General features: G+C 40.1%; 1 protein-coding gene across 1 annotated transcript; it reads right to left on the bottom strand.

Moving 5' to 3' along the window:
- Positions 1 to 50,195: 50,195 nt before the first annotated feature.
- On the bottom strand, positions 50,196 to 70,437 carry LOC120298347. The gene is made up of 9 exons (XM_039322023.1): positions 69,695 to 70,437; positions 66,692 to 66,940; positions 65,335 to 65,541; positions 63,615 to 63,848; positions 62,593 to 62,746; positions 55,389 to 55,498; positions 54,908 to 55,021; positions 51,591 to 51,740; positions 50,196 to 50,400 (listed from the first exon to the last, which is right to left on the bottom strand). The coding sequence occupies exons 1-9, from the start codon at positions 69,776 to 69,778 to the stop codon at positions 50,266 to 50,268; spliced, it is 1,437 nt and encodes a 478-aa protein (XP_039177957.1). The 5' UTR covers positions 69,779 to 70,437; the 3' UTR covers positions 50,196 to 50,265.
- Positions 70,438 to 72,089: the final 1,652 nt, after the last annotated feature.

Raw genomic sequence — 72,089 nt, 5'->3', positions numbered from 1 at the left:
TAAAATAGGTTTTATATCATTTTAAAAATATCTCAGCCCCCCTCTTCCCTCTCCAGAACATCTAGTTGCAGCTTATACATGGGAGGTGTTCTGCTACGTTCGTTCATTTAATGGTTCATTCTAACTCTAATTCTCCACACCTTGAAAGATTTCTGCATGCAGATTTAAGGCACCAAAAGGATGAGAAGGGAACATCTCTCAGGAAAAGCACAGAATAGCATGCATTAAGATGGGTCATTTTCCTCCAGAGCAGTGGATTTGGGGAGAGTCTGGAAACCTCAGCCACTGTTGCCAGCTACAATTCTCTCTTCCTACCTGTCCATCCACTGGCTTTTTTCCAGCCTTGGACATCACATTTAGCCAACAGTTTTCCATTGTGGCAAGAAGATGGGAAAATAGAAATGGCTTTTTCAGCTGTGGTAAAGAAGAGTGGCAGCCCCAGTAGTTAGGTTATCTCTAATTTTGTCCTACAATACTTAGCTCAGAAGAATAAGGAAAGTTTTGTTTAGTTTTGTTTTTAGTTAGAGCAACAAAATATATTCAGCTGGATCTGTGACAACACTCCAAACTAAGTTCACCCCAGGACTTAATCACTAAGCCATAATATCAATTTGGCTTCAGACAATATGCATACTCATCAGTTATGATATGTAACTTTGGTTTATGGTTTAGCATATTGGAAAGACCAACCAGTTGCGCTGTACTCAAGAAACAAGATTAAATAAACCGGGGCTTAGCAGAAATATATGAAGCTAGGAGTGTATTTATCAATAGTATAGCCACCAAGTACAAGGCCAATTCAGAAATAAACCTCTGTTTGGTTATCTATGACAGACACTTGCAGATACAGAACTTTTATTATACATATTACATTACTTTTCGACGTAATCACCATTCAAATTGAGGCACTTGTCATAATGTCTTACAAGGTTTGAAATCCCTTAGTAGTAGTCACTACCGGAAGTGTGCCATAGAAAATCCCACCACAAGTGAAGATGCCAAAGGAATACTGCTAATGAAGTTCGTGGAATGTGGTTTGAACATCAGTTCAGAAGTTTACTGTGAACTGTTATAAAAACTCAGAGGAGCCATCCCTAATGAGCATCGGGGCCTGCTGACTTCCAGTGTGGGATTGGTTCACGATAATACTTGCTTGCACACCACTAGACGCATCCAAGAACTTTTGAAGTAGTTCTGTTGGTATGTTTTTGATCCCCCCCACAGCCCAGATTAGGCGCTGAACAACTACTGCTAAGGAATTTCAAACCTTATAAGTTGTTAAGACAAGTGCCTCAATTTGAATGGCAATTATGATGAAAAGTAATGTAATGTTGCAGTTTTCTAATATGTATAATAAAAGTTCTGTATCTGCGGGTGTCTGTCATTGATAACCAAATGGAGGTTTATTTACGAATTGCCCTCATATAAGTAGTTCTCGACTTAGGATCACAATTGACCCCAACATTTTGATTGTTAAGTGAGACTTTTGTTAAATGAATTTTGCCCCATTTTACAACATTTTTTGCCTCAATTGTTAAGTGAATCACTGTGGTTGATAAGTTAGTAACCAGGTTGTTAGGCGAAGCTGGCTGTTAAGTGATCACATGACCTTGGGACACAGCATCGGTCATAAGTATGAACCAGTTGCCAAGCATCTACATTTTGATCACGTGATCATGGGGATGCTGCAAAGGCTGTAACTGTGAAAAATGGCCATAAGTCACTTTTTTTCAGTGCTGTTGTAACTTTGAACAGTCACTAAATAAACTGTTGTAAGTCGACGACTACCTATACCTCAGGACACACAAATGTTACTTCCTTCCCTGATAGGTAACCATGATTTGCAGATTGTAAAAAGAGAAAAAGTTTGAGAACTACTGAATCTAAATAAACTAAATCTTGTGTTTGAAGATGTCTGAGTCTTGGAAGATACTTTTATGGCTTTTAACAAAGGGACAAGTTCTTATGAGCCTCTTTCAAAATCTCCAGAAGATTTATATTTCCTAACATGCATTACAAAGTTTATTTCTTACATTATTTCTTTTATTTACTCAATTTTTATGAATATTACTCTTATGTCCAGATGGCCTCTAACAACAGTATAAGATGCTTTATACCACACAAAATTCTTTACTCTAGAGTAACAGTTTAGCAATGAAAGTAGGCACACCATTATACTAAACCAGTTGTTTCTGAACAGGGTCAAAATAATAATAATAATAATAATAATAATAATAATAATAATAATAATAATAATAATAATATAATGATAAAGTTGGAAGGGACCTTGGAGGTCATCTAGTCCAACCCCCTGCTCAGGCAAGAAACCCTATACCAGTGGTTCTCAACCTTCCTAATGCCATGACCCTTTAATACAGTTCCTCATGTTGTGGTGACCCCCAACCCTAACGGCTCTCCAAGCGCGCACCGACACCACCCACTCACCCACAGCGCCCAGGGCTCAGCACGCCTCGCTTGTCCTCACCTCATTTCCGAAGGTTGCCGGCCTGCCCAGCTCTAGCTGGCCGGGGAGGGGGGGCAGGAAGGCCGCTCCACCGGCTCTGCCCAGCCTGGTTGGAGAAGTGCCCAGGTGGGGAGAGGGAGAGAGAGAGACCGCATGAGAGAGAGTCAAGAGGGCGACAGCGCCGGCAGAGCTTAGTTCAGCCTCCTCCATGGAAAGTAGCACAGCCTCCCTTAGGAGATGGAAACGAATCCAGTGCTGCAACGGCCCCCACCTCGAAGCCGTGCAGAGATGGATAGAGGAATGGTCTCTTGGTTCCTAAGACCATCAGAAATATATGTTTTCCGATGGTCTTAGGCGACCCTGTGAAAGGGTTGTTCGACCCCCAAAGGGGTCGCGACCCACAGGTTGAGAATCTCTGCCCTATACCATTTTAGACAAATGGCTGTCCAGTCTCTTCTTAAAAACTTCCAGTGTTGGAGCATTCACCACTTCTGGAGGCAGGTTATTCCACTGGTTAATTGTTCTAACTGTCAGGAAGTTTCTCCTTAGTTCTAGGTTGCTTCTCTCCTTAATTAGTTTCCACCCGTTGCTTCTTGTCCTGCCTTCAGGCGCGTTGGAAAATAGCTTGACTCTCTCTTCTTTGTGGCAGCCCCTGAGATACTGGAATACTGCTATCATGTCCCCCCTCGTCCTTCTCTTCATTAAACTAGACATACCCAATTCCAGCAACCTTATATGCTTTAGCCTCCAGTCCCCTAATCATCTTTGTTGCTCTTCTCTGTACTCTTTTTAGAGTTTCAACATCTTTTTTGCATCGTGGTAACCAAAACTGGATGCAGTATTCCAAGTGTGGCCTTAGCAAGGCATTGTAATGTGGTATTAAGACTTCACGTGATCTTGATTCTATCCCTGTGTTAATGTTAATGCACTGTGTTGGCCATTTTTGGCAGCTGCAGCACACTGCTGGCTCATATTTAAGTGATTGTTCACTAGGACTCCGAGGTCCCTCTCACAGTTATTACTATTGAGCAAGGTACCCCCTATACTATACCTGTACATTTGGTTTTTCTTGCCTAAATGTAGAACCTTACTTTTTTCACCATTGAATTTCATTTTGTTACATAGCGCCCAGTGTTCAAATCTGTCCAGATCCTCCTGTATCCTAAGCCTGTCTTCTGGAGTGTTGGCTATTCCTGCCAGCTTGGTGTCATCTGCAAATTTGATGAGTTCCCCATCTATCCTCTCATCCAAATAAACTATACAAAAATTAGCCTATGTGCAAACCTAAGGATAAAAAAGGGAACACTACAAAATTCTAAAATGTTAGATGGTGGGATCTAATTTGAACCTTGTCCAGAGTTTTTAATTTCATATCCTCATTTTAAACTCATCATGGTATCTAGGCAATTTATTGTGACTCAGACTATTTTCTGAAATTCAGAACATTATCCAGGCACAAATCCCATTGGAACCTACAGAACTGCTCAAACCTGCTTTTTGAGCTGTGAGCCAAAGTGTTTGGAGAGAAGAGAAGAGAAGAGAAGGGAAGGGAAGGGAAGGGAAGGGAAGAGAAGAGAAGAGAAGAGAAGAGAAGAGAAGAGAAGAGAAGAGAAGAGAAGAGAAGAGAAGAGAAGAGAAGAGAAGAGAATTTGAGGGCTCTGCATACTCATTAAATTGTTTGTACAGCTACTAAATGGGTAACTACAGTACTAAAAGAGAGAAGTATACAATAATTTCTTTCCTAAGATATTGATATAACTAACAGAATAGTCCAGACAGAACTCTGAAATGAATAACGCTGAGATAAAATGAACAGATATTCACATGGGATAGATAACAAAATAGCAGCAAAGAAGAAAAGTTTAAAATCATTTTGTTGAAACCAGTGGGACAAAATAAATCCAGACTGAACAGGAAGTTACAGAAAAATTCATTTAAAGAAATGGGAGGACAAGTTATGACTGGCATTTCACACATCTTAACTGTATTATTGTTATGAACCCTTTGAAAGTATTGTAGGTTTGTTTAATGATATGTCATAACAGCTGTTGAGTGCCAAGCCTTAGGATTTTGTTTTGTCTGAAGAAACTCATTTTTAAAAATGGCAATTTTTTTCAGACTTAGTTTTTACAAAGTTGTTAAACCAACTTTACACTATACTTGTTTTTAAAAATTAATAGGTTGTATCCAATCAAGGTGGTAGCTAGGTCTCCCGAGACTTCATTTCCTTTAAAGTCTCTTAGCAGATGAAATTCAGATTGTTAACATCCCAGAGACACCCAACCAATTTTATGCCTATGTTAATGGTTATCCCAAATGTCTGATATACTTTGATTATGCTTGCCAGCTCTGTAGGCAGCTAAATAAAGTGCTCAACATAATGGTTTAATCACAAAATGTTGAACAAGCAGGACTGAGCAGTACATAATGTTATGTAGTCAGTGTGTTCTCACATCACACTACAATAAAAGCAAACCGACTACATCATTTTGTCCCAATCTCTCTTCCCAACAGTAGTACCTGACACTTTTACTCCATTCTCACAGTTGCTATATGGCAGCTATAGCAGTCAGTAGACTTACTAAGAAATAAACACCTTGAAGGTACCTTGAACATACCTTGAATGGAGATGTGGTTTCTCAGTTGTTCAAGCCTTGTGGAAGAGCCTCCCCTTAGAGTTCAAACTTGCTCCATCCCTTCTAATCTTCCAGAAACTACTTAAGATGGAACTCTTCCATAGAACATTTTATGAATATTATTATTGTTATTGCCATCATTACTTTATCTTGAATTTACTTATATTTGTTTTTGGGACTTGCTAAAAATGCTGTAAATGTTTTAAGGCCGTTGTAACTTACAACCGTTACAGTCGTAACTCAAGGACTACCTGTACTTCGTTTGGTTATGATTTCAGTATTCATATATTATTATTCTCATATTTTTGTAATTTGATTAGTAGTTGATGGTTTTAATTTAATATAAACTTAAATGGAATTTTAACTGTTTATAAATGTTTATTGTTGACTATATTGTAACTTCAGTGGGGTTTGCATTGATTTAGAAGTACATAAGCTGAACAAATAAACAGATAAATGTTCTGTACCAAAGTTTTTACAGTAACAGCATGGAGTTCAATTTGACCCCCCTCATCCCTTTCAAATATAAAGGATGAAGCTGAAAAAGCAACTGGATGAAACATGAGAAAAGTTGTTAATGGATTAAAGATGGTTGGATATACAAGGGTTAGAAAATATGCCCTTTGGTAATTAATAGCACAGAATATTCTTATAAGCATCTATTATTGAGATTATAATTCAAGTCATTATGAGTTGCTGTGATAGAGATTCAATGGGTCTTTGTGATGGTATAGTTTTCATATAATGAACAAAATCAGTGGCTTTTTAAAGAATCCCATTATTCCTCCAGATTTTAAAACACAACAAAGAAAACATCGTCTAAATATTTGTTTTTAGCTGAATATTACTGGGGGCTCTGGGAAGCATTTTGCAACATCCCTTAAAGCAACAACTTCATAACACATCAATGGAATATTTTCTGCATGTTAAGTCATGCTCACAGAGCCTTGAAAGGAGAAAAAATAATCTAGACACAAAAACAATGTATATGCCTTTCAGAATCATTTGAGAATATCATTTCTCATAAACCCAGCTAGCAGGAAGAGGATCATCCATAAGTTGTAATATGCATCACATTAAATGTTGATCTAATGTGTTCATTTGCCTATGAACAGATGCTTTCAGTGGTAGAACTGCAGTATAAAAGCATGATCATGTTTTATTCAGAGATGCCATTTTATCTTCTGGACCTAGAACAGGAATGGCCAATTCTTGTTGTTTCAGGGAAAAGTTAAACTACCATTATTTTATTAATATATCAATATATATTGAAAGAGAGAGAGAGAGAGAGAGAGAGAATATACAAATATTTGGTAAAACAGAACTTGAATGAGCAAAGTTGGGTGTGGAAGGTATGTCTTAGCTGTTGCAAATAAGACAATAACTCTGCCAGTATCCAGAGCTGCTCGGTAGCATTTTAAACATGATTGTGAGCTTTTTACTGTTATGATAAAAGATTAACACAGAAAAGCATATATATTATGCTGTCATTAGTCCTGCTCAGTCCTTACCTACATTGTAAATCTTAAAATTTAAGCTAACCATGTTATTTATATATTTATGAGCTATATCTGTCACGTTTCCTCCAGGAAGTTCAAAGTGGGATAACTAACACATCTTTGCAATAGTAGCAAATATATGTATCTCGGGTAGGATGAGGGTGAAGGCTCATTCTCTGAGCTTGTGGGTTCATTTCCAAACATTTTGTTACCAGGCTAGGTAGCATCTTCACTGGAGTTTAGGAGATGTCAGTATCAGTGTTCTTCTGTTTATAAGGGCTTCATGTGGTCAGTAGGTCTTGGGATGAGTCAGATGCAGATGTGTCGAGTAAGGGCTTTGCAATGGATCTTGTGATGGGTCTTGTGCTATAGCCCACAAACCCACAGCCACACTCCACCAGGAATTATCCAGAACCAAAGACAAGATGCAGAAAGATGAAAGGAACAATGTAATCTACAAAATCAACTGTAACAATTGCAACCAATTCTGCCTGGGACAAACATCACATCAATTAAAAACCAGGATCCATGAACACCGGTTGGCAGTCAAATGCCACGATCCCAAATTGTTAATTTTTACCCACCCTGACATCAAACAGCACCAGTTCGATTGGAGTTAACATAAAAATCATTGGCCACACGACCACCTGCCACGCTTGTGAGTTTATCGAAGCCTGGCTCTCCACAAACAATTCTATCAACAGACACATTGACCTACAACCAGCCTACGAACCCCTCAGAGTCCAAATCAACCACACAGCCAACCAGAGATGGCATCGACCCACGCAAGCCCCTCTCCCAACCAGCACTTCACCTCCCAATGACCTTGACCTGATGTAACTTCCCCATCACAAGGCCCATCATAAGACTCCCACTGATAAGTCACACCTGACCCATCACAAGACCCATTACAAGGCTCTCACTTGACACAGCCACACCTGACTCATCATAAGACCCTCACTTGATACACCCAAACCAAGACCTACTGACCATATGAAGCCCTTATAAACAGAAGAACACTGACGCTCCCTAAACTCTGCTGAAGATGTTACCTAGCCTAGTAACAAAAAGTTTGGAAACCAATCCACAGATTTGGAGAATGAATCTTCACCCTCATAAAACATCTTTCTTCAGTAGAAGGTTGGGGTAAGAGTGAATAATTAGTCTAATAGTCTCTATGGCTGAGAATCAACTTGACCATAATTTTTCTTGGACTCCATTCTATATTTTACAACCACAGATATAGAGGAAATAGGTGAACAGTTCTACAACAGCTTGCAACACCTTGTCAGTACAAAACTCAAAGCAAGACAAAGTCAAACAAATTAGCAACACTGATTTTTCACATATTTGAGAGTTCATTATCTGGGGTGGGGAGCACTGAATAATATACACGGCATCTTTGGTATTTTTATTTTATTGATGGAACTGCAAAGTTTTGCAGGCTGACCAAGATTTAAAAACTATGGCTCAGAACTGCAGGGCAAGTTTGTGCAATACTCATCGGCCTCTGGAATGCAATGTTGCGTCTTTCACAATGTAAAACTCAGTGTGTCAAAAATGTTATCATAAACATTGTAAGAAATATGAGATAAAAACAATGTAGAAAATGGATGTTTCTATGCTAAGAAGATCTGATGTATTAAAAGGCTGTAGAAATATAACTACACATGTATTAACCATAAATGTATATGCATATATGTAATTTTTCTTTGGCACATGGGACTACCTGACTTGTCCCTCTAATTGTGCCTGAAGGCACAATTCTGCTTTGGTTATGTGACAGTATGACTTGGATTGTGTAGAGATAGGTTGTTGGTTGCAAAAAGGAGAGGACCACAGTTCTGGGATCGTTCACATAAGCTGCATCTGTCCTTAATCTAGACATACTCCTTTCCAAGGTATTCTCCTTTTCACTTTAAATTTTAAACCTGCTCTTTATGGCCAATGGATTGTCAGTCTCAGTCAGGCTGGTCTAATTGCTCTTTCTCCTGGATTTTTGCTTTTAAATATTTCTAAAAATCTTGAAGTTTTAACACATCTTTGAAATAGGTGGAACCGTTTTGGAATTTTTACGCTGACATACATACAATCCTTTGTTTAATTCTTGGCAGCTCCAGTTGATTAAAAAAAAGAGGACCAGATAATAAAGTGTGGCAAATTATTTTAAATTGAGATACTGAAACTCATAACCTCTTATAAGGTTCTTTCAAATCTTGCTCATTTATTTGTGCTTTCTCCCTTTCTTTGTCTTTTTTGAGGTTGTTTGATTCCTATCTCAAGATTTCAGTCATCACCAAAATCTGAATTAACTGTATGGAAAGAAGAACGCATAAAGGGGAGATGAACAAACTTTAGATATCTGAAAGGCAGAATAGAATATTAACAACCAAATGACTTAACAACAGAACTATCCTACATTTCTCCCTCTCTTTCACCATAAATTCAACAATTTTAGGAGCTGCAATTCTCTAAGTAGAAATACACTCTTATAAAGTACACTTGGTTAACAGAAAGGATTGAAATTTGAAGTCTTCTGTGATTAATTATTCAACCACTGGGCATTTCCATCTAAAGCTAAGGCACACTGTGATCTCTGAATGATACTTGTAAATCTGAAACTTATCCTACTTGTAACTAGAGTCATTCAATCAAGGTTGTGTCAAAATAACTGTAATGAAGATAGGCCTTCTATTACTTTTACAGTGATGAAGTGGCGCACTGAAGACATTTTAAGTTACTAGGAAGGAAGGGGTTCACTCTCCACACTAATGTGATTTGCTTGATTTGGGTGTAGCACAATGTATATGTAGCCAGCCATAGCGCTTTATAGACCATAGTTTATGGCTGCACATGCCTGTGCAATCCCAACCATTGGTGGTTTATTCAGTGAAGTATGGTTAGGCAAATCATGGGTGGCAGAATGTAAAACACACCTCTGTTTGCCTAATGTTTTGAATCAGAAAAATTGAAAATTCAGTTAAAATCTCTTCTCAATTACAGGTTTATTTTGTGAGCAATGTACTTAACGTTGCATGAAATTGGCTTCTAGACCTACCAATTCACCGAGGAGATAAAATGTTCTGAAAGCTTTAGAGGTAGTACAGCTAAGAATAAAAGCTATCTATATTACCTTTAAATATAAGGAGGAAATCATGATGGTAAGATCTGTACAATATTAGAACAGTGGAGAATGTGGGTTCTTTATCTCTGCAGGCTTTTCAGAAGAGGCTGGGCAGCAAAGGATTGGACTCTATCAAATCTATAATTCTATGACTTTTTAAAAAGGAAGCTGTATCTTAAAAATACAGTTTCTCTTTGCTGATTGAGGAATGAAAAATGTAAGGTGTATCCTTCACCAAATAAACAATGCGTAATGGTCTATATTAAATTGCTCTTCCTGGGAGGCATTGTTGGTGAAGTGACTCCATGTACTAGAATGGAAAAGTCAGTTATACTGCTGCTAGTCACAACACAGAATGGATAACTAGATGAACCAGTGATCCAGTTGAGTGTAAAACTGCCCCTTTACCAGGTTAATAGATGATAGCAAGATTGCCTTAAAGATTACTGAACTTTATTCAGATTACAATACTTCATGAGAAAGGAACACCTGTAAAATAAATACTGCAGCACAGTACAGTCAATATTTATATAGCAGGTATGGTATGGTCAAACCTGAAGCAGTTGTAAGCAATAATTAAAAGCTGCCAGGTATCAAATACTTTTCATTTAGGTAAAATCATATCTGTAATGAGGCCCAAGACCTAAAGATGACACCCTGGTCCAACATTATTTCATTCAATTAAAAGTAAAACCACTACAGCCTTTAAAAAAAATGCTGACACTGTTTTTTCCTCTCTTAAAGTCCTTTGAACTGCTTCATCAACCTTTCTGTTTCTACCAACCTCCAAAAGGCCTCATTCATGGACCGTCACGTGTTCAGTTTAAATAGACAAAAAAAAAAAAAAAAAAAAATCACAGGGAGAACATGTTATTCAAACCACAAATAAGATTGAAACGACAAAAATTATCCTCACTTATTTCAACCAGAAAGCTTCCCTGTCTTGTGGTTGCTGATGTATTTGTGTGTGTGTGTGTGTGTGTGTGTGTGTGTGTGTGTGTGTGTGTGTAATTTTCTTGCATTCACTAACCCTGGGAAAACTGCCATTATGACCATGGCATCTCCATTGCCAGTAAGTATATGTAAGTATGCACACTGCTGGAGATCCCAAATCACTTTTCATCTTTTTCACTTTTCACTAGTTCTTATATCTGTAAGTAATTTTGTGTGTTCCCTTAATCATGGAATCCTTCCTTTTTGCCTGTTAGATATATGGTGGATAATACCCAAGAACAGAAAAAATGAAAGCAAGTAAAGCATCCTTCAAATTAAACGTAATGTCTGGTGACATTCCTGACAATGATCAGGTTTTTGTTGAAATATTGCAGAAGAGTTTGTTTGTTTTTGTTTCACTTGATGGTCTGGCCTACAATCCTAAGATTTTGTAGGGATTTCCCATCCAACAAATACCTTGGTCTGACCTTACTTAGCTTCCAAAGTTGGGACAATTTTGCTGATTTCATAGCAATAGGCTACTATGGAAATTATAGTCCAGTGAATATAGCTAAAAATGCTTTAAACCAAGGCTTTCCAACTTTGGTAACTTAAAGACTTGTGGACATCAAGAACTCAAGAATTGCTGGCTGGGAAATTCTGAGAGTAGAAGTCAGAAGTCTTAAAGCTGTCAAAGTTGGACATCCCTGCTTTAAACAAACCCTTAATAAGGTAGTCTCTTTTGGGACAAGCTTAATCTCTGGTGCCTCTTCACATCCACATAGTTTTGTGTTCAATAATAAGGGTGTGTCATTGTCTTTTGAAGGGATTTTATTTTATTTCTCAATTTAAAGTGTAATTTGGGGTTTCCTAGTTGTCTTCCATTCAAGAAGTCAGCTGGTCCAATCCTGCTTAATTTTTCAAGATCAGCCAAAGTCATATAACTGCTGTCAGTTAGCTGAGCCTTCTTAGATGTAAAAAGTCAGGATTCGGAAACAGGCCAGCAGACCTGAAGAATGACCTATCACTCATTCTGTTAGAGCTTGTGCAGGATCACATTATGACAGACTGTGTTCCACCAAGCCCAGCCTGGTCCAGAAATAAAAACATTCCTTAGTTTTTGAAATAAAAAGTTCCTACAAAATAGAAACCAATGCATCCAGGGATTACAAGGAAACACTAATCAGTGCTGACAAAGCCAGTTTGCTTGCGTTTCTTAATAACCAGAGGCAATGAACTGCAAAGCAATGAAACATGATCAATTAGTCCAATGTGCTGCTAGAGCTGCAAGCCATATTTCTCCATCTATGGTCCATTTTTCAACCATGCGAAAACACAAACATCAAGAATACTATGTAAAAAAGGGGAAAGGTGTCATTCTATGAATTGATAATTTTGTATATTAACACAATGGGATATCCTCATTTGGGTCTTTGACCAACATCAACTAAGAATATAGGGCTATGAGATTTGATAAGAAACGAGGTCTAAATATTGTAAGGACAGTGATTGTAGAGTTAAAAGATGGGAAATAAAAGTCATACTTGAAAAGAAGATTTGGAGTGGGCTATCCAAAAAGCTACAAGAATAAACAGTGGTAGCAAAAACAGGGTAACTGGAGACCAATCACGGAAGAATAGGAATGAGCTGTGTTAGGCAGGTAGACTGAGGTACCGCAGTCCACACTTGGTAGATTTCTACACTAAACCTGGTAACCTTAGATGTTATGAGGGGGTTGAGTCAGAGAATAGAACAGAGACATAGAAAAGGTCAGTGCAGCCAAGTTAACTGGTAAATAGAAGAAAAATAAAGGTTGAATGGATGTCTCTGTAAAATGAACAGAAGACACCCTTGTAGGTGTAGATTTGCCTGTTGTCACAGATGTTCTTGGAAGGGGACAATCTTAGAAGGAAGAATAAAAAACACCCAAGGGGACAATATTGCAATGGACAAGAATAGAAGTCTTTTTTTTTTTTAATTCAGACTTTTGGCTCTATGAGATGCACAGCTGCTGCATCTTCAATAACCATCTGCAATCACCGTGTTTTATTCAAAACACAAATTTAAAAAGGTTTTCCATTGAGGAGATGCAGCGAATGTTGCTTTTCCAGGGTGAAGTTGGGCTTTTGTTAATAATGTACTGTGCTGGAAAAACAGGTTTTACCATTTCAGAATACTGGCTCCTATTCTCCCACTCCTATACCAAGTTAACTGAGGAGAGGAACTTGCCTTTTCCTGTTCCACCGGGAGCTGTGCCAGCAGGCACAGAAAACATTCATCAGTTGAAAGACATTTCTCTCAAATCCCAAAGTCAGGCTGACTGGTTCAGGTTGACCTACCTCAGCAGCAGATGTGAAAGCAAAAGCTCTATTTTTAACCTAGATCAGCAAAACTAGTTTCTGTTCACTTCCATGAAAAGCAAACTTGTGGGTTGTTGTTTTTTAATGTAAAAAAACCACTCTGACATTTCTGGAGAATGTTGGCTCTCATATCTATTCACTGTAGATTTGTTGAGTTTTTTTTCCCTGCATCTGGTTCAATCTCTAATGATTTCAACCATGAAAATGTCATACAGATGAGGAATCTAGAGATCCAGTTATTTCCATCTGGACGTAACTTCTTAAATTATGGTTGGCCACAAAGTCAGCCTGATGTTTCAATGGATTCAGCATTTTGTCCACCTGTCGAGTCTTTCACAAAGACCTGGAATAGGGAGGTGTTGCTGTTTAATAATATTAAAGATATAGTCCCAGACATAAGCGTTTCCAAATAAAGTTGCCTTTTGCAATTGACTGGTGATTTTGTCAATGCCATTGGAATTCAAGTGATGTTCTACTTGTTTGGGATTGCACCTAAGCCCGCACAACCACATCAAGGTAGTGCCTCACTGGATTTAAAATTATTTAAAATTATTATTTTTTTATATGTCACTCAACTACTGGTGATTCTAGGCAGTACTTGTAGACTTATTCCAAGGCCTAAATCCTGATGCTTCAAATAGGCCAGTGCTATGCACAGACATTTTGTATATGCTCTTTCCCCAATTTGAGTCTCAATTCCCATCACAAGCACATAACCCTCGTTTAACAACTGCCTCATTTTGCAGCACTTCACGGTTACTGTTCTGTTCCAGCCTACATGAGCCCTTGTTAAGCTCACAAGGAGAAACCCCTCTTCCAACAAGCAGGCTGGAACTGCAGGAAAAAACCAACCCTTTTTATTATTCACAGACCTGAGTCAATGTCCAAGGCAAACAAACACAGTTCACATAAACTCAATCCTCAACATGAACTGTTGCCTTTGTCAACCAGCACCTCCCACACCTTTCCTTTTATTATGCAGCCAAGGCGTGGCTTCCTAATGCCTTCTCCTTTACCTTTGTAGCCGCCCCATTGCATTCCTCTGTCCTACTCTCTTTTCTTTCCGGCATTTACGTGCATCCTGGATATCTTCCAGCTGTAATTCATCACTGTCTAACTCAGACTCCCAGGACAGTTGTGTCTCAGCCTGAGCGTGAGTAGAGGGGCAAGGCTCCTTGTCAGACTGTAAGTCTTGGAGCTCCTCAGAGCCTTCCTCTGACTCTGATGTCACTCCAGGCCCCTCCTCCTCTTCTGATTCCCCAGATTCAGCTGCCAGGTCCACTGGCTGGTGAGGAATTACAACAGTTACAACCATGATGAAAAGCCTCGCATTTATGACCTTCACAGATCTGTAAATCAAATGAAAGCTGAAGTTGGTTCTTCAGCACAATTGTGATTTTACTTTGCTTAACCACCAAGTGACTGGCCCCAGTTATAGTTGCTATAAGAACTCTCTGTATTTATATGCTACTCCATAATGTGGCTTGTGATAGATTAGCCCGACAGGTGACATTTTATTTATATGATTGGTATAGCTCCCTATATTGTATGCCATATAACCCTGGGCAGCTCATAAGCAGTAATGGAACATTAAAAAAAATAATTTAAAAAAAATAGTATAAAAGCTAACAAAAACCTTCCTAATGCCCCAAACATTGCACATCCTCACATATCCAAACAAACTTAGAGTTTCCCTGGTTTCCAATCTCAAAGTACCCCAAGGCTTGTAGGAAAAGTGGGGTCTTTACAGCCTTGAAAAGCTAGGAGGTGGGGGTCTGCTAGATCTCATGGGGAGGGTGTCCTAAAGGGCAGACTACTGAGAAGACATGGTATCTTGATCCTAGGTGGCATAATTTAGGGAAGGGTATATGTGTATATGGGAAGTCAGCCCCCCAGAGAAGGAAATATTAAAAGGGTAGAAAAATATATTTCCTCAAAGGATCTTAAAGAGGCAGAAAAGCATGCCCAGTTTTTTCTTAATAGCCCCAAGTCTCCCTCCCCCAAGCAGAAACCAGTTCTGTAGAAATGCAGATATAAACCATTCAGGAAGGTTGAAGCTAGAAGATTAAGAAGACAAAGATACCTAAAAACTACATACCCCATCCAAACTCTAAGACAGGACATAATAAGATTAACAAAGAGATGCCAAAGGGCACACTCAGACTCAGGTCAAAGTTCATGCCACAGGAACAACTCCAAACAAAAGGCTCCAGAGGGTATAAAAACCCACTCCCTACATGTGCTTGTCTTTTTCTTCCAGAGCCATCTTCCTGTCTGGCTCTCCTCTTCAATAAACTGCAATCTTCTTTCTAAAGCAGTTGCCATGTTGTTTATTCCCGGCTTGGACTGAACCATGATGAGGACTTTTCCTTCAACATATATAATGTATGAATCCGAATCAATGCACTCTTATGTATCAAAGAAGGCATCCATGGATGTGTAACTGTGAGCAAAGAGGGTTGCCCGTGTCTGCCTAGTCAGTGGATTAGCCACAAAGGAATGTAAGCCTTCTTCCCTATTAATAGAGATAAAAGATACACTCTTTCAACCTAAATATTTGCTTATAGATTTGTTAAAAGATTGATGTTTAGATGGTTCTGTTTTCCTCTCTGAAAAATTTCCTTTTGAAATACCACACGGAAGCAAAAGGAACAGACAATCTCCTTATTTTAATATGGCATGAGATTCAATGTCTCCCTAGTCTCTTTTTCATCTTTTCACATTCCATAAGCATATATTCAAGCTCAATGCTAGATGTAAACAACTGGAGACTTCATCTCAAATAGCATACAATATAGTAAATTACAGTCTGGGGATTGTAGTATAAAACATTTGGAGAATAAAAGGAAAACAGCCCTCCCCTTAGGGATCTTGACTATATTAAAAAGGCAGAAGTGCTGTATATATTTCATTGCCTTCTACCCCTCTTAGTCATAATTTTCATAAAATTATTTCCTATTCTATGCACTTTTGTTTCCTCCAATGTCTCTTTCATGATCAAAGAAAATTCCCAACTGGCTAACAAGTTTCTCCATCCTCTACCAGAACTATGTGCTTTTCAAATTCCAACCTTGCATCAAAAATATTGGGATTCCACAATCCAGGAAAGATAAGCAGAGTATACAATATATTATCATTGTGCTTTTTTTCCACAATGGAAAGAATTAAGACAATACCCAGATGCTGCTCATCCCTGGCCACTAGCAATTTGCCATAATTTAAAAAATATCATAATTATAGAAAATGGATGCCAAATATTTTCATGTTTGTATATTATCTCAATTATGATTTTTATAGCAGTTCTCAAATACTGAAATACTTGATGAAAATGTAATAAAGAAGTAAGAATTTTTATTATTTTATATTATCCCTTCTAGTACTAATGATGTTACCTAGTTTGGTAATGAAACATCTGCAAGAAAACCACCAAACTCAGAGAACACCAAGGATACCCACAGTTTTATCATTTGTGGTTGCCAATTTTAAGAAAGCTCAATAATTTTAGAAATTATATTTTGAAAAGTTTGGCATTCCTTTATCAATTATAAGACAGAAAAATATTCTCGCATTCTCAGGCAGTGGCTTTATTTAGTTTTCTTTATATATATATATATATATATATATATATATATATATATATATATATATATATATATATTTCTTGATATATATATGTGTGTGTGTGTGTGTGTGTGTGTGTGTGTGTGTGTGTGTTTTCTGAGGTTTTTGCGGGTGTTTGTATGTAGGTCTTTGGTTGTTCGGGTTTTCTCCCGCGTAAAATTGGAAGTGTCCTGGCGACGTTTCGACGAAGTCCCATTCGTCATCTTCAGGCTGGTGTTTTCAGCTTCATGCTTCATATATATGTTTATATGTTTTATTGGGCTTTGCTATTTATTACTCATTTTTAATCAATTGATTACATTTGTTAATTCCTTTATGGAACTTTTGTTGACAAGTTAATGAAATCAGGGAAATGTTAAGATGACAAGATGGTGACAGATTTAAATAAAGGGAAAAACGCTTCATCCCTGGGTGCTACCAATTATTTTCAGGCAGCTGACAACTGAGTTTTTTTCAGCCATCTTCCACGTACATTTAAGATATGAGGCAGCTGAGCCTGCAGAAGGAATGTGGGCAGGACAAATATCTCAGAAAGATCTTAGGAAGTATAAAGGTGAGAGGAAGAGAGGTGCTTTCCGACCTGCAACATAGTTGTCAACATAGTTGCCAGGTAATCCAGACAAGAAACACACCCAGGCACCCCAGGACTATCTTTACTGTAGGGTTACATTAAAAAATCTTGCAGATTGAAAAACTGCCCCTATTCCAGTGACTCCAAAACTTATCTAACATGACTCTTGCAATCTCAGCTGCTGAAAGATATGCTTTAAAAAAAGGCATCCCCAAAGATTATTTTTGCCTTCCCTCACCTATAGAGGGGGAAGAATACGACATCTTCTATCTCCATTCTACAACACAGTCCTTTCAGCAGTTCCAAGAAGGCTCCACACCCATTTGCACCACTCAGGTGACCTTGAGGACACAGATAAACTTCCAAATGGCCTCAACAACTCTGTAAAAGAATGCAAATGACCAGCTGACTGCAAGGAATATAAATCCTTCCATTCGCCACTATCCTATCAGAGCTGAAGAAGCTTCTTGGATGAGAAGAGAAACATTTTCAAAGAAAAACAAAGAACATCCAATTGCCTCTTGAAGAAGCATCTTTGGGACAACCATGACCTAGATGACTGATAATTTCCAGTCTTACATTTAAAAAATATTACAGATTGAAAGCCATGTCTCCTCAGTAAAGGTGATGCAAATCTAGAAATTACCATTCTTGCTCTGAATTGAATTGGTACCTGACTTTGTATCCAAAGTATATACCCACTATACTCAATACATGACCTCCAGATTGGCTACATTTGTGTAATGACATTGGCAGACAGAGAATTCCCTTGGGAAACAGGAGGAAGAGTCATAGTCTAAGCCAGTGGTGGCGAACCTATGGCATGGGTGCCAGAGGCGGCACTCAGAGCCCTCTCTGTGGGCACATGTGCCGTTGCCCCTACATGACCCCCTCCTTTCCAGCAGCCCCCCTGAAGGAGAGTCACCCCTGAGTGTAGCCCACATGGAGCAGTGCAGCCAAGGACATGGCAGCCAGGCAGCGTAGACAAGACTCTGCCCTCACACCCCATCATGCAGTTGATGCTGCAGGGCGCAGGCAGAGGGTGTGGCCGCTATAGCGCTGCTGGGCTGCCTGGGCGATCTGCGACGGGCGCTGGAGGCGGTGAATGGTCCAGTGGGGGGCAGGGCGGGGCGGGGGGTGGAGCGGGGGTGAGGCCAGTTTTTGGGCACTCTAAAAGGTTCGCCATCACTGGTTTAAGCAACAGTTAGATAAGAGATCTTCTGAGTCTGCAGAGGGAATGAGGGCATGGTGTCCAAAGAGACCCTCTCTAGTTCTTGGACTGTAAAGATAAGAGGGGAGAGATGTACTTTTAGATTTGCAATATTCTATTAATGAAACCTTACAGTAAAATTAGACTTGATGTGTTCCTTGTCTGGATTACCTTGTGATGCTGACAATTTGTTATTTTAAGAGTTAAATCCTGCTTTGAATTAAAAAGCCATTATTTGTTAAGCTGAAGCTATTTCTAGTTGCACCACCATAAATCTATTTATTAATCATTTGCTATATAATTTTAATTCACCCATGCTTTTTCCATATTGCCCTCATCATTTCAAGATGTCAAACATTTTCCTCATGATTTTATTTATATACTTGCAATAGAATGGCAGAAAGCATCTAATTATACATTTGTGTTCAGCACTAGAAATAGAGTTCACAGAAAAACACTTTCATGGTATACCCATGTCTAATCTTGGTAAGACTGAAAAGGTTTTGTTTTAGCTTTCATTAAACAAATAGAGTTGGAAAGTTCTGCTGATCCACAGCAAATCCAGACTTTCTGCAAAATAGAATCCTATTCCTGCTGCTAATCTGAGTGACACAATCCTTTTCTATGGCAGTTTACAAGTACAGTCAAAGTAGAAAACATTGTTTTTTATTTGAGAGTTAAAATAAATTGGTTGATTTTTATTTTTACATTTGAACTTTATTGGGTAGAAAATTTAAATTTGATTTTTTTTTCTTATGAGAAATTGACTTCTGAACTAAGTCTTGCTTCAAAATGGCTAGTGTGTGTGTGTGTGTGTGTGTATATATATATATATATGAAAAATATGGTCCCATATTGTGTGTGTGTGTGTGTGTGTGTGTGTATATATATATATATGAAAAATATGGTCCCATATTGTGTGTGTGTGTGTGTGTGTGTGTATATATATATATATATGAAAAATATGGTCCCATATTGGGCATATTACCACCAATCAACTATTGCAAATTGATTCTAAATGTTTTAAAATATTTGGGATTTTATGGAAAGACTACTGCGTATACCTAAAAAGACTAAATAGAAATCCATAGAATTAAAACATTTGATAGCAGTTAGTGGGGTTAAGAAACTCTGGAGAGTAATTCCTAGAAATCAAGGGACAATTCTGCACTGCTTGGGCTGGCAAGTATCATCTGTTCCCATCTGCATCCACAGCCCAACAATAGGAGAGGATTTATAGAGATCAGTTTAGCAGTGCCAGAATATACTGCTGTGACAAAGGAAAGTGGTCCTGAAGTCTTACAGTGATAAAAGCTGACTAATATACCCAGTCTCAAAACTTTAAAATACCTTGCCAAGTAACCAGGCTGTTCACTTTTCTATCCTGAAGATTATCAGTTACTATAACTATAAATCAACGCAGCCATTTATGTTCAAGTAAAATAATTCCTTCAAACAATAGACTGGGGGAAATGACACATCCTGTGATGTTAGTAGGTAACTAAGCTCTTGGCATTTCTGGAATATTGCCATGTTTTTAATTATTGAAAAACTGCTGTTCCATTTTTGTTCTATCACCATTTCAGTTAATTAAAAAAAAGTACAGGAATGTTGAACTGAGCATTTTTACCTACTGCCATTGCGTAAACAGTTTGAGAAAGCCCTTTCTAATCTTTCTCTGGCCCATTTCTGCATGTAATGGACAATAATTTACACTGGATTTAAGGTAGTTTATGTATACAACAAAATACAGCCCGTTAATTAGGGATATTTCAGATGGCATCAAATACTATTCATACACAGAGGGATAGAATCAAGATCACGTGAAGTATTAATACCACTTTACAATGCCTTGGTAAGGCCACACTTGGAATGTTGCATCCAGTTTTGGTCACCGCGATGTAAAAAAGATGTTGAGACTCTAGAAAGAGTACAAAGAAGAGCAACAAAGATGATTAGGGGACTGGAGGCTAAAGCATATAAGGAACGGTTGCTGGAATTGGGTATGTCTAGTTTAACAAAGAGAAGGATGAGGGGGGACATGATAGCAGTATTCCAGTATCTCAGGGGCTGCCACAAAAAAGAGGGAGTCAAGCTATTCTCCAAAGCGCCTGAAGGCAGGAGAAGAAGCAACAGGTGGAAACTAATCAAGGAGAGAAGCAACCTAGAACTAAGGAGAAACTTCCTGACAGTCAGAACAATTAACCAATGGAACAACCTGCCTCCAGAAGCGGTGAATGCTCCAACACTGGAAGTTTTTAAGAGACTGGACAGCCATTTGTCCGAAATGGTATAGGGTTTCCTGCCTGAGCAGAGGGTTGGACTAGATGAACTCCAAGGTCCCTTCCAACTTTATTATTATTATTGTTGTTGTTGTTGTTGTTGTTGTTGTTATAAATTTGGTTTTTTTTTTTCAAATTTCATGGTAATTTTTTCCACCCAAAATGTTGCTCCATTTTTTCCCTCTGACCAAGGCTATAAAGTTTTGACTGAGATATTTACATTCCAACAGGTTTATATTTTATTTGTTAATCTGCTTCTCTTGAAGGCATAATATCTGAATTTTCTTTTTCAACTTCCAAAAAATTCCTTTTAAATGGGCTAGTCAGCCAATTAATTAATTAATTGAAAATATTTTAGTTTGATCCATGATGTCAGGTCTCAAGTTAATTGATGAAGAAATAGCACCTGCTTAATCTAACTTTTGCTCTTCCACCCATTAAATCCCATTACATTTCTTCAGTCTATTTTTCTAACCTATTAAGATCAGGACAAGAGCTATGCTAGCTAATTATAGCTAGCATAAACCAAAGTATTTTCATTTGAAGCTAGACAGTTCAACCTCCTGCATTCCTCAGTCTCAGAAGCTTGAAAATTTCTAGATCCTTTTGTTTCCCAGAAAGCACAATCACGTCCATTGTACATATTCAAGCTGCTTTATAGAAAGTTCAAGCTGCTTTTGGAAAGCTTCTTATTGCTACAGTACATGCCAATATGTAGTTTTGTTTGTGAATTCAAGAACTGCACCTGATTCTGAAGAAAAAGTCAATATCTCTTGACCAAATTGCCTACTGCAGTTATCGAATAATGGAAGAAGTTAAATGAGAAAAAGAAAAATGGGTTCCTCACTTTCAGGCCAACAATTAAGGCAATATTTATATTCCTTCCTTCCTTCCTTCCTTCCTTCCTTCCTTCCTTCCTTCCTTCCTTCCTTCCTTCCTTCCTTCCTTTCCCCTTCAATCTCCTTCCTTCTCCATCTCCTTCCTTTCCCCTTCAATCTTCCTTCCTTCCTTCCTTCCATCTCCATCTCCATCTCCATCCCTTCCCCTTCAATCTCTCTCCTTCCTTCCTTCCTTCCTTCCTTCCTTCCTTCCTTCCTTCCTTCCTTCCTTCCTTCCTTCCTTCCCCTTCAATCTCCTTCCTTCTCCATCTCCTTCCTTTCCCCTTCAATCTTCCTTCCTTCCTTCCATCTCCATCTCCATCCTTTCCCCTTCAATCTCTCTCCTTCCTTCCTTCCTTCCTTCCTTCCTTCCTTCCTTCCTTCCTTCCTTCCTTCCTTCCTTCCTTCCTTCCTTCCTTCCTTCCCTCTTCAATCTCCCTCCCTCCCTCCCATCTGCACCTTCTTCACCTTTTCTCTAAGAGCTCAAGATAGGCAGGGATTAGATGGACTGAGAAAAAAATGACTAATCTACCTATTGACTGGTTTCCTTGATTTAATATCTTTACCACACCTAGCTTTTTATGCATGGCAGCTGTGTATTAGCACTGTTAAAAGATATATCAAGATTGTTAAATATCTTTTATCTAGGCTGCAAAGCTATCTGCATTTATTTAGGCTGAAAGCTGGCTTTAATAGTAACCTTTATCTTTTCTCTATGGAGAAAGAAAGCAACAGCTAAAGAAGAAAACAGAGAGATAGGCAAAGAAATTGGTTGAATATATTTCAGAAATGGATGAAAGCATCTTATAAAGCCAGGTAAGTAATGCATATGTATTCATATTCAAAAGGTAAGACAGCGTATACCTACGATCAGAACAATTTATATCCCAGCTGTTCTTCCCTGATTTTCCAGTTACCTTGATCAGTTTCTAGTCATTATTCTGAATGGAAAACTATGAACACCATACCAAAGCAAAAATCCTACATTGTTCTTAGCAACCTTCCTATTTTCCCCTTTGTTAACTTAGTTTTCTAACTTGCGAGGCCTATTAGTCATGCTTATAGTAACAGCATGCCTTTGATTTTAGGTCCCTTGTGACCTAAATACCTTTAATGAATATGTGGGTTATATCTTCCAGGTTAATGGATCTTTCAAATCAAAATACTCACTCATGCAGGAACCCAGAATGAAGAGTGATAGAGAGTATTATATAAAAAAACTCATTGAAAAGAGATGAAGGATATCAACATGTTTGCTTGTTGTATACTAACATGCTTCCTTCTATGTCTGGGGGGTTTCAATGTGTTTAGCACATCATAATCACTGCTAAATGCTTGGGAACAAATTCTGGGTACAATAAAAATGGAACTACTCTCATCGTTCATGTATTTACTTTCTCTAAGTCAGTATTTCTCAATCTTAGCAATTTTAAAGATGTGTGAATTTCAAATTTCCCAGCCATCATTTCCCATTTTCATTCTTTCCATCTTCCCATCCATTCATTTTGGGGGAAATGGATGCCACATTTTGGTCTAGCTTAAAAGCTAATTCTTGTCCCTTAAAATAATTCTGTAGACTCCTAAACTGAAACACTATTCTGGACAGCAAAATGACTAAAAAACCCCCAGAGATTGTACATATTATGCTGCCTTCTATTGACAAAGAAAAAAAGTGCAGCTTAAATGAAGGCAAGAATTTTCCTTTAAGTCCTTTCCCAAATTTACAGATTAAAAAATGAATAAAGCATAACAATCTAAATGCTCCCACCACTTTTGAAATATATACCTTGATCTGCTACATGAAACCAAGCATGGCACAATAAAGTCCAAGGGTGGATTAACAGAAGGATAGAATCTAGATCACATGAAATGTTAGTACCACTTTATAATGCATTGGTAAGAACATATTTAGAATACTGCATCCACTATTGGTCACCATGATATAAAAAAGATGTTGAGATTCTAGAAAGAATGCTGAGAAGAGCAACAAAGATGATTAGAGAACTAATCATGAAGAACGGTTGCTGGAACTGGGTATATCTAGTTTAATAAAAAGGACTAGGGGTGACATGATAGCAATGTTCCAATATTTAATGGGCTGCCACAAAGAAGAGGGGGTCAACCTATTCTCCAAAGCACTTGAGGGCAGAACAAGAAACAATGGATGGAAAATAATCAAGGAGAGATCCAATCTAGATCTAAGGAGAAACTTCCTGACAGTTAGAATAATTAAATCAGTGGAACGACTTGCATTCAGAAGTTGTGAGTGCGCCAACACTGGAGGTTTTTAAAACGAGATTGGACAACCATTTATCTGAAATGATATAGGCTTTTCTGCTTGAGCAGGGAGTTGGACAAGATGACCTCCACGATCCCTTCCAACTCTGTTATTCTGTTAAAGAAAAAAAGATAACAAACTGAAATGGGAGACAAGACAAAGAGGAAAAGGGGGCTTCAATCACAGTTGCCAAAAGCCTGGATGAAATGTTTCTTCTCACCTGTTAACTTGCCCTTTCAAAACAGAGATCCAAAATAAAATTTAAATAGTTTTCAGCCATTACAATACTGAATTATATGTCATTGTCACTGACTAGTACCTAATCTATAACATTTGACGGATGAAAATGTAGAATGACCTAAACATACTATTTTACTATGAAGGATCATGTCATATGCTTCTTCACCCCCTAAATTTTGCTGTGAAAATACAGAATGGGGAGAATAGAAGAAGTGACCCATAATAAATTTTTTGGCTGGCTGAGGGGGTGGGGCTCATATCTCTATCAGAAGTTTGGTCAAAAAGTTGTAAAGTGTTCTCTGTAACAGCATTTCTGCAACTTTGCGAACTTTAAGGATGTCCGTTCAATCCCCAGAATTTACCAGCCACCATGCGGTGATTCTGAAATAGCTGCTTGGATCCATCCCACTATTGCTGCAGTTGATATCGTATTTAAATACATGGAACAATAGGCGATTCATAAAAAATGGATGACATATGGAAATGTGTATACCTACATACCCTCGATGTCTGGGGAGAATTTACAGTTTAAATTGTATTATAGAAACTAACATAAGTATTTCATGTATTCCATCATGGTAATAGCATATCAGTATAAGAAATAAAAAAAGGAAAACCAGTAATCCTGCTTTATAGAATTTGCATTAACGTCCTTTAAACGTTTGAAAGACTCTCTCTTTGCTGGAAAAAAAAACTTTGAAGATACTTATACATTCAGTTACAGTGTAACACTGTTTGGAGTTCTGAGGACAAGACAATAAAGCACTTCGATAGCTTGTAAATCCTCCTGATCTGAACGTGACCTTATTACTTTTAATAGGGAGGCAAAAGCACCCAGTTAAATGAATTTCAAAGGGAATTCAGCTTATTACCTGACAATCTATCTATGGATTATAGCTCAAAACATCCCTAAGCTCCCAAACACTAACTCTCAGCTTGTAAGAGAAACTCAGCAGTTCAAAATCTTGCTATGTATTCATGCAGGACTATGAAGAAACCAATTGTTACACAGGCATAATAACATGCAACATGAAAAGTCAGTGGAAGTACATCTGCCAATGCTATTATATAATGGTAATTACACTTTTCTCTCCCTTCCGAGTTTTTCTGATATCAAGTAGCGGAATAGCAAACGCACTACATCTATATCACCACTTCATATGCTTCACAGCCCTCTCTAAGTGGTCAAAGTATTTGCCCCCAACAATCGGGTTCTCCTTTTTTTCGACCTCAGAAGGATGGAAGGCTGCAATCAATCAATCTTGAGCCTGTCAGGATCGAACTGCTGCAGCTGGCAATGTTAGGTCTTTCTTAGCTTAGAGATTCTATCACAGTAAGTGTTTAAATGAAACATGAGAATATAAACAGGGCAACTGCCAGTTACAAAGGGAGCGAAATAAAGAATCGAGCATTATAGAGAAGTGAAAAAGTGTTTGTTGTTAATTGCGAAGTCGTGTCCGACACATCGCGACCCCATGGACAAAGTTCCTCAGCGTCTTCCTGTCCTTACCTTTTCGGGCGTCAATTTAAGTTCACACCTACTGACTTCAGTGACTCCATCAGCAATCTAAGTCTCTGTCGTCCCCTCTCGATTGCCCTCAATCTTTCCCAGCATTAGGCCTTCTCACAGTGAGGGGAAAAGTAAGGTTCTACATTTAGGCAAGAAACCAAATGCACAGATATGTCATAAGGGGTACCCATGCTCAGTAGTAGTACTGTGAGAGGGATCTCAGAGTCCTAGTGGACAATCACTAAAATATGAGCCAGCAGTGTTGCTGCAGCTTCCAAAAAGGCAACACAGTGCTAGGCTGCATTAACAGAGGGATAGAATCAAGATCACGTGAAGTGTTAATACCATATTACAAGCCTTGGTCAAGGCCACACTTGGAATACTGCATCCCAGTTTTGTCACCACGATGCCAAAAAAGATGTTGAGACTCTAGAAAGAGTACAGAAAAGAGCACAAAAAGATTAGGGGACTGGAGGCTAAAACATATAAGGAACACAGTTGCTGGAATTGGTATGTCTAGTTTATGAAGAGAAGAAGACGAGGGGGACATGATAGCAGTGTTCCAATATCTCAGGGGCCCCAAAGAAGAAGGAAGTCAAGCTATTCTCCAAAGCGCCTGAAGTGCAGGACAAGAAGCAACTGATGGAAACTAATCAAAAGAGAGAAGCAACCTAGAACTAAAGAGAAATTCCTGACAGTTAGAAATTAATCAGTGGAACAACCTGCCTCCATAAGCGGTGAATGTTCCAACACTGGAAGTTTTTAAGAAGAGACTGGACACCATTTGTCTGAAATGATATAGGTTTTCCTGCTGAGCAGGTTGGACTAGATGACTCCAAGATCCCTTCCAACTTTTATTATTAGTATTATACATGAGAAGAAAGAATACAAGTTTTGAAACCCATTTACAGTTGACTGGCTAAATAAGTTGCCTTAAAAAAGAATTATTACAATACCAATAATCTGGGACATTACTATGGAATTAAAGTTGGTTTTTTAGACATTGAAGTAGCAGAATAGAAAAATATCTGTATGTTGAGAAGATTGAACGAGGGCAATTCATAGCAAGTGATGGACAACAATTATCTGATAGTCCATTAGAAAATTCTGATAGGGCCACATTGGAGACAATCATACTGGGATGGTCAATCTATGTGACCACTAAGAATTAGCAGTAATCGATGAATACCACATAATCAATCAAACCAACTTCTATCTGGCATATTTACAACATGGCGGCTCCTTCTGCTAATAGATTCGTGACGCTCAAAAAACTCATAATTCATTTTTATTACAAATCTGAGAACCACACTTCAAAAGGTAGAATAAACATATTGTGGAATTCATTGCTTCTGATCATATTAGATATATAGGAGAATCGTTTATAATAAATTTTAGATTTGTTCACAAGATTGGAAAATTGCCATATAAAATAAAAGTTATATAAAATGAAAAAGAAAGAACAATTAAAATGTCTTAACAAAAGCAAATCTTCTATTGACCTAAAAATGAAAATACTGCCATATTGTCAGCAAAGTAGTTCATAAAAGGTGGGGCCATGAATGAAAAGCACATATATCTTGAATCTCCTAAGCATCGTCTAGTTGGAGGCCAAAGAGTAATCTCTAAGGCCCACAACTTGGAGGTTGCAATATGATGATCAGTCTGCATAACTTTGTAGTGGCAAATAGCCGCAGTGATAAAAATTAAAAATTTCTTGCGAGTTGCAAAGGAATACTGAATGCACCAATCAATGTCGGCAGTTAGAAGAAACAGCAGGAACGGTCACAATGAGGACAACTGGAGGCATGGAGCACTGACAGTGATGCCTCTTGGGGTATTGAGCAGCACTTCCGATGGCAGTGGACATTGACAGTGACAAATTACTGAGCTTTCAAAAGCCACTATGCGGATGCACAAGACTGCTTAGCAGGCCAATGGGGGGCCCATGAGCTGTCTATATGTCCCCTAATAGGATTTGTGAACCTTCTAAAAACAGGTTTCGGCGGTTTTTTGCTACTAGATAAAGCGTAGTACAAGAAACATATATGCCATCTGTCCACAATGCAGTTCTGGTCTGGGTCTCTTGAGTCACAACATCTCTCTAATACTATTCAAATATGGGCAAAGGTCAAGGATTTTGAATCAACATTGGGAAGATGTCACATGAAGAAGTGTTTGCCTAGAGCACAGCACCTTTTAGTGCCTATGAATGCTGCCTCAGAGCACTTAATCACAAGACAGCACGTGACCACAGACAATATATCCATTCCTTACTATTAGCAACATTCAAACAGAAGCTCAGCCACAATTCTCACCATCATTCAAGGGCGGCTTATAGTGGCAATAGCCATAGTGGTGGAAAGGGTGTCCTCCAGGCATTGGGTTAGGGACGAGAGTCGAAACCTCTGTCTAGTTCAGGCAGCTAGGAGGCAGAATAGAGCCAGAGATCAGACCATAAAAACCAAGCCAAAGAAAAATTAATGATAAAGAAAGATCAAATCACATCACAATCAAACATCCTTGGTATAAGCCTTCAATGGGACTTCAATGGGTGGGAGCACTCGGGAATGTGAAAACTGTGTTAATTTGATAGCTCAGGACATAATAAAAATATAATTTGAGAATCCTATGTTATCCTAGCAAAAAAAGAAGCTTACTGCCTTCGCAGCTTTACTTTGTAGAGGCATTGTCATCCTTGTTTACAGGGGGAAAAAAAGCTCCTTACGCAAATATTAGTTACCATCAATGACATACAGGCTCCCTCTAAGAAATTTCTAGATCCAGAGCCCAACAAGACTTTAGAAAAAGAGAATACATCTATTCAGTTCTTTACTGCTTGAGTATATACTGTAATAAAATGAAGCATTTTCGTAGATTCAATATGTGAATGGATCTTCACTTTATGTTAAGGAAGAAGCTTGCCATGTGGGTTGTTTTGATTAGAGGATAGTAGACAAGATTCACTCAGTGGTTGTAGACATGCATCTGTGCAAAACTGTTAGATGGCAGCAGTGTAGTATTAAACTTTCATTTCTAAATATCTTGTGCTGGTGACTCTGCTACTACGCATGCATAGATTCATGACTTTTCTTATTTCCATAAAGGAAAACCAGGCAGAGAATTTTCATAATGATTTCTTTGGGGAAGGAGCCATCACTGTAAATTCAGAGTCTTCTTTTATGTAGGTGCATCAAAAACCTCACCTACAATGTTGGCAGGAGTCATGCCCGTTGAACCAAACAAGCAAATTGAATATCCTGAAAATCAATCAAACCTATTCACGGCCTTATAATTCACTTGAAAATCAACCACATGACGCATCATCAAAATAGAGAGAACAGGAACTGTAATTAAAAGTGAAGCGACCAACTTTGGAATAAACAACACTGACGGTTAATAAAGTAAACAAAAAATCTGATATTGCCCCTTGAAGAATTTGCAAGATGCCGTGTTCGTTTTAACAACGTTTCGTCTTGACATGACCATAGCATGATGGTCTGATTACTGTAGGACAATACCGAAAGTTCTGCATATATTTAGCAATAAAGAACCCTTGGGTCTACAATATTAATACTCAGTGTATCAGTGCTTAGTGATTGATCCCCAATTCTACAAGCCAGCTTACTGCTGAGAATCTCTTCAGCATTCTGCAGCTGAGAATATATGTATTTGTATGTGATCCACATAAGCATTAGCCACTTATGACCACAGAAATCCTAACTCCTGTTGTTTTTGTGTTTTTATTACCTAGCATTTCCCCGAAATGCAGAGTTTATTCATCTGCTTATGGATAAAACATGCTTGTCCTTAAGGGGTACACCCTTTTTGGAAAACCAAAACATTCTTTGTAGGACATTCCCCAAATCAATATGCATTATAGACATATGGCCATAGACCACATGCAGGGGACCTGTCGTGGCGGATATGTCACACTATAGTACCCTCCTATACGTTGGCTGGGCTAACATTCTCTACAGCACCACAAATTGCTTTTTATAGATCTGGAAATGACCTAGTTGCTTTTGTGCCACTTGTAAACTTGGAGCTTTTAATCTTTGTGGAATTCATCCATAATATGCTATACATCAAACCCATTGAGTAGACTGAAATATATATATTCACTGAAGTCAGCAGGACTAAATGGATTAGATACAAGTGATTTGGTTTCAAAGATGAAGTAGAGCTTCATGATTTTAACCAAGTAATCTTGGCCCTACTAAGGTTGTCCTCCGCCTTATCCCCGCGCATCTCATCCAAAGCACCCAGCAAGAAAAAAAAAACCATTTTCATATATACAACCAAGCAAAGAACACATGCACGTTGGCCAAAAGGCGATTTGTAGGTTCATCATCATATAAATATTTCATCTGATCTTTGTCTCCCAAGAGATGAGAGAAAAACAAGAAAATGTTTTCGCAAGATGGGAGAGGCCAGACAATGGAAAAACAGATCGACTTACACCTTTTGATGTGAAATTATTCTTCTGGAGGCTTCAGAAGGAAAATAAATAGCCCATTCTCCTTGGCACTGTTGCTCCTGTCTGTTCTTATGCCATAAGAAAAAGAGATATGAGAGGGCGGCAAAAATGCAGCGACAGAAAACTGCGGATCTGGCACGCAGCCTGACTTCCTCTAGCTCAAAATAAAAGCCCTTGGGAGGATAAAGATGCGTCAGGTGGAGAAGCAGGAAGCAAAAGAATGCTTCCTCTGGGATGAGGCATTCTACCCTTTCCTTGCATAATAGCAAGAGTGATGCTCTGTATCTGTACCTCTGGCATAATACCAGCCAGAATGCACAAACGATGTCTGTGGGGTCTCATAGTGCTATTGGCCAGGTTAGTTCTTGTCGCAACCGCTAACAAGTTGTTATGAGACAGAGAAAGATGTAAGGTGCTAGATCAGAAGCAACAAAACCCAAGTTTTTAATTCAAAACCTACGTCTTGATAAAATTGCCTCCTCTATAGAAAACCGTTAAAAATACATAAAAGGGGAGATCACTGCATAGACTAAAAAAAGAACAAATGTGTTAGAAAAGACAATAGGACTGATACATTTATAACCACAGTGATGGCGGATGGGGGGGGGAGAAGAGAAAAAGGGAGAGGTGGTTCAAGTCCTGCCTTATATAGTATTATAGTATAAAAGAATTCTCTCTCTATCTCTTCTCTCTCCTCTCTCTCTCTCTCCCCTCCCTACCCTTTCCTCCCATCACCTCCCTCCCTCCCTCTTCTCTCTCCGTCTCTCCCTCTCTCTCCTCTCTCTTCTCTCAACCCACACACACACACACACACACACATACACATAGCTGACCTTCCTTCTCCCCCTCTGCTCATCTTTTTAGTTTCATATTATTATAGTTCCACTGTTTATTTGTATTGTTTCACTCCTTTACTATAGAGTAGCTTCACGGCAAGATGGGTGACAAATAAATTTAATAAGTAAAATAATACAAAGAGATGGGATAAAAATATATAGCAACAATTATAAGTAAGATTGTAAGTAAGAATTCTACCTTGTCTATAAATACATAGGGGATTTCAGTGAGGGAAGAGTTTTTTCAAAGATGTCCACAGGGTACAATTGAAAAAGTCAAGATGGTGGCGTCAGCAGTGAGATCTGCTTATTTTTTATGGCATTGTTCACATTGTCATGACCACCATTTTGACGTTTGCATCATCCTGTAGAGACCTCCATGCTTTTTACACCAGTATTTTCACTGTTTTCTTAACTACAGAAAAAGTTATCTAGAGGCATTGTTCTGTATATCAAAACAGTGCTGGAAAAATATGACACATACAGTATGTTGGAAAATAGCATTCTCTGATCTCCCCCCCCCTCTCTTTCCTATTCTTCACATTCTAGTTGAGAGATAATCCTTTAAAAAATAAAAATGCTGGCATACAGATTAGAAAGAAAACAACACAAACCTCTTTCTCATTACATTCAAATATATGCATGCCTCTGTCAGGTTTATGCATAAGTCTGCAAGGTAAGCTCATTAGCTGATACTGCTAGACAGAATGGATGTAGATTGCTTGCTTTGCTGTCCTTCATTAACGATGGCAATTCTAACTGGTTATGGTCATTAAGCAAGGACCGCACAGATCATTAAGTGAGCATGTCATGTAGTTGCCAGCTGTGACCTCCTGCAAAGAAGGTTACAGATGGCTGCCACATGACAACTGAACACTGCAATAGTCAGAAATTCAGGCTGCTTGCTGAGTGCCTGTATTGTGATCTCATGACCACAAGAACCCTGTGATGGCCATAACTCTGAGGACAGATCATGAGTACCAGTCATTCAGCACCATCACAAGTATGAGTGGATGCTGAATAAGTGGTTATTAATCTAGGACCCCTTGTACAGAGGTCTGTTTTCTGGAAAGAGATGGAAGTCAGCTCCCTTTTTTCAACTACCTTGCTGGCTTATTAGCCTACACTAAATACTATGCAACCATGTTGGGGCTCAGATGCTAAACACCCAGGCCTGGATTGGAGTTTACCAGAGCTGGGGATTAGGTGGCAAGTCCAGGACTATCATAGAGAAAGACAGAGGCAAACTGTTCTAAATTGCATGGCCCAAAAAGCAGGAATGAAGCTAAACTCAAAAGCATTTTTACCATTTTTGTGTCTGGACCAATTACTGAGGTAAATTAATTAAGCCCAATTTAAATTTAATTAAATAGATTCTAATTAAATAAATAGTAAAGGTTTTGGTGGGAGTAACTTTTTCTCTCAGCTCACAGTAAGATATAGGAAGGATACGATTCAGAAGTTGACCAAATCTGAGAGTGTCTATGGAGATTCTCAGTCATCCAGGTCATAGTTATCCACAAGGCAATCGGACTTTGTTTGTCTTTAAAGACATTCCACTTTTCATCCAGGAAGCTTCTTCAGCTCTGGTGGTGGGGAATGGAAGGATTTATACTCCTTGCAGACAGCTGGTCATTTGTATTCTTTTAAAGAGTCATTGAGGCCACTTGGAGGTTTATCTGTGTCCTCAGGGTCACCTGAGTAGTGCAAATGGGTGTGGAGCCTTCTTGGAATTGCTGAAAGGACTGTGTTGTAGACTGGAGATAGATCATATTGTATCCCTCCTCCTCTTTGGGATGTCCATGCTAATTACTCACAATATTATTTTTATTGGCTCTGGAAAATTCTGTGCCTTTTGGGATGGATGAATGGATGGATGGATGATGGATGGATGGATGGATGGATGGATGGATGGATGATCTAAATTCTTGCCCATTGTTCATCCTTCTCTCTATGCTTTTGCCTTCCTTTAGCCCCATATTTGCCAGTTATATATTTAAGATGTTTGCTGATGTTTAGTAAAAGAATCTTTATTTTTGCAGACCAAACTCAATTATGTACTGCCAGTCCTCAACTTATGAGCACAACTGAGCCCAAAATTTCCATTACTATGCAAGGCAGTTGTTAAGTGAGTTTTGCCTCTTTTCATAACTTTTTTTTGCCATAGTTATTAAGCAAATCACCAGTTTTAAGTGAACCATGCAGTCATTAAGCAAAGCTTGCTTCCACCATCAACCTTGCTTGTTGGAAGCCACATGGGAAGGTTTATAAATAGTGATTACATGACCCTGGGGCAATGCAACAGTCATAAATAGATGCCAGTTGCCAAGTGCCCCAATGTTGATCGTGTGGCCATAGACATACTGCAATGAATTTGAAAAACAGTCTAAGTTACTGTTCTCAGGGCTGTTGTTAACTTCAAATGGCCACTAAGGGAATGGTTGTAAATTGAGATCATTTCTACATGTTTGATCTAATCTGAATCTTCTGGCTGTGACTGGGAGTATGCTGGGTGCCAACGAAACATAACAATTTTCCAAAATAAAGTACTGCATTAGGTTGAGGATAAAAGTCCAGTTAGGTGATCTTGGCCTTTGACAAGTTTAATTGAGGCGTATTTTAAATTAAATCTACTGAGCTATCTTTCATTTGTTCCAGAGCATGTGTTATTGTTCTTTTTTGAAAAAAAGAAAAAAAAAGAAATGCTGCTTTTGAAAGACCTCCAGAAGAATCTCATACAATCTTTTTTAAAAACAAAAACAAAAAGACCCACACATGATGTATATTCTCTGTATCTGTAGATCATATTTTTTTCCCAAGATTACATGAGACCATTCCTGCCTAAACAATATTTTACAATTTAACTCCTTTCATGGTAACAGGGTCACAGCTCAGTTTTGGATCCAGAAAAATTCAGTGTTGCCTCTTTCAAAACATTTTACTTTCTCAAAATAGAAAAGACAGGAATGCCAAATCTGAAGAATAATTTTTCAGCTTTCCTCTCTTTTGTATTATGAGAAAGTAAAATGTCTTAAAAGAGGCAACACTGAAAGGGAGAGAACTAAAAATGAATTAATAAAAATCAGTCATTTCTCACTTTTGACTCTGAGGAATAGGAAATATTTCATAGAACAGGTTTTCAGGTTTCCTTTAAAAAGTTTGGATTATTCTTAGGGACCACAATCATCAAATGGCTGTTGCAACCAGATTTTCAAAACCCCATCTCTCTCTCTCTCTCTCCTTCTCTCTCTCTCTCCTTCTCTCTCTCTCTCCTTCTCTCTCTCTCTCTCTCCCTCTCCCTCCCTCCCTCCATCCATCCATCCATCTATCTATCTATCTATCTATCTATCTATCTATCTATCTATCTATCTGTCTGTCTGTCTATCCATCTATCTCTTTTTAATCAGCCTTCTGCCTTGTAGATGGACTCTGGGCAGTATACAATTTAATCAATGTAATAAAACATTAAAAACTGAATGATTTAGAATTTTTTTAAAAAAAATATAAAACATTTTCAAAATTACATTTTTAGCATGTGTGGTGGGCATCACACACATGTAAAAGGAGGCAAGGCTCCAATCCCTGTTGCGCCCACCCTTTCAATCCTGTTGACCATGCCTGAGGAGATCTCCCTTCCTTGAGTCCCAGCAAGCATAGCTAAGGATTCTGACAGGCATAGCCTAAACTGAGAGCAGAAAATTAAGAATTGTCCTCAGATTAGTTTGCAGTAACTAAATAAGCATCAAACAGTCACCTCTCCAGGGAAAGTCAGGTCTAAGCAGCCGTAGGAAAACCTGCAAACAGGCTGCTGAGCGGCTCTCCTAGAACTAATAGAGACATTCAAAAGGTCAACTGCTCCAACTGTCTTAGAATGGAATGTATTCAAATATATAACAGAGTTCTAAAACAGTTGCTGAAAAAGAAAAAAAAAATGACAGGCATCTTCAAAAAAAAATTAAAAATCCCCCCTTTTATTTTTTTTTTCTTCTTTTCAAGAAAAAAGGCAGACAAACTGGAAGCTACAATTTATTTATATATTTATGTGGGGCCACTGTGGATCTCCTCAGGGATAGCGTGTTGCCAGCAGACATCAGTTGTTTGTTTTCTGTTTTGCTGTTCTTGTGGTTTGTGGATGTTGTTGCAGAGGGGTAATTGAAGACAAATAAATGCATTAAATCAGGCAGAGATGACCTGGATGACTGAGAATCTGCATAGACAAATAAGGCAGAGGTTCCATGCATCTCTTTTTCTTCCTTTTTCTTTCTTTACTAAAAAAAGGGGTCAAAATTGCATTACTGTATTTTTGTGTTTATGTTTTAATTTTTTAATGGTAATTTAATGCTCAGTCAAGGAAACAAACCAATGTATTGTGGAATAGATCATTACACAGTCAGCCAAGGCAAAAATGATGAGACTCAGATTATTCTTTACACGTTATGAGAAGATATAAGGAGGAGGAGGATGTGGAGGAAGAGGAGGAGACTGTAATTCTGGGAAAGATAGAAGGAAACTGAAGAACAGCACAACTAGCAGCAAGGTGTATAGACTCAGTGGTACCTGAAGTACTGTTAGAAGACTTGAAATATCAGGTTAAGGTCACATCAACATGGAGAAAGACTATGTGGTTGCTAAGAATTGACAATGACTTGATGACAACTAAGTAGTTCTGATAGTGCTCTACTTCCAAATCGCTCTGAGTCAAATAGCAATTTGCTCACTGACATTCAGCAGTCGAGTCTAGATGACCTTTGAGGACCACAGAAGTTGGAAGCTGCATGTACCATACAGGCTCTGCAGCTCTTGCCTTCTCATCTAGTACTAGATGAATGGCCTAGACCACCGGTCGGCAACCTGCGGCTCCGGAGCCGCATGCGGCTCTTTGAGCCTTCCCCGGTGGCTCCCAGCCTCCTCTGCCTTTGCAGAGAGAGACAGAGACAGAGAGAGGCAATTGCGCTTCCCTGCTTCCTTCTCTCTCTCTCTCTCTCTCTCTCTCTCTGTGTTGTGTGTGTGTGTGTGTGTGTGTGTGTGTGTGTGTGTGTGTGTGTAAAAGATTGCACTCACAGTGTTCTCCGAGGAGCTGAAAAGCTTTCTGGACGGAGCTCCTCCCTTTGCTGCGTCTCTGCAGAAAGCAGGAAGCAGGAAGGGCAGGAAAGAGCTAGCTAGCCCAGCTAGGCTGACTCAGGAATTCTGGGAGTTGAAGTCCATGAGTCATAAAAGAGACGAGGTTGCCTACCCTGATCTTGTTGGACAATAGCTTGAAGCTTTCCAGGTGAGCAGCAGATAGGAGAGAGAGAAAGAGAGAGAGAGAGAGGGAGGGAGGGAGGGAGAGAGAGAGAGAGAGAGGAAAGAGAGAGAGAGAAAGAAAAAGAGTGGGGGAAGAGGAGTGGCAGGCAGACCAAGGGCAGATAGAGAGGGAGGGAGAGAGAGAGACAGAGACAGAGAGAGAGAGAGACCCTTTTGACATCTAAAATGAAGATAACACTGCATATATCCTTTTTTACCTGTATGTGTATGTGTATGTATGTGTATATATATGTGTGTGTGTATACATACATATACACACACACATACACACACACACACACAAACACACACACACCTATAATAAAGGTAAAAAAGGATATATGCAGTGTTATCTTCATTTTAGATATCAAAAGGATTTTGCGGCTCCCGGTGTTTTGTTTTTGGTGGGAAACGGGTCCAAGTGGCTCTTTGAGTGTTTTGGGTTGCCTACCCCTGGCCTAGACCATGTTTCTCAAGCTTGGCAACTTTAAGATATATGAACTGGGGAATTCTGGGAATTGAAGTCCATACATCTTAAAATTGCCAAGCTTGAGAAACACTGGCTCATTGTGTTGTTCAATATCTTCCTTGACCAAGCGGGTTAAATATATCTTCAGTATAATATTTGAGAACTCAAACCTACTGTCCTTGAGAATTTAACATCTGTGCTAGGGCCATTTCAGGGTTTGTCTTCATGACAGCCACAAATCCATCGAACTATTACTGGAATATAACATATGATGGGTCACATCCTTAAGTTAGAGTTTGCTGAGGCCTGGCTATTGAGGGAGTTAAATATTATTCAAATGTCATGGTCAGTCCACAATTGAGTTTGATCTCATGGCATTTTGGTCTAGCTGAGAGACACATTAAGATGTGTCTGTAAACCAATAGAACCTAATTAATTCTAAAATGATTTGGGGAATTTTCTAGAGATAAGAACAGGTGAGCCTCCTAATATTCTTCTTGAATGAAGAAACAGAATAGTTAAAAGGAGAAATAGACTGACCAATATCAATCTTAGTTCTCAAACAGAAATTGTGGGGCATGGATTTCTCCCTGATTTACTGGTAATAAGATAGAATAATATAGAATAATGTGAAATAATAATAATAATGAAAAATCATTAAAACAATGATGTGTCTGCATTATTACTGGAATAAAGCTGTGTTAGCAATCTGTGACTAACCAAATGCACATTGCACTTGGAAACAATGTATGTAGCATAACTGTCCATTGTATGCCTGTGAGAAATTAACCTAAAGTAATACAAAGTGTATCACTAATGTGTGCCCATGAGAAATGAATCTAATACGTGAGAAATGAATCTGATGTATTACAATGTAGATTTCAATGTGTTCCCCTTTGTTCCTGAGAAAAGAAATGTATAAAACTGTAGTTTGAACCCTCCCTCAGTGTTCAGAATTGCTTGTCTTCACTGCTTCTGAACCTTGCGCAAATAAATCTCTCTGCTAAAACCTCTGGAATTCATAAAAGTCTCTTTTATTTTCTACAAGAATTCTGGCACTCCAGACGGGACTTTTAGGAAGAGACCGTTGACCTTCCAGACGGACCACCCTGGTGGAGAGCCCCTCTCTTAACGATGACAACTCCAAGCCGGCTCTGTGGCTTTTGTCTACGGGGAGACCTCGACGGGAAGGGAGGGGAACTAACTCACCAGCAAAGCATTTTAGTCAAGGATCCACTGAGGGTAGCAGATGGGTCTTTAATCCTAGGCAGGGTCTGGAACGCCTGCAGGCAAGTATTGTAAAAGGGGATACCTGATCCCTTTTGGATCAGAAGAGGGGACTGATCACCCCCTAGAAGACAAGGCTGCATCCTTAAGTCTTCAAAAGGTAGGTTGGTGGTGTGTGGGCGGTTAAACCATTGCATTTCCTACAGAATGACTGTTGGAACATCCGGCACCTCAGGTCGTTGGTAGTGTGTTAGGGAGAATTTGGGGGAACCAGACAAAGAAGGGTGTTGGTCAGACGCCGCTTCAGTGCATGTTAGGAAATTTTAAAAAGCGTTTTTCTAGGGATTATGAGGACCCAAGACCAAATCCAGCCATGTTAAAAAGATTCTGTGAATCTGAATAGACCACCTTTGGCATAGGGTGGCCCAAAGAGGGATCGGCGAATCCCGAACTTGTGACACGGGTTCATCAAATTGTGACTGGAAGTGGTCATTGGGACCAATATCCCTATATAGACCAATGGCAGATTAATATTGCAGAAAAGCCTCGATGGTTAGCAAAGTGTCATATAGCATGTGCTAAAATATATTTGGCAAACCAAAAAGGCAGGCCTCAGACAAAAGCTAAGATTTTGAGCCAGGAAGACAGGGAGGAAATTGCCAGACCCCCTCCCTACGTTCCTAGAAGAGAAGAAGGGAGAATACATCAGCAAATTCCACCCCCTTCGGTTGAAAGAAATGAAGTCCATCTTCAACCAGAAGCCTGTGTGGAAAGAAAGGTAAAAGAAGATAAAACAGTTCTAAATAAAAGAACAGGACTTGGATAGCGATGAAAGCAAAACATCAGTTTCTAGTTGAACTAGAAGTAAAACAGTGGTCAAAACAGAAGAAATGATAGCCCCTCTAAGAGAAGTTTTGGTCCCTGGACCAAACAACACCAATATTCCAATGCTTCAGTATGTTCCCTTTACAACCACTGATCTATTTAATTGGCATCAGCAATTTGGACCATTTTCAGAAAAACCTCAAGAAATAATAGACCTATTCTCCACCATTATTCAGACACATAATCCTACCTGGGATGATATGCAACAACTTATTTCTACAAGAGTAAGATTTGGATGATTAAAGAGGTCAAAATGAAATTACAGCACAGATAAGATTTATTTCCAAGTTGACTGGACATACTTTAGGGTCATGCCTACTGTGTGGCAGTAAAGACCCAAAGAAGTCTTAACCTGTGGTCTCTCCACTACTTTGTCAAGTAGATATTCAGCAAACCTCTTTAAAAGTAAAAGTTTCCACTGTTCGATCATGTCAGTCTCCAGAAAACGGTGCTCATCTTTGTTTCTTAGCTGAGGGAACCAGCATTGTCCAAAGACACTTCCGCAGTCATGTGGCCAGTACATTTTCAAATAGAAAACAGCATATCTCTTTAGGGCAGTCCTTTAGCTACACCAGAAAACCCAAATCTTTGCAGTGGAAAATTTGCAAGGCATGTGGTGGATAAAATCAATTGTCTTCAAGCTGACATGAATGCTATTTCTGATTCAGATCAGGGCCAGATAATTTGTTGCACTACCTAGTCTAATTGGATGATTTTTGTTAAGTTCGCATGTTGGAGGCATTAAGAGGAGACACATAGTGTAACAACAAGCCTTCTTTATTGTTCTCATCCACAACCAACAACAGCAAAAATGGCGCACAGGCCTTTTATAGTGTCCTAGCCCGGGACAATGTCAACCAATGATTGCAGAGGCTGTTTCCCACCTTGCACATGTGCACAAGGCTGAAGACAGCCAGTCTGGTCCTGGGCAGCTTTTGGTCTGCCCGGGACCCTTTGCAACATTTCTGAGCCTGCGGAATGCTTCAGCAGGCTCAGGACATAACAGTTTTATTTTAATGGACTCCTTTTCTAGTTATGGTGCTTAAGAAGATGGTGCCTCTGCAATTGAAATTTTTCTTGGAGGAATCTAAGCTAATCCATGACATGCAACCGTAACTGAGCCTGGCAATTATAGTTGTAAGTCATGACAATCATACAGCTGGTCACCATATGACTGGACCTGGCTTTATGAATGTTTTTTGTGGCAGTAATCAAGCAAATGCCCTGTTAAATGAACTCATTCTGAAAACTGGAAGTAAATGCTGGTTTCAAAAAAAAATATGTCATAAATCGTGCTCATGTGACCATGGAGTATTGCCAATAGCTGTAAATGCAAGCTGGTTGCCAAGCGTCCAAAATGCTGTCATGTGATTGCAGGGAAGGGCAGCTTCAGAACCAGATTGTAAATAGTTTTTGAAGGGTCTGCCATGACTTTCAAAGGTTGCTAAGCAACTGGTCATAAGTTAAAGACTACCTATATTATTACAGAACATTAAGACTGATTCTACTGCATAAGCCCAGAACTATCATGAGGCATCTTGCAGGCACATGCCAGTGGATTTTTCCTGGAATGCTCTCTATGCTGAAGCCTATAGGAAATCCTTGCTCTCATTGCTACCGTTTCTGGGGTTTTATATTAGTCTGGAAGCTTTTTGAAAGCATCTTCAGTTTTTCACATGCACACACTGATCACTGCTTCAGTTGTCTGTATTTGCCTGGTGTCCTCAGATGCACCCAAACAGCACTGCTCATCTGAAATCGTCTCCCTTCAGCACTTCCTTGTGCATGTCTGTCTTCTCAGAATATGATTAACATATTCTATAAAAAGACTTGGGAATGAAAAGACTTGGGAATGCATTCCCACAATAGATGAAACTTGTTTAAGATTAATCTCAGTTTGCACTTATCTAACTTGGTGTCCTGTGTGAATGTAGCTTAGTTGGTTCATTTGTGTTGTCAAGAGCTGCTACCAAGCTGGAAGCTGGGTTGATTCAGCAACTGAGTGAAGTTTGATGTGTGAATGCACTCATGGAAAGCCCAGATACTAGCTCTGCAAGAACTATACCATGCATTCCTATGAAAGTTTAAATAGCCTCTCAGATGTCACGATAGCAGTTGCTTCTCTGTTGCCATGGCAATGTTTCCCCTACTCTTGTTGCCATGATACCATTTCTAAGCATCTCTTGATGTATGTGCAGTCTGTCTGCTTTTATTTTATTCCTTCCATCCATGTGTTTATAGAGTTATATTTTACACTTAGGATCTTCCTAGAGTGGAGTTTCAAAAACAGAAGACTCAATTTTTTCCATAGTCAAATGTCAAAATGAGGCTGTTGGCTTTAATGTTTTCAACAAACTTGGCTTCTTGTTATTTATTTATTTTGATGTTATATTACTTCCATAACTATCTCCAAGTTAGTTATGCAGATCAAAAGTCGATTTTTGTTTGATTTATTATGGAAAAATAGAACATGAGAGAAGTTCTAGCACTAAAGCAAAAAATATAACTTTGTGGCCTTGTCAAAGTCAGTTCTTGTTTTGCCATAACAACCAGAAATATTTTGTGGCCTTTCTGAAAGAAGTAACAAATGAAAACAAAGTTATGTCAAGAAATAATGAAATGTTATCCTATAGGCTTAGCAGCATTGTAGCTATTTCCAAGACATTTGACTAAAGTTAATCAGTTCTGTAGTTGGTACCTCTTAGATATAGATTTCACCTTCCAACAAATCTCAGCAATAATCGTGTTGAAATCCACACATTATGGAGATTCTCAGTCATCCATGTCATGGTTGTCCCAAAGGTCTTTTTTCAAAAGGCAACTGGACTTTATTTTGTTTTTCCTTAGAGACATTTTGCTTCTCATCCAAGAAGCTTCTTCAGAACTGAAGAAGCTTCTTGGATAAGAAGCAAAACATCTTCAAGACAAAACAAACTCCAGCTGACTTTTGAAAAAGCACCTTTAGGACATACATTTGGACAGTGCTCAGGCTGGCAAAACCTTCACCAAGCTACAACCTGGTTAGGCCCTTGTAAAGTCTGAGTAGCCCATAGGTTCAATTGTGGTTATAATGAAGCATCTAGAGCACACATTTTTGTAAGCTAAAATAGTGAAAGCTGATAATCCTTGACTTACAACCATTCATTGAGTGTCCAAAGTTACAATGGCGCTGAAAAAAGTGACTTATGACTGATGTTCACACTTACAACTGATGCAGCATCCCCATGGTCACAAAATCAAAATGTGGGTGCTGGGCAACTAGCATGTATTTACAACACTTGAACTGCCCTGGGATCACATGATCACCATTGCAAGCTGCCCAGCCAGCTTCTGACAAGCAAAGTCAATGGGAGAAGCCAAATCCACTTAATGAGCACGATACACTTAACAATTGCAGTGATTTCGCTTAACAATTATGGTAAAAAGATTATGAAATAAGACAAAATTCACTTAACAACTGCCTTGCTCAGCAGTGGAAATTTTGGGCTCAACTGTGATAATAAGTCGAGGACTACTGTATTTATTTATTTATTTATTTATTTATTTATGAGACTTATATACCGCTTTAAGTGCAAGCACTCTCTAAGCGGTGTACACCATATGAAGTCAATGCATAGTAAATATTGATACAGTGGACTAAAAGATATTGTCTTTCATGTCTCGTAGTAAATATGGTACATTATATTTTGTCATAGCACACATTATATTTTGTCATAGCACACATTAACATCACAGTACACCCTAAACCAGAGATTCCCAACCTTTTGGGCAGTGCCATGGAGAAAGGTTTTTCCACAGACCAGAGGGGGTGTGGTTTTGTGTGCTGCCTGCAACCCAAGGATGGAGCTTTGCTTGTTTGTGAGGCCTGCTTGCTGGCATGCTGCGGACGGGTGCCAATCCACGGACGGGGGGTGGGGACCCCTGCCCTAAACCACAAGACTGTAGTATACTACCTGTCATGGATCTGCCTCTGGACCCCTCTCTGGATGTGAGGTCAGAGGAGGAAGAGGATGATGAGCCAGATCTGGCATCTCGAGGGAAGCAAGCACTGAGTCGCATCAAGGCTTGGATCAGGGAATGGAGGAGTTTGCCCAATGGAGCAGGCACAGCTCAGTCGATTGGATGGGTGGCAGACTGAGACTGAGCCGAGGGAATCACCGCTGCAGCGGCTTAGCTTAGAGCAGTGGTTCTCAACCTGTGGGTCGGGACCCCATTTGGGGTCGAACGACCATATCACGGGGATCGCCAAACAACGCAGTCCGCCATTTTTTCCCCTTTTCCTTAGCTGTGCTACTCCCTTTTGTTCTATTGGCTTTTGAAAGCCAATAGAATAGACTCTCTTGAATAGAGTCAAATTCTATTGGCTTTCAAAAGCCAATAGGAATTGTCCAGGCTGTCTCTGCCCTGCTGAGCCCGCCAAAAGTCCCATTCTGCAAACGGTGCTGCACCAGTTGAATAGTCCTCGACTTACGACCGGTTGGGGGTCGCGGCATTAAAAAGGTTGAGAACCACTGGCCTAGAGACTCCGGGCGAGGGACGTGAACAACTGCCGATGGCCAGTGACGATGAGGAAGTGGAGCCCACACTGCCTCCCCATCTATTGATGCTCAGAGTGGAGAGGAGACAGCTGCACAGCTGGTCAGCCAGACTGCTTGCAAGGTTGCCCATTGTGAAGGGCCACACCGGCATTGCCTATAAGGTGACCAACCGTCCTCCTTTAGGGAGGACAGTCCTCCTTTTGTAAGTTCTGTCCTCCCTCGAAAAGTGTCCTCCTACATGTCCTCCTTTTCAATATTTGAAGACTAATCTGCAGGGCTTTTTTTCCCCTCATAAAACGCTCAGAACGGTGTTCCGGCACCTTTTTTTGATGGTTTTTTCAACTTTTGCATGAGTTGTGCTACTCCCACTATTGGCTTTCGAAAGCCAATAGGAATTGCTGCTGAGCGTGCCAAAACACCCGGCTGGCAAACTTTGCACATGCAAGTTGTCTGTATTGTTGTTGCAATGAATAAAATGTTTCTTTTATTTATGTTATTTTTTCTTCAATTTATTTGTGTCCTCCTTTTCATTGTAAAAAAGTTGGTCACCTTAATTTAATCCCACCCTAAGAGATGGGTATTGCTGGAATAACATGTCCAGTTCCTTGTTCTGTGTTCCTGTTTCGTGTATCTTGAACATGTTTTGGGACTTTGGACTGATTCTGGACTGTATATTGTGTTTGTGGACTGAGTTTTGCCAAGGACTTTGCTATCGCTCCAATCTTGCTGAGCGTGTCAACCAGAAATGCACATTGTGTGGGCTTTCTTGGAACTGTCGGGGGTGGGATTGAATAAAATCCATTGGCTCACTGCAGTGTCAGTGTGTGTGTGTCTGTGTGTGTGTGTGTGTGTGTGTGTGTCAGCAAGGCAGCACCCTATCTTTCAGTTGATTATGTTTTGCAATTCCAGTCCATGTAGCTTAGATGAATCAGGCAATTAGTTTCCCCATACTATGTTAACTCATTCAGTGAACTTAGTGTGCTTTCTACATGAATGAAACCTTCCTTCTTATGAAAGTCATTGTTCATTCATTGATCCATTGATTATTCCATCCATTCATTCATTCACCAACCTTTCTACTGGCCCTGTCCCACAACTCTGGGCCTTCTGCCCTGCTGCAGTTTTCAAGCAATAGAAGCACATCCATAGATTAATCCATGTTGGTTAAGGCTGTCCCAAAATACTATTGCTGAATATTTCGGAGGGTTTATATCTAAGAAAGAAGGGATATCAGACTTAAATTACTATTACTACATAGTTGCTTTCCTTTTCAGTGCAAAACTTTAGGGGCAATTTGATTTAGCTTTTTAAAGAGAGAGTCTTAGTAACATGATTGCACCTAACTGTTGAGCAGAGAGACCCATCATGCAGTCATTTAGATCAGCTAGCACTCCAGCTGCAGAGTGACCTTGGATGGGAGCACAAGGTTTTCTTGAAAGAAGAATCTGTAACAACAAGCACACCCAATCATGATTATTTCACATGCTTCTTCCCTCTTTGCAGATGAAATTGAGCTGAGCATTTCACAAACACAATACTTTTTCATGAAACTGTACCCTCTTCTGTGTCTTTACATAAACACTTGTTTATTTATTTATTTACATTTTGATGGAGAGAAAGAAGCACAATTTAATTCCAGTTATTACAGCCCCATTTCAGTTTTTCTCCCTGTTTTAGCCCTGTAAAATAAATTTAAAAGCTTACAATAAGCCAAATATAAGCTCTCTCCGAGAATTTGGTTGATAATCTGTTCCACTTTAATATAATTATTTCTGGGCTATTATATAGCCTAGAAAAAGATACCTTGGAAACCAATTTGTCAATTTATTTTTCAGTTTTTTTAATGCAATATGGGCTTAAACTTTGCTTGGAGGCTTCATTAATATTGTATGACTCTTGTTATTGATTGGAAGATTTCTCAATTCTAATCAGTCTGCAGAAAGTTATTTTTAAATACTATGTTAGCTTGAAAGGAACTATGAGGATATAAAGGCAGAAATATTTGCACATTTTTTTCTATGTTTTGTGGCTTGTTTTTTTCAAGTTCTCCCAGAGATATACTATATAGAAAACATAATGGCATTGACATCATTTAAAATAATGCAAACGTTTCCTTATCAGAATTACATCAGAGGTTTTACTATTATGCATTCCATTTTCCCCATCCTGTCCATCCATAGCATCCATCCATTGCAGTGACCCACAGTGATAAGACCCATTATTATTCACCTCTTTGCCTGTTTCTGTCGATTATTTCCACTTTCCAGCAAAAGCATATAATAGGTATAATGGATTTGCTTTATTTATTTATTTATTTATTTATGAGACTTACATACCGCTTTAAGTGTAAGCACTCTCTAAGTGGTGTACGCCAGTAAGCAATGTATATATATATTTACATTGCCCCCAACAATCTGGGTCCTCATTTTACCTACCCCAGAAGGATGGAAGGCTGAGTCAACCTTGAGCCAGTGAGATTTGAACCGCTGACCTGCTGAACAGTCAGCTAAAGTGGCCTGCAGTACTGCACTCTAACTGCCGCGCCACCACTTTCTTTAACAACCACTTTAAAATGTTGTTAAGTTGGATCCGGTCACATAGTAACCTACTTAATGACCACAACGTCTTATAACTATATTTCCAGGGTCAATTATGGTCATAAGTCAAGGACTACATGTACAACATCTTCTTATACTCCTTTCATCAAACATCTTTAACCTGTTTCTCAATAATAAATAAATGCTGTGGACATAGTATACTTAGATTTCAATGAAGCATTTGACAAAGTAGACCACAACCTACTGCTTGGTAAGCTAGAAAAAGGTGGAATAGACAACATCACCACCAGATGGATTTGTAGCTGGCTGGCAAACCATATTCAATGAGTAGTCTTCAATAGAACTATATCCACATGGAGAGAAGTAAACAGTGGGGTACTACAAGGTTCCGTCTTAGTACTTAGTACTCATCAATATCTTCATAAATGACTTATATGAGGGAATAGAAGGGGAATTCATCAAATTTGCAGATCATACTAAACTGGCAGGAATAGCCAACACCTCGGAACACAAACTTGGGATCCAAAAAGATCTTGACAAACTTGAACAATGGGCCCTATCCAACAAAATGAGTTTCAATGTGGAGAAAAACAAAGTTTTACATTTAGGCAAGAAAAATCAAAAGTATAACTACAGATTAGGTTCAAAAACAGTATCTGTGAGAGGGACCTTGGAGTCCTAATGGATGATGACTTGAATATGAGCCAGCAGTGTGCAGCAAGAGCCAAAAAAGCTAATACAATCTTGGGTTGTATAAACAGAGGCATAGAATTAAGATAGTGTGAAGTATTAGTACAACTTTATAAAACTCTAGTAAAACTACACCTGGAATACTGCAACCAATTTTGGTCACCCTACTACAAAAAAGATGTTTAGACTTTGGAAAAAGTTCAGAGAACAGCAACTAAGATAATCCAAGGCCTGGAGACTAAACATATGAAGAATGGCTGCAGGACTTGGGTTTGGCTAGTCCAGGGATCTTCAAACAAGTCATAAAAGGGCCAAGTTTGAAGACCCCTGGGCTAGTCTAAAGAAAAGAAAAAACAGGGGCGACATGATAGCAGTATTCCAATATTTGAGGGGCTGCCACCAAGAAGAGGGGGTCACATTATTGTCCAAAGCACGAGAGGGCAGGACAAGAAACAATGATTGGAAACTGATCAAAGAGAGAAGCAACCTGGAATTAAGGAGAAACTTCCTAACAGTGAGGACAATTAACCAGTGGAACAGCTTGCCTTCAGAAATCATGGGCGCTCCATCAATGGAGGTTTTGAAGAAGAAACTGAAATGATATAGGTTCTCCTGCTTGAGCAGGGGACTGGACTAGAAGACCTCTAAGGTCCCTTCCAGCTCTATTCTATTCTAAATAAATATAAGTCAGTTTGGTCTAGTGGTTAAGGCACCAGGTTAGAAAGCTGGAGACTAGAGTTCATTTCCTGCCTTAGCCATGAAAGCCTGGTCATTCTCTCTCAGCCCAGCCCACCTCAAAAGGTTGTTGTTGTGGGAAAAATAGGAGGAGGAAGGTGTATGTATGTGCTGCCTTGAGTTAAATAAAAATGGGATATAAAAAAAACCAGACAAATAAATAAATCAGAATGGGGTAAATACATAAAGAGAATCAATAAAACAGGATAAAGTTTTATTGATCCGTTTTTCACACTTATAACCATTGCAGCCTCCCCATCAAAATTTGGGCGCTTGGCAACTGACTCATATTAATGATTGTTTCAGAGTTCCAGGGTCATGTGATCACCTTTTGTGACCTTCTGACAAGCAAAATCAATGGGGAAGCCAGATTCACTTAACAACCGTGTTAGTAATTTAACAGTTGCAGTATTCCACTTAACGACTGTAGCAAGAAAGTTCACAAAATGGGGCAAAACTCACTTAACAACTGTGTCACTTAGCAACAGAAATTTTAGGTTCAAATGTGGTTGTAAGTCTGTACCAGGTTTATTTTTTTAAATCCTCAAAAATTATCCTACTGGGCCTAAATGACCCCATTTGATATCATAAACATACCATAACCTTCTGTTGGTGGGAATAAATACTAAAAAAAAAAAAAAGTGTGGTCTTTGTGCTAAACCACAAACCAGAATTCAGTTATCTTGTTGAGCCAAAAGGAAATAAACCACAATATGACTTTAATTGTACAAATAATTTGCTTCCCAAGGTTCCTCTCTGTTGCTCCTTGTCTTTTTATTATTGCCACTCTTCGATGGTTATGGGCTAGTTATTTGCTTACATTTTAAAAAAATATTCGTATATGTCTGCTGCTAGCTATTCACTAGTTTAAGCACACTCGAGTGGATTAAAATCAAATATTTTCATAAACCAAAAAGCAAGTGAATAAGTGTCTGCTTCATCCTTGTGTCCTTTGATGGGAAAAGCTGCATCATCTGTGCCTTTAGCAGCCTCTTCTCTGAATGTCAAGGACTTATTCCTTTTAAAGGACGAATGATATTTTTAAGGTATTTATTAAGGTTTATTATAGTAGAAAAAACAAACAGAAGCAAAAAATCAGAAAAGAAAGGGAGGAGAGAAAGAGGAAAGAGTACAAAGATAGAGAAACAAAAAGCGGGGAGAAGCAATGATTTCTGACTTTTTTCAGTGCAGAAGAGTACAAAAAAGTTATAATCACAACTTTTGGCTTTACATTTCTAATAAACACAAACCATTTCTATAGCCACAGTTTCAGTCTAATTATCAAAAGTTAAAATCAAATCTTCATCTTTTTCTGTTTTGCTCATAAAGTCCAGAAACAGTTTCCAAGTGGATAAGTTCTTGCCTTTAATTAAAGTAGTGGCTCCCAACCTTTTCTATACCCCGCACCCCTAGAATGCTTCTGATATATTCTCACACCCCTTACAAAAATTCAAAATAACGGCAATGAATTATGCACATACACTATAATTTTGAAAGCCCAAGTTTTTGCATCCCCTGGAATATCGTCTTGCACCCCCAGTTGGGAACCCCTGAATTAAAGCAATTAGCTTTGGAATGGACTAACTTGTTGCAGCCAACTTCCCATGGCCAACTCGCAACGGCGACCTCACTGCAGGGACAACTTGCTTCAGCCAACTTGCCATGGCCAACTCATTGCTGCCAACTTGCCACGGCCAATCTGCCACAGCTACAGGGACAACTTGCTGCAGCCAACTTGCCATGGCCAATTCATTATTATTATAAAGTTTTCTCAATGATCATTTTCTAAATATTAACAGTTGTCCATGTTGAGCTACTTGAAAATAGGGACAATATTTGGTGTTTTGCTTTCTGAGTGGTGGGTGAGTGTATCCATATCATTTGAGCCACAGTTTCTTTTAGAAAAAAATATAGCAAAGCATTAAGTTAAACAATATATTTTAAAAAAGCAGCTAAAGGGAGACATCTGCTGGAAAGTATCTTGTTCTGTACTTTCCAGAGATTAATCAATAGCACTGTCAGTATAGTTCAAACTGATAAACATTTTACCACTCATAAATTGAGCAACTCCACAAGAAGCCAACTTCCTGTTGACTTTTAGAAGAAACAGCTAAGTCTGAATTCAGTACCTAGGATTAACACTATGTTAACGTGTATTTCCTTATATGTATACAAAAAAGCATACATAGATACTTGTGTATGTGTGTGTTTGTGTGTGGTAAGTATAATATAACCATATATCCATACATATAGTTATGCTTTGCAATGCTTTGGATCTGAGGACCAAAAGATGTTTTAAAATGCACAGGGATAGCTTAGCCTTAGAAGGTTTAAAAAGTGAATCTATCATAGCACTGGGAGAATGACCAATAGCAAGTTACAGATAATGTGTGCCTATTGTCTTCTAAGAAGAGAGAGTTCCTAAGTCAAGCTTAATTGAGGGTAATTTTATGGATATACTTATGTAATTTTCTCAGCAACAATAAGAAAGTAATTTGCTAATGCCATATCCCAGAATATTTAACTGACTATCAAGTTTAGCCTACTGCCCTAGAATTTCCAGGAGGTATTCACAGAAACACTAAGTAAGCTTGTTTAGCTTTTTTTTTCAAGGTTATTGAGATGTTCTGGAACTCTATGAGATTGGCAATTATATTTGAAGGCTCTTATGCCTTCCGTTATAGCCTGAACATAGAGATTATGCTGGTGCAAATGAAGATAGGATCCCCTTATTGATTGTTCAATTATTTTATATCAAGTATATTATAAAACTCAACCAAGAGATTATAAAGTGGCAGGCTGCATTGCCATTCTTAAAAAAAGAATTAATAGAGATGTCCTTTTATTGTTGTTGATTTTTTTTATTAATCAATTGATATATCCTCTCAGTTGCAAAAGAAACTCTAGGTAGCTTATATATTAGAATTAAAATCTGAAACATAGAATAAGAATAAGCTGCTATGGTAGATTAATTGCCTGATCCTCTTTGAACCTTGGGATCTTCTTAAATTCAGCTTGCTTTTTGAAAAACAGCTGGGCTAATATATGGTCTGCTGTTGCATGGAAATAGTCATCCATATCTAGAGTTTGCAGCTGCCAAAACAAACAAACAAATAACATATGGATTGGAGATATCAGAATATATGTCAATGTTTATACACTATTGAGGTAATACTATGTGAACATGTGAATAATAACATGCAATATTATGTAATATTATGAGAAGCTGTGCCTGCCTCTGGAATGAGATTCTCTCCACGATCTGGATGGCTCCCACTCTGGTGTTTCTTATAAGAGCTGTGAAGGTCTGGCTCTTCACCAGCCTTCTTTGGCAAGGGAGAGGGATATACCATTAAATAACCCTATCACAGATGCCCAAGGCTACTAAGTGACTCACCTCCTGTGTGTTAAGTCAGGACAGCAGGAGGAAGAAGAAACCTAAAATTTAATTCCTTGAGAAGATATAGAATTCTCTGACATTTTACATTGCAGTAAACTTTTATATGTGAGACTTCATTTTTGTCCTCCATAAAGATCTAATCTAGTTTGAGAAGGTGAGCGAAGGTTTAAGTGTTTGGAGACTGCTGATTTACTGCTGTGCCCAAAGGTGAGGTTTGATAGTTTTGGAATTGAATCTGAAACATCCTCCTAAATCCAGACAAATAGCAATAGCACATAGATTTATATATCACTCCATAGTGCTTTACAGCACTCTCTGGGCAGTTGACAATATCAGCATATCGCCCTGAACAATCTGATTCCTCATTTTACCAACCTCAGAAGGATGGAAGGCTGAGTCAACCTTGACCCCCATTAGGATTGAACTCTAGGCGTTGGGCAGAGTTTGCCTGCAATACTGTATTCTAACCATTGCACCACAGAGCTCTTAATAAGAAACACAGAATGGTTCAATCAATCATTATTCAATCAATGCTGAAAGGCAGCTCTGTACGGGAGAAGCTGTTTTCTCAGACATTCTGGTAGTTATTGAGGACTTCATGGGATAATAGCAAAACTTAAAACTTGCCATAGGAAACCAGTGTAAGTTCAGCATCATGGATAAGGGCACAGAGCAATTACAGTACTTTATAATACATTAAAAAGTTAGCATCATATATACAATATATATACAAAGCATCATAATATACAGTTACTTTTTTATTTTAATCTCCAAAGCATTTAACACTTGCATTTGGTTCATAATAACTTAGAGGTCTAATGAAATGGTAGGTCGCTGTTGGCATGTATAGCAAAATTTCTAGGAATTCAAATAGATGTCTCACCTGGTTGTTGGTGCTGAATGCCAAGATGAGAAGCAAGTCCTCATCACAGGTGCTCTTGATGTAGTGTTGGGTTCCAACTGGGAAGAACACAACATCTCCAACATCAATGCTAAAGTCAGTAGAAAGAGTAGATGAAACAATAACACCCACCTGCAAATAAGATGCACCACAACAAATTAATACTTGCATATCCAGAATCTTGGTTTCATTTGACTCAACAGCAGTCCTTAACTTAAACCATTTATTTAGTGACCATTCAGAGTTACAGTGGCACTGAAAAAAGAGACTTACAACTGGTTCTCATACTTATGACAGTCACAGTCTTTCCTCTCCAGAGTCATATGGTTAAAATTCTGATGCTTGGTAACTGTCATGTAGTTACAATGCTTGAAGTATCCCTGGATTATGGCTTCACCTTAACAACCTTCCCAGCCAGCTTCTAACAAGCTAAATCAATGGGGGGGGGAACCAGATTTTCTTAACAACCATGTCAAAAAGATCATAAAATCAGGCATAAGTCACTTGGGAAAAATAAATTGAGTAAGATGCTTTGCTCATTTATACTCATTAAGAAGCTTCCACTTTTCTTCTCCCTCAATTTCTCTTTCCATTTTTTGTCTCCCAGACTCTAGTAGTTCTTCTGACAGCTCTATTGTCCATTTTATCAAATCTTTTCTTGTCTTCAGGTTCATTTTGTTGTTCTGAAAAATGAAATATCTTTTCCATTTCCAATATTATAGCAAAATCTTGTGATTTTTTCTTTGTGTTAAGTTGTAGTTTTCTTCATTTGTAGGTTCTATCTTTGAATCACTTTCCTCTAGTTTTTGTTCTGTTTTCTGATTTGTTTGTTCATTCTTTATCACCATTTTCTGTGATTTTTTTTAATCATGAGTTTAAGTCAAAATGTGTTCATTTATATCATCAAAGTTATTTTTAATTTCATTATGATTTAAATCCATTGTTGTTTGAATTAGTTGCAACATAGCATACATTTCCTCCTGGAAAATATTTGTTTTATCTTGAAGTATTTCTCCTGCAGATCTCTGATGTTCCAGACTGGGGATTTTAGAAAAGAATATTGTATGTGGTTTCTTACCACTTTTAGTTGTATATGCAACCTCCATTTTCATCAAACCAACCAGTCTTAAATTCCAAAAACTATAGTCTTATATATCTCTTATCTTTATAAACAATCCAAAATGTTCAGTCTTTTAAAAACAATCCAGTAATTTCCCCCCTAGAAGAATAGCCAAAAGGTCAAAGTTTTTCTTTCTCTACAGACTATTTTTAAACTTAAATATCACAGCTCAGTAAGTATTTATAATACAAGACGATCAGCAGTTTTCATAAATAACTATATTTCTCATTCTGCAATAGATAGCCCAGTGTGTTTTCTTTCTTCTATTCCCAGCTGTTCTCTGTTTAGCTAGGAGTCCTTGAGGATCAAAGGGATTAAAAGCACTCCATTTCTGGGCATCTTGCCAATTTCTGAGGTAGAACAGCTATAGTTCTATTCTCTGTTCCACCACTATATGTCAGTGTCTGTTTATTTTCCAGCTTTTAAAATGAAAATATTATTTTCTTGTAATTCCATTAATATTCTATTAAATAGAAAATCTTAACAATTTCCATAATTTTCAGTTTTGTCCAAATTATAGCTTTACATTAGTCCATTTCAATGTATTTCTGTCCCCCTTAAAAATTAAATTGCCACTTCCGTCTATGAAAGAGTGGAGTTATAGTCCCCTTCCTTCTCACTTTCAGAGATTTTTTGCTTCTTGGGGATCTTTTCCGGGAAATCAGTTTCAAAATAGAGAAAAGAAGATCAATATTCTCACCCAGCCCCAATACACTGTTCACAGTTAGCCTTTCTCCTCTTGGGTTGGAGGGCTTACCCCAGATCAAACGGATCGACCACAGTTGTTCTGTGATCATTGGGATGCCCCTCCTTCTTTGTCACCTCTCCGGGACAACTTTCAACCCATTTAGGGTCTCTAGGCAGGGCAAAACCAACTGTGGGGTGCGGAACTCCGCAATCCCTCGGCTGCATCGCTACGATGCAAAATCGGAAGTCCATTGTAAGTCACTTTTTTCAGTGCTGTTGTAAATTTGAATGGTCACTAAATGAATGGTTGTATGTTAAGGGCTACCTGTAAAGCTTAACTAGGATCTGTGAGACTCAGCCTACATCTTCTTAGGGAAGATCCTACAGCTTACATCATTCTACCCCAGTGTGGCACAGAATAGAATAGAATAGAATAGAATAGAATAGAATAGAATAGAATAGAATAGAATAGAACCTTGGAGGTCTTCTAATCCAACCCCCTGCTCAGGCTATTTCAGACAAATGGTTGTCCAATCTCTTCTTAAAAACTTTCAATGTTGGAGCATCCACAACTTCTGGAGAGAAGCAGTTCCACTGATTAATTGTTCTTACTGTCAGGAAATTTCTCCTTAGTTCTAAGTTGCTTCTCTTCTTGATTAGTTTCCATCCATTGCTTCTTGTCCTGCCTTCATGTGCTTTGGAGAATAGCTTGACTCCATCTTCTTTGGGGCAGCCCCTGAGATATTGGAACACTGTATGATATCACTCCTGGTCCTAAAACTAAAACTAATGTGGAAAGCCAGCCCCCCCCCCGAGAAGGAAATATTAAAAGGGCAGGAAAGCATCTTAAATGCCAAAGGATGCCAAAGATGCCAAAGGATCTTAAAGAGGCAGTAAAGCACGCCCAGTTTTTCTTAATAGCCCCAGATCTCCGTCCCCAAGCAGAAACCAGCTCTGTACAAATGCAGATGTAAATCCAGGAAGATTGAAGCTAGAAGCTTAGGAAGACAAAGACACCTAAAATCTACATACCCCACCCAAGGTCTAAGCAGGACATAATAGGATTAACTCACAGATGTCAAAGGAACACAGGTCAAAATACATGACACAGGAAAAACAAAGCCTCAAACAGGAACAGGAAATAACCTCCAAACAAAAGGTTCCAGAGGGTATAAAAACCCACTCCCTACATGTGCTCAGACCTTTTTTTCTCTTTTTTCTGCCAGACCCATCATCCTGTCTGACTCTCCTCTTCAATAAAGTGCAACCTTCTTTCTAAAGCAGTCACTATGTTGTTTATCCCTGGCTTGGACTGAACTACAATGAAGACTTTTCTTCCAACACTAAACATACCCAATTCCAGCAACTGTTCTTTATATGTTTTAGCCTCCAGTCTCCTAATCATCTTTGTTGCTCGTCAAGTATAATTCCCAGAATTCTTAACTTTGGGAAATGTTGGCATGCATCACAGTGGTTAAAATTAAATTGCTACCTTTCCGCAGCCACTGATGACATAGCCCATTTCATTGGCATTGAAATGGAAATGAGGTTGTCGTAAACCGTTGCTGAAGATCTGGAGTGTTGCTAAGGTAAGAGCATCTTCCTTCTGAAAAGAAGAAACAAACCTCACATATATACAATAGTAGCAATAGAGAAATTGTGACCTCATCCTTCCTATCCTTGTTTGCTTTTAAATTTTAATTTATTGTGAATAATTGTATTTACTATGGATGTTTTAACACTTTGCATAACTTGTTATCTACAGAGAGTCTTGAGTGAATTATTTATTTAGTCCACAAATTATGGAAGATTGGAATAATTTCCAATATTGCAAATGGATACATATATAAACTCATATTTTATATGAGTTTTTAATGACACCTCCTCCCACCTCCAAAATAAAATTTGAATGAGATAATGACTGCCCTAACTAGCCTCCAAAGCACAATAGCAATTTTTACCAGCATACTTACCGAATGGAGAAATTCACTGTAAAAGTTTTCATTGGGTTTTAAGCCTTTTCCATCTTTTACATACCGAGCCCACTGGATGACTCCCCCTGGAAACCGGAATTTGGAGGATCCTGAATTGAGAATATAAATGGTTAGTGTTATGTCCCGAGCCTTGCAAACGGCTCGGGCGTTTGCAGGCAGTCCCGGGCAGGTGCAAAGCTGCCCGGGACCAGACAGGCTGTCGCCAGCGCCGTGCGCATGCGCGGGTGCTGGCGCGGGAAAAGTAACCCATTTACCCGGGAGTTGCCTATATAAGAGGCTGTGAGGCGTTTGGGCTGAGCTGAAGCCATCTTCCTGTAAGCTGAACGCTGAATAAAAGAACCTGAGAACTCCAGCTGCTTCTCGTGTCTGTTTTCCCGCCAAGGACGCAACACTGGCGACGAAGGTGGGATGCCTTGCACTACCTGGAAAGGAAAAAGTGTAAGCTTACCCAAGGAGTCCTGAGCGGCGGAAGAGGAACGGTGTTGACTCAGCAGCTGCCCGCCAATCCAGTGCGCATTCGGGGGTAGGCTGGCTGATAGACCCGTCTCCTGAAGATCCGAAGATGGCGAAAATCGGAAGGCTTGCGGAATTCGACGTCTCACATCCAGAGCGGTGGGAGTCCTACGTATCCAGAATGGAGAACTACTTCAAGGCAAACCAAGTGAGGGAAGATAGCTTGAAGGCTGCCACCCTGCTTTGCGCTTGCGGCCAAGACGCCTTCGAAATCGCAGAAAACCTTGCAGCACCTGTTCCAGTAGAGTCTGTAAGCTACGCAGACCTGAAGAAGCTGCTGAAGGACCACTTCCACCCCAAGGTGTCCGTTATCTCATGGCGCCACACCTTCGAGCAGAGGGATCAACGGTCCGGGGAGTCAGCCAAGGAGTACATCGCCGCGTTACGGAAGGCCGCCAAGCCCTGCGAGTTCAAGGACCTCGAGGAACGACTGAGGGACCGATTCGTGTGCGGGTTGAGGCATCGAGAGCTACAACAGAGACTTTTCGCTAAGGAAGAATTATCCTTCCAAGACGCTTTAAGGGAAGCCACCGCGGAAGAAGCAGCAGGCGGCGCCGTCAAGAACATGCGGCCGATCAGAAGCAGTGCAGAGGGTGCGTCCGTGCACCAAGAAGACGTCCGACGAAACTCCGAGGAGGATCCGGACGAAGAAGTCGACCGTCTACACCCCGCGAAGGGAGAAAATCAGAAGGAAAGCTCTTCAGCTCCGCTCAAGTGCATCGGCTGTGGAGGTCGCCACAGGAGAACCGACTGCAAGTTCCGCTCCGCTACCTGCCGGGCATGCGGCAAACAAGGGCACATTGCAGCTGTGTGTCTGGGCCGACGAAAGGCACAACCTCAAGAAGAACGCCTGAAGGGTACCAGAGTCCCCAGCCAGAATAGGGTAGGTTTTTGCGCTTCGCGTAGAAACATTTGTAGGACAGGCACACACAAGCCCATGAAGAAAAAGCTGTCACTCAACGTGAAGCTACAAGGGGTTCCATTATCTATGGAACTAGACACAGGGTCTGCCCTTTCCATCATTTCATTGCATACATTTAGGAAGATTTGTTCCAGTAGTGGGACTAAGGCCAAGTTAAGGCCTTCTGATATTGTATTAACTGATTTTCAGAACTCAAGAGTGTGTGTTAAGGGGGAGGCCACCCTTAACGTGCAATACAAGAGTTTTGAAGGTCCACTAGACTTGTTAGTAGTAGGGGGTGAAAGAACGAGTCTCATAGGACTCGATTGGTTTGAGGCCCTGGGGATACACGTCACAGGACTCAACAGCTTACAAACACTCGACCTACAGGAAGTCTGCAAGGAATTTGCAGATGTTTTCAGCCCCCAGCTGGGCACATTCAAAGGACCACCTGTGTCCTTAAAGCTAGACCCCACTGTCACTCCCATTAGGATTAAAGCAAGAAGGGTCCCTTTTGCTTTAAAAAGTAAGATTGACACTGAATTAGACAAACTAATCCAACAAGGAATCCTAGAACCTGTTGATTCCAGCCCATGGGAGACCCCCATTGTCACGCCTCTAAAGGCAAATGGGGACATTCGCATTTGTGCTGATTACAAATGCACACTCAATAAGGCATTGCAGCAACATGCCTATCCTGTTCCTGTGGTCAGTCACATCCTGGCCTCTCTCAAGGGGGGGCGTGTTTTTGCAAAGCTTGACCTAGCTCAAGCATATCAACAGCTGCCTGTTGATAATGATGCTGCCATAGCTCAGACTATTGTGACCCACAGGGGAGCCTTTAAGGTAAAAAGGCTGCAGTTTGGAGTGAATGTCGCTCCTGGGATTTTCCAAAGCGTAATGGAAAACACACTACGAGGTATACCAGGGGTCTGCCCCTACTTTGACGATGTCTTGATTGCAGGAGACTCCACACACATTCTAGCTGAAAGGCTTAGGGCTGTCCTGTTAAGATTCAGGAAATCAGGCCTTAAGCTCAGAAAAGACAAATGCAAGATTGGGGTGCCTTCTACTGAATTTCTGGGATTCAAAATTGATGCTGCTGGGATTCATCCTGCTGAATCCAAACTAACTGCTATTTTAGAAGCACCCAGGCCAAAGTCTAAGGCCGAACTTCAGGCCTTCTTAGGCCTCCTGAATTTCTACAATTCTTTTCTTCCACATAAAGCTAGTGTAGCTGAGCCTCTTCACAGGCTACTAGACAAACAGGCTGTGTGGCTGTGGTCACAAGCGCATGAGGCTTGCTTTAAAGAAGTCAAGGCCTTGCTCACTTCTAACAGTGTTCTTGCACATTTCAACGAGTCTCTTCCTGTGTGCATCGCTTGTGATGCATCCCCCTACGGGGTTGGAGCTGTCCTGAGTCACCTCAGGTCTGATGGAACTCAGGTTCCTATTGCATACTACTCCAGAACATTGTCTTCTGCCGAGCGCAACTACGCTCAGATAGACAGGGAGGCTCTGGCTGTTGTTGCTGGAATTAAAAAATTCCACGATTTTCTATATGGCAGGCATTTCACGGTCTTCACTGACCATAAGCCTCTGCTGGGACTGTTTACCACACGTAAGCAGACTCCCCACATCATTTCCCCTAGAATGCTTAGGTGGTCTATTTTTTTGTCTGCATATGATTTTTCATTACTCCACAAGCCTGGGAAAGAAATGGGCCATGCTGATGGCCTCAGTAGGTTGCCTCTGCCAGTAGTAGAAGCTGACCCCGCGCCAGCTGTCAACATTCTATCAATCCAAGCCTTACCCGAGCTTCCTCTTAGTGCCAGGGATGTTACCGCTGAAACAGGTACAGATCACACACTTTCACGTGTCCGCTCCTGGGTCCTGTCCGGGTGGCCTGAGCACTGCCCTAGTCCTGAGTTTCAGAGTTTCTGGTCCAAAAGGAACGAACTGTCCCTTTCTCAGGGTTGTCTGCTTTGGGGAAACAGAGTTGTCATTCCCACCTCAATGAGGACTAGGGTCTTAGAATCCCTCCACGAGGGTCATCCTGGCATTGTTCGTATGAAGGCTCTTGCACGCAGCCACTTGTGGTGGCCTGCTTTAGATAAAGATATTGAGGCTAAGGTACACGCATGCCACATGTGCCAACGATCTCGCCCAGAGATGCCCCAAGCTCCTGTGCATAAATGGGAGGAAACACAGTCCCCATGGTCTAGGGTGCACATTGACTACGCTGGGCCCTTTCAGGGCCAGTTCTTCTTGGTCCTTGTTGACAGCCATTCAAAATGGCTTGAGGTTGTGCCTGTCTCATCCACCACCACTGCAAAGACTATTCAGGTACTGAGGGGGATTTTTGCTGCACACGGGCTGCCAGATGTCATTGTGTCCGACAACGGCCCTCAATTCACCTCCTCCGAATTCCAAGCTTTCTTACAGGCAAACCTGATTCGTCATGCCACATCTGCGCCTTTTCACCCGTCCACCAACGGTATGGCTGAACGCATGGTGCGCATCGCAAAGGACGCCTTGAAGAGACTCACCTACGGGGACTGGCATCACAGGTTGGCTGACTTTCTCCTTTCTTATCGCACCACACCGTCCACTTCTACAGGGAGAAGTCCAGCTGAACTTCGTTGGGGGCGCCAACTTACTACGAGACTTGACCGGTTGCATCCGGACAGACTGCCTTCATCTACCTCACATCCTAGGGCACCTAGACAACTACTTGTGGGTGCCCCGGTTTGGGCTCGCAATTACGGGCCTGGTCATACATGGGTCCCCGCTTCTGTGTCCAGGATCACAGGTCCTCTCTCCTACGAGGTTGCCCTGGACAACGGTCGTGTCCTGCGTCGGCACATCGACCAACTCCGCTCTAGGCGGGACTTTTCTGCTGAAACTCCTGGGTCTTTTCCAGGGGGGGAGGGGGACCCTTTGGAGCAAAGGGAAGGGCAAGAGCTACTGCCCATCGCCACTGAGGGAGCCACAAACGGCTCGTCCCAAGGTTCTGCAATTGCTCCGAAAAGGAAGTCTTGGAGCTTACCCACACAACAGGCACTCACGCCTACTCCAGCCAGGGAGTTACCCCGGGGGCATACTCACTTTCCACACACAGCACACAGCACTCCAGCAACGGAGGATACCCGGGGGCATCCCAACAAATCATTCCCCGCAAGAGAGCTGGCACACAATGCCCAAGGTTGGCCTGACCTTACCCCAAATCCTACAGGGGGTCAAACATACACAGAGCTAGTCGAGGAACCAAGTCCCGACTACAACACCCCTAGCACAAATCAGGGGACACCTGAGTTTTGGGAGAGTACAGAAACCCACACGAGCCCAAACACAGAATGGGGTTCAGGGAATAGACAGCCTCCTGACAGGTCTTGGACTGACCTAGGGGGTTCTACAGAGACGCCCAGCAGTGGCTATCACTTCAAGGGGCCTGAGGGTCTACAGCTAGGTAGGACAACCAGGTCACAAAGCAACAGAAGCCCTGGCCTGACGAGCCCGGTGGGCAAGCAAGCAGGCCAGGCATCGGGGCACAGTCCTTGGAAGACACCAGGGCACAGTAGAGAGAACAGGCTCACGCCTCCCTCCAGTCAGGGGACTTATGCCAGTAACCCAGAGCTAAGAAGGTCACAGAGAGCAAAGAAATCTCCTAAGTACCTAGAAGATTACATAACATTGTTGGCAAGACAAAAGCCAGTAAACAGTGGGAACACTGGGGAGCAAATTGTCGTGTAAAATAAATGTTGTATGTTGATAGTAGTTTTAGCCCGGGGGAAAGGGGTGTTATGTCCCGAGCCTTGCAAACGGCTCGGGCGTTTGCAGGCAGTCCCGGGCAGGTGCAAAGCTGCCCGGGACCAGACAGGCTGTCGCCAGCGCCGTGCGCATGCGCGGGTGCTGGCGCGGGAAAAGTAACCCATTTACCCGGGAGTTGCCTATATAAGAGGCTGTGAGGCGTTTGGGCTGAGCTGAAGCCATCTTCCTGTAAGCTGAACGCTGAATAAAAGAACCTGAGAACTCCAGCTGCTTCTCGTGTCTGTTTTCCCGCCAAGGACGCAACAGTTAGGCTCATGAGTAATGCTCAAAGGTTTCATATTGGCTCCATTATTTTATGTAGTATTATTTTTGATTAATGGAAAGCTGATGTAGAGCACATGTTTTTCACATTGTGTAGAAGCCAGGCCAAACTTTTAATATATGTATGCTACAGTGATCCCAAAACCTTTTCTGCCTGCAGGCAGGCATAGGTTTGATTGATTGACTGATTATGTGCCATCAATTTGATATTGATGATTAACAGTAATAAATCATCTGCAAGATGATTTATCATCAGCTCGTGCTACCAATAGCGTGTTAACTCTGCTGAGGTCCATTGGTCAATAACAATGGAGAGAGGAAGCTTGCTAGGAATGGAGAAATATTTTCTCAAAATAATGTCCTGAGATTGTTGAGAAAGAATTGTGTAATTGATGCTGATCTGATGGTAAAAACATATTTTACTTTATTTAACGCTTATGTACTAATATATTATAACATTTTAGTATGAATTTTTGCTTCTTTTTCATAGTTAGTTCAAATGGTATAGAAGAAATTATATGGTTAACAAGGATATGACTATACATTTATATTTTAAAAGTGTTGGATTTATTTAACTTAAAAATAAGGAAAGCCTCTTGATCTTGTTTCAGTTTTTTTTTTTTTTTTTTTGTCAGAGAGCAGAATTATAGTATTTGGATCTATCATGTCTTCAGTACCAGTATAAATATACATACATTCATAAAAGATGTTTACTTTTTTTTTTTTTTGCAAACATCTAGGACCTAAATAATGCAAAAATATCAAATGTCACAATGAATAGAAATAGTTTCAACATGGACTTGACCTGAGAGTGGTGGTGATGTTGCAACCTATTCTCCAAAGCACCTAAAGGCAGAACAAAAAGCAATGATGGAAACTAATCAAGGAGAGGACCAACCTAGAACTAAGGAGAAATTTCCTGACAGTGAGAACAATTAATCTGTGGAATGATTTGCCTCCAGAAGTTGTGGGTGCTCCAACACTGTAGGTTTTTAAGAAGAGATTGGACAACCATTTGCCTGATGGTATATTTTCTGCCTGAGCAGCAGATTGGAGTGGAAGACCTCTAAGATCCCTTCCAATTCCGTTATTCTATTATTCTGTAGCAATGTAAGTGCATACTTTATTGTAGCAAGCAAGAAAAGATCTTCTTAGCCAATGCCAAAATACTACTTGCAGAATGTTACACAACCAAGAGAGTTTCTGGTGATGATTGCAACTGTTGCATAGCTTATATGGGAAAAGGCAGTCTCTCTCAGGCTGTTGACCCATATAGTTAGAAACCAAGAATGATAAGATCAGTTACTTCAGGATAGTTTCTTTATTATTGCTTGCCTATAGACAGAAATCTTGCCAGACTAAACACTTATCTGCATAACTATTAGATATACAGTAAGTACCCTATGAACTGCTTGGGGGGGTCCACCCTCCCCCTTTCCCTGCCTACCAAAGATTCCAAGTTTATTGTCTCTTTTCTCCCTGGGAAAGAACTTTCTGGACCTACATTCCACCATACTCCTATATTATTTCCTGGGTAAGCATTTGTATACCTGATTGAAAATATAACACATGAAAATGTGATGAGGTCACCACCCCATTGTTGCATTAAAAGCCCAAAAGTTTTATCAGCCAAAAGTGGTTCTCTTCTGCATTTCCCCGTAGCTTGTTCTGTAGTACCTTTTAGGTCAAAGAAGTACCGCCATACAAGCTTATCTGCAGACTGGTTATAGTTGGCATTCTGAACAAGCTCTGCTAGGTTGGGTGGAAGATTGATGGCCTGGTCTTCTGCTTGCTTCAGGAATGACCGGATGAAATTCATACTTCCCTGAGGCTAGAAAACACAAGAAAATATTGTATTTAGTGGATCCAGGAAGGAATGGCAATTACTTCATCCAATAAAGTTAATTTTAGCTTACAAAGAGGTGAGTGGTAATGAGCCAAATGCAGAAGATTGTTAGGTGGCAAAGACCAAGACCACATGTGAAGTTCCAATTAAAATGTTTGTGGAGAGTCTCAGTCATCCAGGTCATGGTTGTCCCAAAGATGCTTTTCCAGAAGGCAACTGGACTTTCTTGGTTGTTGTTGTTTAAAAATGTTTGCTTCTCATTCAAGAAGCTTCTTCAGCTCTGACTGGATGGTGAGGCTGAATTCTTCAGTCAGAGCTGAATAAGCTTCTTGGGTGAGAAGCAAAATGTCTTCAAAGAAAAACAAGAAAGTCCAGTTGCTTCTTGAAAAAGCACCTTTGGGGCTTCCAATTAAAATGATTTATTCCTACTCATGCCTGTGCACAGGAATCTACTCGACTAACTGTTAGCATTATTTTGGCATTAGACGAGAGTCAACAGAATTCAACAGGGGTTGGACTTAGTCCATTTGTGGCTATTTAGAGACTCTAGGCTGATTCCTCTTTTGACTCCATCCCCAGGTTCTACCACTCCTTCTCTTACAAAGATTGTTAAAATATTTTAAAGGTTTCTCCTTTTGAAGGGAAGACATGAAGAAAAGTGTTGAAGGTTAGCTTCAGCCGAAGTTTTTTTGCTTATTTTATATCTTACACAGAAAGATATTTGCATTTGGCAATGTATGGGTAACCAGGAAGCAGGCTATTATGATGGGTGGCCAAGCACAAATTCAGAATGGCAGTCAAAATGATAGTGGATTTGTTAAGAATTAGGATTTGGAATTCCTGTTGTACAGACCTTTAGAGATCTTGCTTTAATGTCTTTGGGTGTCAAGAAAAATGTATCGTCAAGGTCTAGAGTCTGAAGCTCCTCATGAGTTGTAAAAAACAGCAAGAACAAACACTCTTCTGTACCAACATTCTTGACCCAATGCAAGGTATTTCGAGGGAAGAAAATAATCTGTCCTGCCGTGACATTGTACGTAGCTATCGTATCTCCACCAGCATCAACAACCCCAATCCACGCAGTTCCCTGAAACACATCATCAAAAAAACAATATAATACAATTGACCAGAAAATCATGTGGGGAGAGAATACCCCAGCAAATGATGAAACTAATAGTCTGAAACTATTTGGCTTGAACTGTATCAGCACCAAATTTATCATCTGGATAAACATGTATTTATATGGCCATAAAAAGGTCATCATGTGTAAAGTAGGAACAACCTTGGAGATCAGGTGGAAGAGCTGCAACCAAGGCCTTGGTCAGATAAAGGGAATCTTCAGCAGGAATGTCAAGAAAGCATCTCTGATGGAACCTTCCTTAGTTCTGATGGAAATAAAAGGAGGGATGGGGAAGGCATATTCAGATTTGCAAGATTGAAGTCAGCTTTCAGGGTAGACCAGACTAGGAAATCAGACTTAGGAATGCTGATGCTACTTTTATTACATGGTTATAGCCACAATCGTGCAAGTCTGAATGTTTATGCTTTCTTCACCCAGTGTCAGGTGCAAGAATGACACCTGATGATTCTTTCAAGCTGAGTTCTTTATGGTTTCCTACCTATAGACAATATCTTACCAGGCTGAGGATTCTATTATCTGCATCTACAATAACAATTAGGGAGGAGATGTTTTCAACCTCTCTCTCATGCACATGATATCTGGGCTGTGTTGCCTCTGGACTGTGTTGCCCTTTACTCCTCAGAAACCACCTCCTCACTACATTCCACCAAAGTCTCTTACACACTTTCAAGTTCTTGTCTTGATGATAAGTTGTCCCATTACTTATCCTTGGTTCCCACAACCTGGTAGATTATTTACCAAAGAGCTGTTGAATGCTTTTCAGATATATCTTGGTTAAGGAGTGTCACAGATTCAGATTTCCCTCCCAAAAATTATTTCATAGGGCTCTTGGAGAAAATGCTGCCTGCCTAGCTAACCTCTGCTACTGGATTTTGCCCTGTTTGTTTGAGGTGGGTTGGGGGGATGGAAGGGATTAAGTGGCCAATGTGCATGCACAGGTGTTTCAATACAGGTAGCCCTCAACTTACAACTATTCATTTAGTGACTGTTCGAAGTTACAACAGCACTGAAAAAAGTAACATGACCATTTTTCACATTTACGACCATTGCAGCATTTCCACAGACACATGATCAAAATTCAGATACTTGCCAACTGATTCATATTTGTGATAGTTGCAGTCACTGCCCACCTTCTGACAAGTAAAGTCAATGGGGAAGCCAGATTCACTTAACAACCAGGTTACTAACTTAACAACTGCAGTGATTCACTTAACAGCTGTGGCAAAAAAGATCATAAAATGGGGCAAAGCTCACTTAACAAATGTCTTGCTTAGCAACGGAAATTTTGGGCTCAATTGTGATCATAAATTGAGGACTACCTGTAAACTCTTTTCTTCCACTCTTCCACTACTAGTTACTTTTATATTCTTTGGCTCCCTCTCCAGTTGTTTAAAAATAATTGGGTAAATTAAAACATTACTTTCAATATTACCTTTAAGAGGTAACCCTGTTCGTTGGCATTGAAATGCCAGTGTGGAGCACGTAACCCTTTGCTTTTGATCAGCAGAGTCCCAAACATTATCTTGGAACGTTGAGCATTGATACTTGTTCCAAACGCCATTTCTTCCTTGTTCTGGTATTCATCAGCATTTCTGCGAAATCTTGACCATTGAATAACACCTCCTGGAAACTGGTGCATCTGGGATGTTGAAGAGGCATGACAATATTAATGGTTTTGATACAGTTCATAAATAGCTTTAAAAACCCAGTGACGATTGGCTCCCTCTTGATATAAAAAGATATTTACTTGGTGGATAAATACCAATTAATCAGATAATATCTGTTTAATTTCTCAACTATTGAAACAAATGTTTTAATCATTGAATCTGAACAGATGTCACAGTGTGACATTCTTTTGATCTTTGTGGTTTTAGGTAGCCTGAAGCAGCCATTTGCCTATGGCTATAACCCAGAAAAAAAGCAATGGAAAAGAAGAGACTTGCTTTCACTTCCAGATAAAGTTCACTAAGGTTTGAAATTTGTGAAATAGTCAATGAACATTTTACTAGAACAGTGTTTCTCAACTTTGCAACTTGACGATGTGTGGACTTCAGCTCCCAGAATTTCCTTACCAACATGGCTGGTTATGGGATTCTGGAAGTTGAAGTCCACACATCCCCAAACTGCCATGGTTGAGAAACACAACCCTAGAGAGTCCATCAATAAAGCACAAATCCAGAATTGATCCTTCACCCAGGTGTGACAGTTCTGCACAGCACAAAAATGCATGACATAGGGAACACCAAATTATGGGAATGATAGTAGCCTAATGTCCCATTGCAGGTGCCAGGAGGGGGGAAGAAGCCCATGCAGTTACTGTTCCACATGTCTGCACAAGTGCTGTAGAAGAAAAAGGAAGAATGAACAACTAGGAAGCCACAGCTTCCCCCTGACATGACTTGATGCTTGGGTGGCAAAATGTCTATAGAAATTCTCAATCATCCAGGTCATGGTTGTCCCAAAGATGCTTTTCCAAAAGACAACTGGACGTTCTTGGTTGTTTTTTTTTCTTTGAAAACGTTTTGCTTCTCATTCAGGAAGCTTCTTCAGTTCATTCATTCAGTTCTGGTGGTTAAAAAAAAACTTTTTGCACAAAGGGACCCTACAGATCAGTGATGGCCCTGGCTTTAACCCATGAGTTTTTGCTACCCAGTTTCTCTAGGCCTTGGCTAAAGAACCTATCTATTCTTTGAGTTCCACCAAAGATTAGCAGTTTAACCCTTAAAAATTAAAATTCCCAAATATTTGTCTTGTGCAAAAGAAATATGGAAGAAATATTTTAGTTATACCTTGGATTTAGTATGACGGTGGAGAAACTGGAACTTGAGGTCTACCTGGCTTTTGTAGGCAGACGTTATTGGAATTTTCTGGGAAGCTGATCCATGGTTTTCTTGATTCACTTTATGCTGTTGTCTTTTAAAGTCAGGGGTTCTAGCATAAATCACAGACAGAATCAACACCCCCACCATTGTGGTTATTGCACAGGCCAACAGACAAACCAGAAAGACATGGAGGAGAGACCAGTGGCTCTTTTTCACCTTGTGGGCAGAAAGGAAGAAAAAGAAAGGATTACAAGGAAACTCCGTAAAACTGGGTCACAACAATATTGCTATATTCCTGCTATGTCTGCATAGCTGTACCATCCATATTTTCTTAGAGCACGTTATCATTCAGCTTTTGGATAAAACATACCCGACTGTATCAAATCATCCACCATCACTTATTTAACAGTAAATTCAGATGTCTGAAGGGAAGTGATGTTTGAAACATCACCATCTAAAATTAAGATCCATTTGGAGTAGTGGTTGGCATCAGGCTGAAAACTGCAAGATTGTAAGTTCTCACCCTGCCTTAGGCACAAAACCAGCTGGGCGTCCTTGGGCCAATCACTCTATCTCATCCTTGGAAGGAGGCAATTAAAAAAATTACTTCCAAAAAATCTTGTCAAGAAAGTTGCAGGGACTTGTCCAGGCAGTTGCCAGAAATCAACCCTGACTTGAAGGTACACGGGAGACTTTACTTCCTGTAAAAGTGGCAGGTTTTGTTCTCAGCATTTTTTTTTTTTTTTGCAGGAAGTAAGAATTTTCTGAAAAATTCAAAGTAGGAGAAAAGGAAGGATGTAGAATAGTTCACTGTCCCTGGAGGCAACACCTGGAAAACCAGAACTGTAGATAGACCTGACAGGACTTTAATCATGGTCACATACTTATATGTGGAATGGATCATGAAGGTGGCAGAACTTGCCAAAATGCCTAAATTGACTTGTTTGATTAAGGAAGAAGCAATAACTACATTTGTAATAGACTAGAAACCCTTTATGCACTTTTTCCTGAATATGGATACAAATGAACCAGCGATCTCTGGATTTACCGATTAAAAAGCTGCATATGGGTAGAAGGGAACTATGCAAATTGGGAGAGAAGAAACCATCTTATGTTTATTACTGCTGCAAAGAAGTCACTTCTTTAAATACTTCTTTTTTCCTTTCTCTTTTCTGAACTTGGTTGTTCACTTTTTCTTCTATCTTTCCTATTTTTCTTGTTGTATATATATTTTTCTCTTTTCTACATTCTTTTTATTTTTCTGTAGCTTTTAAATTTGTAATAAAAATTCTTTAGCAAAAATGATATATATGAAAATGGACATAGCTTTGACAACACCATCATGGCTCCTGTCTTGACTTTCTGGACCATACTCTGTGGATATGCCTGGTTGGAAAAAAATATATGCAGAGAAGAGCGACAAAATGGTAAGGAAGTCTGGGGGCTAAATTGTATGATGAACGATTGAGGGAACTAGGTATGTCTAGTCTAGCAAAGAGAAAGTTTAAAGGGGGGGACATGATAACTGTGTTCCAGTACTTGAGGGGCTGACTCAGAGAAGAAGAGTTCAACTTTTATTCTACATGGCACCTGGGGGCAGGACAAAGAGTAATGGGTGGAAGCTTGTTAAAGAGAGCTACAACCTAGAAATAAGGAGAAATTTCCTGACAGCAAGAACAATTCATCAATAGAATAGCTATGGCACCTCCCAGAGTTGTGGATGCTCCATCACTGGAGGTTTTCAAAAATAGACTGGACAACCATTTGATTGGGATGATATAAAATATCCTGCCTTAAGTAGGGAGTTGGGCTATAAGACCTCCAATTACAGCCCTATGAATCTATGTTCTATAAAATTGGCAGCTCCAGAAGACAGTGAAGCAACAGGCAGCTTAATTTGTTGCTGCAATGATCAGCAACATTGACTGATGGGCTTAGGAAACAAATCCATTGCTTTATTCAAGAAGGGAAGGTTCCTCCTTTCACCCTGCCTTTTAGCTTTGACGTTCAACTCCATAATTGAATTATCTTGTCCTAATTCATCAATAAAATTGTTTGAGTTAATACCAAAACAAACATTGATTAATTCTCTCCTGCTTTTTTCTTTTCTTCTACTGTGGAAGAAAAGTTAATATTTAGTTAATCAATATTAACTTTGAAATATCCCAAGTTTTCTATTCCCCTCTTAGCCCGACCAGTTTTATTATCTGCCTGGCCTGAGACTGTTGACCTATTTTATATTATAGTTACTGAGACCAAGCCAGCTTCATAATTTATGAAAAATGTTTGAACGCCATAGTAAGATAAAGGTTGAAAATTACATAAATATATGTAAACAAATATATTTACTCAGTGCCTTGCTGGGACACTCTAAATGTTCCTGCTACTCAGTGGGAAGAGCCAACTCGTATGTATGAGGCATGCAAAATAGGTTTCCCTGCTATCGTCTTGTCATGTGAATGTGGCTATGGTAGGAAATCATGATTGTTTTCATCAAACATACTTTCCTTAATCATACCTAGTGTTTTCATTAACCATAGTTACAGTGTATGAATTTTATTTAAATAGATCTAACAAGGTCTTCTTTGTCATTAAGACAAATTCAGTCATGAATCTGACTGTTTGTAATGCATAGCACAATTGCCTATTATACCCTGTGCAGGACAAATGTATGTTCACACTATGAAAATTACTTCTCATGTTTTTCCCAAAAACTGAAAGCAACCTCAGAAGACCTGTTGCCCTCTTCGGTAGGATGAAAAAATATTACTTTTTAGAGTTCGGTCCAGTGAACAGTTTCTCTGAATTAACTAGAAATCGGGGTGTGTGTGGGGGGGGAGATAATGTCTAGTTGTGCATTCTCTAGATTTTATAGTTCCCTACTCATGGTATAATGCAGATTTTCTTTCTATGAAGAACTAATGTAGCTTTCTAAATATTTTACAAATATTGTAAACTATTGCAACTTACATGACATTCTTGCTTAATCTTCTCTGGCTTGGACAGGTTGCCTGGAGGTCCATCTTCATGCAGTTCAAATCCTGAATTATCCATTTTGTATTAGCAAAGTACAATTTTGCACGCATCCAAAAGCGGGAGAAAAGAAAAACAAAATAATCTTGGTCCTGTCGTCAGATGAAAAAGGCAACAGGTTTTTTATTTTATGCTAAGTGTGTGGTAAATGGAAATTTCGGTGTGAACATGAATGCAAATGAGGATATCCCCTTTTTTCAGCAGAACAATTTATAGCAGGAAGGATTTCAGAATGACTAATCTATTTCTAAATTTAGCTGTGAATTCTGTGGTCCCAGAAAACTGGTTCTAGGATGCCTTAGAGGGGATGGCTTTAGATGGGCTCATGGAAAAGTACCTATTAAAATTATACTGCTGAAGAAGTGGTCGTTCCAGCAACCTAGCGGGAACGATCCCCCTGTGTCCTTTGTTCTGTGCAGAATAAAGCTTTTACAAATCTCCACCTGGGTATGTGGTTTATTGAGAGTTGCACACTTGGAAGAACCAGTTTTCTGGGACAATTTTGGGGGCTCATCCAGGATCTACTACTAGGCCTTGCCCGGTTCTCTTAACTAGCATCTTCTGCTGCCCTGATGAATGCTCGGCTCCTCAGGTGGTGGGAATTGTGGCAAGAGATACAAAGGTGGAACATCAAGTAAGTGGAAATTTGTTTGTAGTTTTTGTGTTTCTTTTACGTCCCTGTGTCTTATAGGTTGAATGTGACTTGAGTTAGATTAACTTCAGGGAAGAGTCCCAAAGGTGGTAAGGGTTGGAGTTGTAATAGCTCGCAGGAGCCTAGCTGAAGGTTGGTAAGTATCTGTGTAGCCATCATTTGTTGGATGATGCAGTAGTTGTTCAGTGAGAGTAATTAGTGTAGAGCACACACCCTTGTTCACCTTGATGCAAACAAGGGGCCAAGACCTAGTATATCCCACCATATGACTGGTTTAATTGGCAGAGTAACAGAGTTGAAAGGGACCTTGGAGGTCTTATAGTCCAATCCACTGCTCAGGCAGGAACCATTATATCAGGGGTGTCAAACTCAGTTTCATTGAAGGCCACATCAGCATTGCGGTTGGCCTTGGGGGGCTGGGTGGGTGTGGCCAGGGTGGGGGCAGCCTACTGGGTGGGCGTGGATGGAGTGGGTGTGACCTACTGGGTGGGGGTGGCCAGCTCTACATCATTCACATCAAGGGTGCCTGTGGGGGCCTGGGCAGGAGTGGGACAGATCTGAGGGTCTCTTGCAGAAGGGGGTGGGACCAGGGCAAGTGCCAAGGAATGGTCCACTGGAGGAGCCTCACCGTTCGTCTCAGGCCATGCGGGGGGGGGCTGGATGGTAGTACTCACTGCCCAGAGCCCTGGGCAGCAGAGGTCAAATGCCCAGCCTGGCCCTCAAGCACCCACGGCACCAAGCCCAGCCCCACTTCTCCAAGGGGGTGCCCAGCTGCACTTACCTCCCCCACAAGGCTGCTGCTGCTATGCTTGCTCTCCTTAGCTAGGTTGCTCATGATGGGTACGAGGGCAAAGTCAGAGGGAGCTCCTCTCCATGGGAGGAGACCTAGCTTTGTATCCAAAGCTTCCTTAGCAATAGGATTGGAGTCCCCCAGGATAGGCCAGGAGAAGGGGGCAAGGGTAAAAGGGCAGCAGGGCAGGACTAAGGCAGGACTTCCCTGAGACCCTCCCTCTCCTTCTTTCCTTTCTTCCTTCCTAAGTACAGAGTGATGGGAAAATATTTGAGATGAGGGAAAAAACAGGCAAGAAACACAGATGGGGAGGTGTCACCCTTTGTGAGGAATGAAGAAATGCACCATCGCCTGGAAGTGGCCAGCACATGGCCCTCACTTACTTCACATATCTGGCTTGGTGGGCTCTAGGGGAGTGAATGCCATGAGCAGTGTGAGAGTCAACATTACCTGCGTAATGCTGCCCAGCCCCTAGCCTGCCTGGTTTTGGCAGGCAGCGGGGTGCTCTCCTCACAGCGCCGAGAGGCTGAGCCAGGCGGCACGAATCTGAAAAGAAGCGCGATGCTGCCCAGCCCTCAGCCTGCCCAGTCTCAGCAGGCAATGGGGCTCTCTCCTCACAGCACCAAGAGGATGAGCCAGACAGTGCAAAGCTTGTCAGCTTTGCACCTTGCTACCTGCTAAAACTGAGCAGGCTGGGGGCTAGGCAGCATTGTACTTCTCATCAGTTTCGGCTCAGCTCTTGGCGCTGTGAAGAGAGCGCCCCACTGAAACTGGGCAGGCTGGGGGCTGAGTGTCATTGTGCTTCTTTTGGGATTCACGCCACCCAGCTCAGCCTCTCGGCGTTGTGAGGAGAGCGCCCTGCTGCCTGCCGAAACCCCTCTCCCTGGAGC

Source organism: Crotalus tigris, unplaced genomic scaffold, assembly GCF_016545835.1.
Source record: "Crotalus tigris isolate CLP2741 ecotype Arizona unplaced genomic scaffold, ASM1654583v1 scf7180000023830.6690815, whole genome shotgun sequence".
Taxonomy (NCBI): domain Eukaryota; kingdom Metazoa; phylum Chordata; class Lepidosauria; order Squamata; family Viperidae; genus Crotalus; species Crotalus tigris.
Note: the sequence above shows the minus strand (reverse complement) of the source record. Positions and strands in the feature narration are given on the sequence as shown.

Coding starts and splice junctions, on each gene's coding strand:
- LOC120298347 (XM_039322023.1), bottom strand. CDS start 69,778: ATGGATAATTCAGGATTTGAACTGCATGAAGATGGACCTCCAGGCAAC. Junction 66,941..69,694: donor AGATTAAGCAAGAATGTCAT/GTAAGTTGCAAT, acceptor TCTGCCCACAAG/GTGAAAAAGAGCCACTGGTC. Junction 63,849..65,334: donor AACAGGGTTACCTCTTAAAG/GTAATATTGAAA, acceptor GATGTGTTTCAG/GGAACTGCGTGGATTGGGGT.